The sequence below is a fragment of the Chiroxiphia lanceolata genome, chromosome 1 (assembly GCF_009829145.1).
Source record: "Chiroxiphia lanceolata isolate bChiLan1 chromosome 1, bChiLan1.pri, whole genome shotgun sequence".
Classification (NCBI taxonomy): Eukaryota; Metazoa; Chordata; class Aves; order Passeriformes; family Pipridae; genus Chiroxiphia; species Chiroxiphia lanceolata.
In genome coordinates, this window is record NC_045637.1 from 50409196 (window position 1) to 50470143 (window position 60948).

The 60948-nt window shown below is 37.9% G+C and overlaps 2 protein-coding genes across 11 annotated transcripts; one reads left to right on the forward strand and one right to left on the reverse strand.

Annotated features, from left to right (window-relative positions):
* Positions 1–20626: 20626 nt before the first annotated feature.
* On the reverse strand, positions 20627–43031 carry METTL4 (methyltransferase like 4). Of its 8 annotated transcripts, XM_032691690.1 has the most exons (10): positions 42592–43026; positions 41625–42139; positions 40848–40910; positions 39403–39763; positions 37297–37366; positions 35188–35362; positions 34866–34972; positions 34155–34243; positions 27812–28005; positions 20627–20638 (listed from the first exon to the last, which is right to left on the reverse strand). In XM_032691690.1, the coding sequence occupies exons 2-9, from the start codon at positions 42054–42056 to the stop codon at positions 27860–27862; spliced, it is 1443 nt and encodes a 480-aa protein (XP_032547581.1). In that variant the 5' UTR covers positions 42057–42139; positions 42592–43026; the 3' UTR covers positions 20627–20638; positions 27812–27859. The 8 variants fall into 8 exon arrangements, with proteins under 8 accessions (XP_032547581.1, XP_032547588.1, XP_032547573.1 ...); XM_032691697.1 differs by lacking the exon at positions 20627–20638 and having other exon boundaries at positions 26959–28002; positions 42592–43027; XM_032691682.1 differs by lacking the exon at positions 20627–20638 and having other exon boundaries at positions 26959–28005.
* On the forward strand, positions 42838–60420 carry NDC80 (NDC80 kinetochore complex component). 3 transcript variants are annotated; one of them, XM_032691609.1, is made up of 17 exons: positions 42838–42972; positions 44623–44884; positions 45342–45428; positions 46168–46291; positions 46412–46584; positions 47760–47862; positions 48696–48785; positions 49998–50091; positions 51231–51337; positions 52177–52321; positions 52592–52797; positions 53832–53984; positions 54260–54349; positions 55229–55321; positions 56755–56885; positions 57382–57484; positions 57842–60420. In XM_032691609.1, exons 2-17 carry the CDS (start codon positions 44784–44786, stop codon positions 57962–57964), a joined length of 1923 nt encoding a protein of 640 aa, XP_032547500.1. In that variant the 5' UTR covers positions 42838–42972; positions 44623–44783; the 3' UTR covers positions 57965–60420. The 3 variants fall into 3 exon arrangements, with proteins under 3 accessions (XP_032547500.1, XP_032547518.1, XP_032547509.1); XM_032691627.1 differs by having other exon boundaries at positions 44774–44884; XM_032691618.1 differs by lacking the exon at positions 42838–42972 and adding an exon at positions 43006–43134.
* The last annotated feature ends 528 nt before the right edge of the window (positions 60421–60948 follow it).

Sequence of the window (60948 nt, forward strand, 5' to 3'; positions counted from 1 at the left end):
GCAAGATCCTGGGAGGGGACACAAGTAGGCCAGCTGACCCAAAATGACCAAAGGGATATTCTGTACTGTATGACGTCAGCTCAGATGTAAAAGCTGAGGCAAGGAGCAGGAAGGTGGGCATTCATTGTCTCCAATGGTTGCCTGCTGAGGAACCATCACAGTGCTGAAGCCCTGCTTCTCGGGAGCGGCCGACCATCGCTGCTCATGGGAAGTAGAGAATAAACCGTGTTATCTTTCGCTTTGCTTTTGCGTGCAAGCTTTCACCTGGCTTCTGCTTCAATAAACTGCCTTATCCGTACCCACAAGTTATTTTCCACCTTACTCTCTCACCTGTCCAACTGGGAAGGGGAGTGATAGAGCGGATGGGTGGGCACCCCGGCATCCAGTCAAGGTCAACCCACCACAGGAAGATAGGACAAAACCATGAGTGAACTCAACCTACAGGTTCAGGGAGAGGATAAAGGCAAAGTCAGGAAAAAAGATGTTACCCTAAGCTGCCTATAGATCATTCCTCTCAGGAGTCACTGCTAGAAAACACATGCTGAGTCACGGGCACTATAAGCAGTAATTTTAGGAGAGATGATTGTTTCCTAGTTGAAATACTATATGAAAGGTCCCTCAAAACACTAATTTGTTTTGGAAATATTTTAGGTCATTCAAGAAGTATGCAAAACAATCTTCCCAAAAACCCAGTTGTCCATCAATCAGTTCAGGGTCACAAAGAATTAACTGCTTATTTCCCTCATATTCCTATTAAAAGGTTATATCTTAAACTCAGGACTAATGAGAGGAAAAACAATGACATTCAACCTCCATCCCCAAATGAATCTCTCCTAGAAGTTTTTCATGTTAAATGTCGAGATCCTTAAGCAACTGTATTTCAAATTCATACACAGACACACTGTGCTCGCATATTTAACCATGTTTTCCTATACAAAACCTCCCAGACTGAATCGCTAGCTGAAATGTCCCCTCTGGCCACATTTACAGTCTTGATTATAATCCTTGATGAAACAGGGAAGTGAACAATCCTTGTATTTAATCATAATAAATTAAACTAATGAGCTTTCCTGGTAGATTTATTACTTTTCAGATGGATGAAGTTCCACTGGCTGATCATATGCAAGCCAAAGAAAGTCTTATATAAAGGAAGGGGTAGGGAAGGGGCACGTAATATTTTACTTGAAAAGAGTACATTCCTGATATCCTGGGATGTTCCTAAGAACAACTGGGCTTGTACTTTTCCTTCACACTTGTATGAGGATTGGAGAGGAAGAATCAAAGTTCAGAGACTCAACAATGAGGTGGAGAGATACTGGATAGTGCCAGGAATGGGTTTAGCTAATATCAGTCCTACCCGACACAAGCAGATAGGCTTTAGTTCTTTGCCATTGTATTCACATAATGCAGCATAGTAACTCTTTCGGCATCATTCTAAAATACATACTCCAAAATTGCATGTACTAATTTAAGACAATATATGCAAAAATGTAATATTGTCCACTTACATCCAAGCAGCTGTTGAAGAACCTTTCCTTTTTCACCAGAAAAAGCAGCTCAAGATAGAGTTCAGTCTTGACCCTGCAGAGCTGTTTCTCTGTAATAGGGGGGCAAAGCCTGAGTCCTGAGCTGCAAGAAGAACCAGATGGGAGAGCTTTTCTCCTTGAGCTTCTGGCCTCTTTCAAGCTCTACCTGAACAAAAAGCATGCCCTCTCTTCACGCTTGTCTCAGGGATGTACAAGTATTGGCTGATAGTAGAACAAGAGAAGGCATCCCCCAGTGTGAGGTGAAAGCGGAAGAGAGCTGCGACCATGCTCGAACTTTGATGGGCAGTAGTTAGCAACAGGACTGCAGATGGTGTAGCAATAAAGACAAAAAAAGTTCAGGGCATGAAAGGACATAAAATTCTCCATATCTAAATAATATTAATTTGCCCTTGTAATTCTTTCTCCTTTTCTTTTTCTCCTGACAATCAGATAAAATGTGGTAGGCCAATTGTCACAAGGGGAAGTCAGTCACTGCTCTGCAGCCACCAACAGGGTGAATTTAGTCACGGCTTAAGGGGAATCACAGGTCTAAGTTAATTACTGCAGACTTTCTACACACCACATTCTTGCTTCTTTAGTCAGATAGACAACTATTTTGAAATAAAATTCTACAACTTTTTTTTCACATCTCTTTCTGATGTGCTTTTAACAAAACAGAAGAAGGAAAGTGCTTAATGTTTCTACTTCTGAAATTGTGATCCTTCATACTCAGTCACTTAGCACATAGCACTGGTCCAAGGACATGGTTAAACTTTGTAGACATGCCTTTCAAAGACCATTTGAGTTGCAGGTACTTTGTTAAAAGAAATGCGTAATGTTGTCTTCTATTGCAGATAGAAGTTGTCCCAGACACTGGCCACAAACTTGGGCATCAAAGAATTTCTAGTCCAGTGGAATCCTCACAAGCATGATCGATATATCAACTGGATACCGCTCAGCAGGGCAGCATCTGCAATTATTTTCTTCTTCTCACCTCATGAAATAACAAGTGAGAAAAATTTTCTATCCAAAAGGAAACCAAGACACAGAGATATACTGCAAAAGTGACAGTGAGAAAGCTGGGTAGCTGCTTCATTACAGGGTTACAGGCTACCAACATTAGACTGACATTCCCAGAGCAAAAACCAAACAAGCTCTGGTGACTAACATTCATTTTTCTCCCTCCTGCATGCCTCTCTCGAAAGTGGTAATCCTCTGATAATTGCTGCTGGATTCCCCCTAAGAAATTGATAAAATGGGGCTCCCAGCATACTGTGCAAAGGCAAGAACAACGGAAAGAGAAGTGATATTAAATTCCACAGTGTTCTAAATTTCCATTTGTCTAGGTTTGCTACTTCTGGGTGACTGTGGATTCAGTGTAGCATACATGGAGAATTTAATTAAGGAGGGCTAATGGAAGCAAACCTTTTTCTGCCCAGCACCTGTACTCTGACTTCAGTTTTAGAAGCCTGCATGGTTACTGCAGGAAGCAGTTATACAGAAAAGCAAATCTTAATTGTTTTTCATTCTTAAACTGTTTGACTACGTCTGGTAAATATTGTGCCCTTAAGTCATTTAATGATTCAGCTTTTCCACTTTGAAATAATATTAGTGCTGTATGAAAGGTTACTTGGAGGGCCAATTCTAATTACCGAATACATCCTGCACAAAAATATTCAAAATTATTTCCAAACATTTGCCAATCCCAGCTTCAGTAATATTCTTTTAGTAGGGTAGTTTAATTTCAGTGTGCCTATTTAACTTCATTTTTTTTTCTGATTTAAATGCTAGCCTACTCCAGTTGTGGATTCCTGGATGTTTTGGAAACAGGTGGCTGTTAAACTAATTTCTGGTTCAGCGAATAGTATTAATCAATATACTGCAATTTTCAAGACACTTAAGACTTGAATCCCCCATTAAATCCAAATCTGCCCTCACAAGACACTAATTATGGAAATATATTCATATATTTCAGTGATATTAGTTACACATCTACATCTGCCTCAGATAGACAAATGAAAAAATACTGTTGTGTGTTAAACATGGAGATGTTAGGCACATGAGAAGGTAGATGCAGCCCCAGGCTACCACCTATTACAACAGAACTTTATTTCTATACACTTATAACTGTTCCATAGCTGATAGATAATTTCCAAATACAGTCATGGAACAGAAACAGATGAAAATCAGAGGTTAGTTGTAATCTTTCAGTATAAAAAACCTCAGATTTTTACATTGATTACAGTCTCAGACTGAGCCAATATTAATTTGGAGTCACTCGACTATACTCTCCATCATTTTACACTCTGTTATTTTGTGCAATAAAAAGTATAGAAAGCGTAGCAATATCTGTCAAGAGTATTGGCAAAAACAAGGCACTGAATTTCAACAATTTTGCTAGTTGCATTATAAAAAATTGTTCTATTACTATACCTATAATAAATAATAATCTTTGCAAGTATTTGGAAAAAATGGTATTACAGTCACGCGGAATAATAACTCCCGGAGTATCTAAATGGAGGAATAATATCTAAGGTAAGTAAAGCCTTCTAAAGCCTTCCCTTACTAACTACAGTCATACGCTAAATACAGCGCAAAGTTCAGCAAAGCCAGCTGGAAGGCTTCTGTGAACCTCAGGAAGCATTGATCAGACCACGACAAAAGCACTTCAGTCAAACATAAATGGAGCTCACATTCATTCAATATTGGGCCATCACCGGTTTAAAAGATAAAGAGGTTTTCTGTCTTCTAAAAAAGAACATCTCCGTTGAAGTACATGAATCAAAATGGATTTCACTACCTATCAGGTCACACACAGCCCAAGCCCCTTGACTCCCACTAGATTTAGTGTCTGTTCCAAATAACAAGGCACTTTCCTGTTTAAATTGCTAAGGCTTTACTTTTAGCACTGCAACAATATGGGGTGGTTTAGGTGGAGGTAAATTTCTTCACAGGAAAGATCTGCTACAGCTTGAAGCCCCTCACAAAAAAACCAAACCAAACCAAAAAACTCAAACAAACAAAAAAACCACATTGACAGCAGGCATGTACTATGTCAAACTGAAAGGCAAATATTTGACAAGGTTATAATAGACTCAGACAGACTTCTCCGAATGAATACCATGTGCAGCGCTAATGGCAGCAGTACTCTGCTGTAATGAATATCTATTTCTTCAGGCCTGGAATAGGGGTGCTGGTCTCAAGTCAAAGTCTCACCTGGGGTTTACAACCACACCCAGAGGATGTCTATAACAAAGATAAGGGGGGCTCTAATACAGATACAAGCACAGAATCCAGCACCTAACCTTATTTTTGCTACATTTCTTAACAAAAGGGGTTATATGTGAGGACAAAAAAAAAAAAGCTTTTTGCTTTTTTGCTCAACTATTAGGCTGCACAGCCCTTGGTCTGTCTGGCTTACTGCCCTTAGAATGTGCTGCTGGAAAGTACTTCATTTATTTCCCATGACCACTCTATGATGACCTGACTAGCTGAGGCATATTTGAGTTTTCATTTAAAAGAAATAAAGAGAAACAAAACAAACCCAAACAAACAAACAAACCCAACCAACCAACCAAACAAAAAACACCCAGACAAAAGGGATGTCTACATCATTTGTCTCTGAATTGAAATTCTCTGAAGTGATTTTATGTTGTTGAACTTCCTGGTCAAAGAATGAACTTTTCCTGAGGTATCCCTACTGCCCATTCTGACTACCACAAGAGAGGCTACAGGGGAACAGGAAGTTCTCTAAATAAATCTTTGCAGAAGCCCCAGTTGACCAGAACACAATTTGAAATGGTCATAGTCACTTCTTCTTCAACATACCTTCTAATACCATCTTCTCTAAAGTAAGGTGTAGAGAAGGAGTAAAAAACCCTCAGCCACCAGGAACTTCTCAATGGAAAGCCTGTCTAGTTTTGCAGGCATGAGAGAAGCCAAAACTTGGACCTCCTGAGGCTAATCACCACTTGAAACTACACTGCAAAGTCTTCACTGCTTTAAGACTTCATCTAGGAAAATAAAAAAAATAGTAGGGAGTGAGAGTGAATGGCACACTTCACTAGCTGAGCAGTTTTGGAAGAGATTCCAAGAACTCCTTCATATACTTGAGAGTGCTGCTGGCATCAAAATTGTCTTGTTTTATTGTGATGTTGCTTTCACCTGGGTGGGTAAATGTTCGGCTTCCAGCTTTGGGGCAAATATCATCTCACTTGTGAGGTTCTTTGTCTTCCAAACAAAGCTTTGAATTACTTCCTAAAGAATTTCAGCCTGATGGATATTGGCAGTGGAAGGCATGTTAAATAATTCATGAAGAGAAGGATGGACACAAGAAGTGTCAGCTTTCCTTTTTATATCCTTTTCCCCTGCAGCCTTTGAAACATATTTTATGCAGTTTCTTTATAATTCATACAAATACACAAAGGCTAACCCTTCACATTAGGCTCTCATGAATATACTGTGCAAATTCATATGCAAAGCAGATGTAACCCTCAGGCCATTGGCACATGACCAGCTGCAAAAGAGGTACCACTGCATCAGGCAGCATTTTGTTGTTTCTGTCCATCCGCTGAATTTAAGCAGGAATTAAACAAAACGGAACAGACAAAGGCAGTATATTTTACACTCCTTTACACCAAAAGTACAAGCACAGATCAACATACTCTTTGTAACCTTTTGGGATTTTTAACTATCTCCAGGGTAAATAAATAGGCTGGTACTTTTGTTCCTTGTCTTAGAAAATATCCTCAGTTCTGTCAATGATTTGAAAGTACTGGTGTAGTAAATACTTTTATATCAAAAAACTGATTCCATATGTGCAACGAACATCCTTTATTTCAAACACACATATATTTGTATTGCTTGCTCAGAGCTGGACTATGACTAAAACAAATGGATTATCGCCTTCAGGAAAATCTTCTTTCTAATTATACATCTTGGCATTTATATATTTTGGTAAATACCTCAGCTTACTAGGAACCTGCCATAACACTAGTGTCAATATGGAAATGAAGAGAAGCATCTTAAAATGTTTGCTCCAGCATGATCCAAAGCCGACTGAAACTTCTGGAAAGACTTTCACGATCTTTCATGAACGTAGTCCTTTAATCCCTTCCAGAATAACAGTTTACCATGTATTGACACTCCCACCTAAATAAAGTTGAGATATTTGTGCATCAAAGAACAAGTAGTCTGAGAAAAGCAAGAATAAAAAATACTTTCAAAGAAGAGTTTCCACTAAAACTTTAATATCAATATTTTACCACTAGGCTAAAACATCAGAGAAAACAGCATATTATAACCCCAAATAGTGACATAAGACACGCATTAAAATCTTAATTAAAGTGCATTCTGCATAACAGTAAGTCTTGGCAGTGCAAGTCATCTACCAAACCCTATGAAATGCATCTGAGACCTGAAAAGAGCAGATACAATTTTTTAAAGTTTTTATAAATATATATACGTATAATTTATCTCAAGAGATAAGAAGGAAATTTAATAGTATTCAAATTGCTCAACATTTTAAGTTTGCCTGAAATTAAACACATATCATATAATCTGGTCCTTATAAACATTATTATTTATCCTACCCAAAGCTATCAGGCTATCTAAAGGGAGGCCTCAGTAAACTGCTACTGTTACAGAAGCAGACAAACCACAGCTTTTTCCAGAAGGGCTTAACACTTGTAGCTCTGATCCAACAAATGCTCTCCACCATAATCTCTTTGGCATTAATAATTCATTATAGTTAATGAGATTTCTAAAATGCAGAAAATTAGACAAGTCGTTATTTCTTCAAAGGCTCATTTTCTACCAGGCAAAAGTAAGAAAGCAGCAGACACACAGTAGAGGAATGATTGCTCTGGCCTAGACAAACAGCTCACTAATTCTTTTTTCAAAGGTATGAATTAATCATCTCCAGTTACCTCTTATGAAGCCATTGCTACTTAGTTTTTATATATAACTGTGTGTCTTAAATCTCTATTATCAAGTGTTGCATACCTGTCAACTAGCATTAATGTGATTGCAGGTTGTGTTAAGGTCTGTTTGTCTGATAAGCTTTTTAAAAGCTTAAAGGAGTTAATTTCCTCTCAGGTTGCTCCTCAGCATTGAGCCTAACTTCAAAACAGTAAAATCACTCTTTTCTCTCTTAAAACATCCTTCATTCATTTCTTTGTCAGCAGAAATTCTATTTCCTTTATACAAATATTTTTGTTTATTGTCACCATGACAGCCAGTTCCAGCAGCAGTAAAAATATGTTCCTTTTCCTCTTTCACTGCTTCTTCCCTTCTTTTGGATCTCATATGCAGACTGGAGATAGACTTAAAGGGTCTTTACCAAAAGGGACTACCCCAGACAACTTTCCTCGGTATGGCTGACTGGTTCAGATTAAAACCTCAGATTCAGACATACTTGGAAAATTGCTCTTGCTTGAGCTAACTCATCTCAGTCACATAGGCAGAAGAGGAAGTTGTCCTTGCCATATAAGAAAAGCTATTGCACCCTTGTGAAGAAATTTTAAGAATAAGAAAATATTCTACCAGAGTCAATATCTGTTCCTAAACCTTGAGACTATGTGGATACAATTAGGAACATAAATTGTCTTCTGGGTCTAAAAGTAGATGCTGCTAAAAGCTGGCAAAGCAGTAAGTATAGGTGCCGCAGAGTGCTCTCTTGACTTTGGATCTCTCTTCCTCTGTTAAAACGGCAAACTGGAGTCATTCCCCCGGGTAGATGGAGCTTGTTAGCCCTGTAAGGCCATCCATCTAAGAGAAGGTCACTCTATACAAACCTACGTCCTGAGGACCTCACTGCCACCGTCCAAGCTTGCTCGGCCCCGGCAGATGAACCTCAGGATTAAAGGGTGGGCTCAGCTCAGCGCACGCTGTGTCTCACCTAAAAAATCCACTGCGCAGGCTCGAAGGGTAAAGACCTTTCCCAAATCTTCGTTCGCGAAGACTGGCCATACACACCCTTCCAGGAGAGATGTCAAAAAAATGTCAGCAAAGGACACTGTAGGTGCTAACTTGACTTTGTACATATTATTCCCATATTCATCTGCATAGATGCTAAATCAGCCTGTGCACTCATTGTGTTGTCTGTGTTTGGTTCCAGTTTTATTTGTGAGAGAAGCATACTCAATAAACCAGATAAAAGGAAGTAACGAGAAAAATGGGAAGATGCTAAACCAGGGTTGAGGTCAGCAAGGAACAGATGCCAGTGTAAGAAGGTAGGTCAGATTTAGAAATAATAGGATATGGATTTACATTGGAGAAACTGAGTATGGTAGGATTAAATAATGCAGATGGATGTAACACTCTAGTGTGTGTATCTTGGATTTTCAGTCCTTTCTTATCTCCGAAAGACATTAATTTCCAGGGTCTGACCTGGTTTCCATGTTTCCATTCAAATATGACAGATCCAGGTCTCACTTCCTTAGGCTGTGGGACCAGTCAATATGGAAGGAGAAAAGTAGGAGATGAAAACAGTCTTCACCTACTGTAGAGGCTAAATATTTGCTCAGAACTGGACCCTCTTTCCTTTGGAGGAAGAGACTGCAACCAAGATACAAGATTCATCTTGTTTGTTTAGCCTCTTACACTGCTCCAAGACAGTACGAGTGTGAGCATAATTAGGGAAGACCTGTTGAGTCACCAACTTTTGTGACCAGCATGGAATCAGTGTTAGATTTCTCTTTCTTTTTCCTTTGGGAGTAAGGGAGGGGATTTAGCATCTGGGATTATTTTCTTGTGCTATGATTTTTTTAACTACTGCCTTTGCAATGTACCAAAAAGAACGCGAGTGCCAATGCTTCTTGAGGTTTCTTCTGCATTTACCTTTTCTCATTAGAATTTATCCTAAGAATCACACATTATTCCAGAGCAGCAAAAACGTGTCCTTGTTTCTGTCAGAAATATTGCACTTAGTATGCAAAGTTGTTTTTAATCTTCAGATTGGTCTGCATACATATAGATGGCGCCTTACAGCATTGTTTTCCAGCCTTAATGGGGAAAATGAAAGCGCTGGGGCAAAGTAATTGGATTTCAGCTGAGAAGCAGCATTTGAATGAAATCAATAAAGATTCTGTCATCTAATATTTTAAGTTTGGTACAATGTGTATACTACAGGTCAGTGTAAATTCATTAAAAAGATCAATGCGATGAAATTTGTCTTGGGTGCCTTGAAATATCCTAGGGTGCCTTGAGAGGAAGTTGCCAAGGAAACAAGAGATGCAACTCAGAGAAACATTTAGGTGTTTTAAGTTAATGTCTGAATTCTATTGAGTTTCTAAGATAGCATAATATAGGAAGTTGTCATGGAGACAAAATTAAACAAATGGTTAATGAATAGCCAAGCTGGGCAATTACTGCAGGTGGCTGTGTCAAACAGTTTGGACTAGAATGCCCTTAAAAATGAGAACTCTCCACAGGTTCTTGATTGTTGTTTTTTACATCAGATAAAACAAGGAAATGGTGCTTAGGCACCAAAATGGCAGATGCATTAGCAAAACCGCTAACAGATAGACGTCTTTATAGCTGATTTTGGATAATATAAATCATAACTCCTTAACTAGCATCTAGAAGCTCTGCTATAAATAGTAAACTTGCTTTGAATTTCAGATATACTTCTCCTGCATTATTGTTCATATCAAATGAAGCATTTTAATTAGCAATACTTTTAAAACTCAATTTGTGCCTCGATTGGTGTCTTTTCTATGCCAGAGGCTTTTGTTTGCAGTGATGTTTTGGTTTTGCTTCTTTACCCTGGGTTTAGTCCCATGTCTACGTTTCTTCAATAATAAGTCATTGCCAAAGTTATTTAAATACCTGTAGCAGAACATAACAGTAATTTTCCAGGATCATGCAAGCATCAGTGTTTTCCTTCCTTTATTATTTTGTTTCAGCTCCTCAATTTCCTCTCTCATTATGTTGGAGGTATTTCTTAGCATGTGTTACATTTCTTACAGTGCTTTAGGATCTCAGCACTAATGGCAAAACTCCTAACTTTCTATCAAATTCAAAGGAGAAATGTAAGAACATATACATTACTATGCAATCCATATTCTTTTTTAATGCATTGAGGAAACCATGGCATTGGCACTCTCAGGGAGATTAGCTGATACAGGTACCATAACTGAGCATGCAGAAGGCGTTTAATTCTGTTATATACAGACATATATATACATACACATACATATATACATATACACACATATATACACATTTAATATACATAAATACACACATATATACACATATATATACAGACATATATATAGACATATATATACACATTTCATTCTGTTATATACAGACAGACTACATCTAATGTATAGATAAGACAGGTAATGTAACACTTCTGCATGAAAACTCCTTTCACAAAGCTACTCAAAATTCACAATAATTTTACTTCCCAGATGAAATCCTGGATTTAGCCCTCAAATACTTGTTCCTGGGAAGTATTTCCTATCTAACATTCATACTAAGAACATCATGCTTAAATTTGCTAAAATCTTCTGGCCATTATGTTCTAGAATCAGCCTGTCACTTGTTAAAAATAACAGCTTTTTGAGATGTTTCACAAACAGTTTTGTCTGCCTTAAATAGCAAGGAGCTGAGATGCCAAATACTGGATGACAACATTCGTAGCTACCTCACCACTTTAAGTTACAGCTACAGTTATAAAATTTAAATATACATTATGTCATTTCTCCCAGCTACACACACACAAATTGTACATTTTGAAGTGTATCTGTGCTTGCACAGGAATGAAGCTAAAGAAAGCTTGTGTCATTTGTTTGGCCACTAGAAGTGCTCTGCACTTTAACGAGGTTTAGCTTTTTCATGAACATACACAAATCTTTCCTTTGACCCTTTCATGCCCTCCTCACCATGTACCCCAAGGGTGACATAGGTTGGTGGAGTATTCATACACTCCGTGGTCCAATTTGCCCTGTGCCTGCTACCCCAGGTTGCTCCTCATTCAGTGCAGCTGTACCAATGGAGGACAGGAAAAAAATAGGAAATCCAATGCAAAAGTACAAAATTTCTAGCCCAGCAAGACCTCTCCGATTTGTTCTGGGGTTGATTGTGGCGGGTTTTTGACCTAAAGAGAGGGAGTATAAGATAGAGTGTTACTGTCATATTTGTCTTCACATCAGCTTCACAGGGTCCAGATGGATGATTGGATAGAAGAAAAAGGAGAATCCAACTCTCACAATCTCATTAAAAGTTTTGAAATTTCAGCACTTCCCCAGAACTCTGAATAATGATTTCCAGGAGAATCTCAGCTTTTGTGTAAGCTTCTAGACTTTTTGGTCATATAGAAAAGGTGCTTAAAAGGTTTAGAAAGAGAGAACAAAGAGACTAAGACCTATATAGGATTTTTGTATGCTTTTTTAACATCTACATATTTTTGAGAGGCTTAAGTCATAATACAGGAATGATTGGGACTAGTCAAGAATCAAGACTCTAAATATGAATCATATTTAACATGAATGCATGCCCTTGGAAACAACACAAAATTTCTTTTTCCATCAATCCTCCTATCAGAAAAACTAAATAGAACTAGGATTTCACCATGCACCAGATGCTGTCCCTGAGCTATGAAGGGTACAGTAAGATAAAGAGAAGAAAAACAATTCATTGTCATTCACAACTTTGTATTTAAGACTACCTTGCCCTTAAATGTATTTTGCAACCTGCATGATTTTGCAATTGTACAGTTTTGTGCTAAAGATAATAAAATAACCTTGAGTTGTGCTTCATAGCAACACAATCAATTAACTACTTACATATGGACAAACACTTGAATATATTGTATTGCTTCTGGATGCCATGCTATATTTCTCTCATAGACTGCATTCAATTAACTCAAGGCTGTTGCTAGTTCCTGAGCACGCTGTAGAACAAAGTCCTTCACAGAAAGGGCATTTGCCTCTTGTGCGTCAAGATATGAAAACTTTAAACTTGAACGAATCCTCTGAAAGTTTAATTTCAACACTATTTGTTCTAGAAAGTCTCTTTTTAAGGTCTGTTGTAGTTTAAGGCAGCTGAGGAAGTAAATCAGACTCCAACTTATTGCTCACTGCCCAAGGATGGTGTAGTCAGCTGGATAAAGGCAAAAACGTGTCTTTGTTTTCCAGGTTTGCTATGCAGTTAAATGCCAGATGTTCTCTGGATTTTTTTTTTTATAGCCTTTATTAGAAGTTATTAACTTTCTGAGATCATGAGTAAAGGGGCATGGCAAACCTTTAAGTTAGTTTCTTCTTTGTCTTCTCTACTATTTGTATGAGCCAACAAATAAAAATAAAGTGTTCTATTTTAACAGCAGTATTTGCCCAGTAACTGATTTTGCTTCATGTTCTGCAAATACAAGCTGAAGAGATACTGAAGTTATGGGAATTCTGGGATACACAGTTATGCTGTGTATTCTCAAATTATTAATTTTCTGTCCTCCTTAAATGCTCGTATGGGTTAGCATTTATGCAAGAATCAGTGGTATCACTGGGTTTTCTTGCATACTTTTTAATGACCAGTGCTACTAGATTCACTCAGGAGTGACAAATTGTGCTTTACCCAACTAATACAATGATCATTTAAGACTTTGACTATTGACAAAAGGCTATTTGCATCCCTCAAAAAATACTCATGCTGAAATATGTACAGAAATGTAATGCTTGTACCTGTGAAATTTGCAGCAGCTCTATGAAGAAAAAGGCAAAACTTCTCAAATTATTCTTTATGAATTATCTTTTCAACTGTAAATGTGAAAATGGGACCTTAAAAAATTCAACAGTCCTCTTAAGATTAACATAACTTTCAAAATAAACAGGTTTGTGTGCTTTTTATTCTTGGAAAACACAGATGAACCAAGAAGAGAGGCCAGAGTTGACTTCCCAGGAGAAGCCTGTTAAATAATTAATATAAACCCCAATAACTTTCAGACACTTCAAACCAGGCACAAAATATAGAAAACTCACAGTAGTTAGTCAGTACATCAGAACCAGGGATTCAAGCCATTTTTATTCACTTGTGCAACTCAGGGCAGTTTGTTTCTCACTGAAGTGCTGTTTACACAAAGCATCCATAGCTGAGAAACACTTTAAACATCTTGTGTATGGAAATTCCCATTAGGAAACACAGACTGTGACATGGCAATTTAACAAAAATAAATTAAATCTAGACATGACCCTCTCAAAGGCAGAGCAAAGGAAGGTTTTCCAGTGCTTTGGGGAAAATCCTCCCACTGCTTACATCCTCTTTCAGAGGTTTTCAAGTCTCTTCTAGTCTGCAGACCTCCCCACACCTTCACAATATGGACTCATGGATAAATTTAAGCCTATGGCCAACAGAACCAGCAGGGATCGAGCAAGAAAAGACTCATAAAAGAATGAAGGTTGGTCACTTGTTTAGCATCAAGACAACAGTTGTGCACTGTAGGATGTGAGGGTGCACACCCCTGAGCCAAGTCTGGCAAAATTGGCACAGTCTGGTCTCGGTGAAACTGAGGGAACACAGAGGCAAGGCTGTTAAATGCTGGTTGTCACTTGCTGGGTGCTGCAACGTCTGGGGTGGATACCTCCAGCAATGGCACCAGCTTCTCCTCCAGCTGAGAAACCAGGCCAACCGGTCTCAAGCCCAACTGGTGCAGGGTCTGCTAACCCAAACTGTGGCATCCTTCATTCCAGGTGGAGAAATCCCGATGTGAGCCATTCCCTGGGACTGGGCACAGCAGGACAGGCTGCATTGCTGAGTCAGACCACCTTTCAGCAGAGACATTGGCTTTAGACTATGCCCTTCGCTGGGCCAGCAGCTATAAGCCAAGGTGAAATTTTAAGTGCGCTGCTGACAGAGAGATTTGTACTAAAATGTAGGTGGGGGCCTGAGTTAAGCCTGTGGTGAAGACATGCTCTTAGTCTAGATATTCCATCACAAGACTGGCAGATACAACATGCATCAACGTGCATTTACTGTCCTAAATCACACTGTTGGTAGTGTCAGGAAAGCAAAATAAATAAAGCAGAGAGGTAAAGACAAAACATGATGAGTGAAAATACATACGTGCATCCATAAGCACATGTACCCACCCCACACATACACTGCATGGTGTAATTGCATTGCCCGTGATAACACCTTCAGGGACATAGTTCTATTTTAGCCATGAAATATAGATCCAGTTTTTTGAGTATGTAATACATTTCAATTGGCCAGTCACCAGTTGATAATTTGGGGCTGAAGGAAACACTTTCATTCATTTCACTAAGGGTAATCATGGTGTGCAAAGCCACTGATTAAAATGATAACCTGAAAGAGGGCCAGAAGTGAGAGAAAACCTCTCCGCTCCCTGCTGCTTCTACTCACTTCCCACTCCTCGGTGCTGGATTCCTTAACCTTTGCCACAACTTGCTGATAAATAGTCTGGGCTAAAATTAGATATATAGCAAAGGGTAGGTGTTACCATCTGCTGCATGTTGTTAATTCTTGATAGCCTGATAATATCCATTTTTTATGTTCTTTATTAGCTTTCTGGGGAGGAGACTAGAGGGATAGGGCTCTAGTGCCACCATCAGTGGTTTTCAGTATTTGCTGCTCTTCTTCAGTTTACAACAACCTTTGCCACAACAGAGGGGTTTTAGAAGAACATGCTAGGTAAGACAGGAGACCACGGGTACACACACAATAAATGAACTGTCAGTGACTTCTGGATCTGCTCAGTCCGTTTGGCAATCATTATGTCTTCTTTCATGCAACTGTGTACTGTTTTCTCCACTGTGATCTTTTTGTTGTTGTTGCAAGCAATAGTCAGAGCAGAATTGAGCAATACTAAATTGTCCATCCACCTTGGTTCTCTGGCAAGACCAAACCTCTCCCAAATACTAAGCATGTTTAAAAACCTATGCACACTGCAAACATAGGTTTAGACTGGCAATGAGTGACTGATGGCTATGTTACCTGTCAAGCAAAATAAAGTTCCCAAGCAAAATAAGTATTATTCTGTTCTATTAATTGGCTGGGAAAGTACCAACTGTACGTACTAAGCATTTTTACTGCTTAGAGCTAAAGAAATACAATACTCTCATTTCAGCTGGATTCTCAAGATTACTATATTTTGTGACATTCAAAATCATGTGAGAGCATAAATAAATCTCAAGCAAATTTAAGTGTGGCATGACTCGAGATCAATTGCTGTGAACACCACAATGTACCACAGCATTGTCTAATAGAACATCATTAAATTACATTATTTTAGACATCATCCTTCATTGCAATGCTTCTCCTTTTTCTCATCTGGTTCTGAACCCTTCATTTTTATTCTCCACCTACAACCATGCTCTCAAAGGTGGAGTAAGCAAGGCAGAAGAGCATGCATGACTCTCAGCCTCTTATCTTCATCATAGGTCAAATTTTCAAGAAATATTTTAAAGGTTAGTAGTGGAGGTTATCTTTTTCAACACAAGCTTGGCATGTATTACAAGTTTTCACCAGGAATCCTAACCCTTATACAGACCCCTTTTTTTTAATTCAGACTTCATGTAGACTTCTTACTTCTATTGTGAAGATCCTCATAAAAGCTCCTTCATTGCATGCTACCAGTCATCTCTTCCTAGAGTCCATGTTGGTCATACTCAACAATTCTTCTCCTAGGTGCCAGAGATTCGGCCCGACACCAGCCGCAACAATTAAGTGCTTCCTCCTCTAATGAACCAGATGATGCAGCAGTCCAGCTGAGCTGCTGTCCTGGCTGTGTGCCTCTGCCATCCTGGCCCATCTGCCCAAAGCGCTTCCTGAGAAGGCTTAGTTGTGTTCTTCCACCTGCATGAAACAGACAACTAAGCAAGCACTGCTATCAGGACTGGCAAGTATATTTGTTTTCAGCATCTCTGTGGTGAGTCAGTGAGACAGATGCACTGTCAAGGGCTAGAAAAGTCACATTGCCTTTTTATGAATAGCTGAGATATTCAAAACTGCAAAACAGCTTCCCAGAGGAGGTGAATGCGTCCCAATCGGAGACGACTCAGGCCCTCCTGGAAGGTTCACTGTCTGGAAACATTAGGAGGTAAGAAATATCAACAGCAAATGTAAATGTCAAAGAAAAGAGTTACTACTCACGAGCGATACATTAAAGATCCCCATCCAGGGGGAAAACTGTATCTGATATTAAGCTCTCCCCAGACACAGAGCTCTCCTAAGTAGAGATGGAATACTTGTAACTGGAGTAGATACATGCTTTGGCTGCTTTCAGAAAGCCTCCTGAATTATTTGCCTTTTTCAATCTAAAGAGATTTATATCTCAACATAAGCAAGCTATACTAAGACAAGTAGAAAAAAGGGAATGTCTGCAGGTGAAAGTGTTACCATAAAAGAGAAAGCATAGCTCCAACACACCATGTGACCTGGAAGCAAGAATTGCTACTTAGCTCAATATTTCTAAAACCATGGTCTGTGATGTTTCTAAGGGTCAATAAAAGATATAAAAGATGTTAAAAATGTTAAGATCGCAGGAGAAGCTGTAGTTCATTTCTAAGGAGGTGGGTTACGAATGTGGATTATAACATGAGGCTGCAATGCTCACAAGATGGGGAACTGCAAATACCCTTAACTTCTAACAGCAGCTCAGTTCCTTCAAGGCAAAGGATTAGTTAAAAACACATGCAGCTGGCAATTATGGTTTGGTTTGATGCCCCTGTAAGACATGGAAGGAGCTGTGTCTGATGCAGTGAGTAAAAATGCTGGGATTACACTGAAAGAAATTAGTCAAAAAATAGTCACAGATGGTCTGAAAATACTACGCCTGCCTTACTGGGAGGTATCTGTTGTTTTTTACAGTCTGAATAAGCTGAGAAATTCACAGAATGATCATCAGTGATGAGAAAAGTGGACACAGAAACTGTCAGGCAAAGGGCTAAGGCTTTCCTCGGGTAATCTACCACAATTTCATCAACTTCCATGAAATTTTCCAAGTTCATACCACCTGAGGATCATCACAGGTACCTCCTGCTATGAAGAAAGGTGAGAAAGACTAAAGGTATTGCAAAAACAAAATCGTCATCTACAGAACCCACTCAGAGAAAGAAAACTAAATACTTGTCTTTCTAAATCTCACCCACATTCTCCCTTCTCTTACAAACATACAGATGCATAGAGTATGCAGAAGGATAAGGACTGTTTGCTAATCTCTGGCTATTGTAAAGGAAGATAAGTAATCCTCTGTAATCAAATCTGTACGAAGCTTTCATTTTTTCGTAATAAAACATTCATGTTACAGATGCCCTGACAGATTTTACCATCTTGCCATTTTATTGATTCTTAAATAGGAAAGCTATCATACTTCTGACTACTTCTCATGAGGAGACTAATTAGATTATTTCATCATCTGGTTCATCAAAGCAGGAAATACTTAAGTGTCACAGCTGGTCTCAGACTAAATATCTAGTACCAAGATTTTAAATGAAAACTATTACATCTTCACTGGGTAAGTATTTCATAAATGGCTAGACAGTAAAACAATGATGATAACAGATATCATCTCACATCTCTGGGCTGCAAAGGGAGTCTTAACTTTACCACTGCATTTGGATTTATTTTCTCTTGCTTTTGCTACTACTGTCATCAAACAGGCTTTGCATAATGAACAGATCTGGAAAACTGAGAGAGCTATTTAGAGTTCTGGCAAAGATTTATGACTGAGAATTAAAAGCTCTGAGGCAACATCTTCATTTTAAGTGAATCCCCTGTTACTGATGCAACCTTTCAAAGCAGAGTACTCAACACTATGGAAGGATCAACTACAAGGATCCCCCTTGGAAAGGACCCATCCTACTGTACAATCACTATTTACTGCCCATCATTCCTTTCTGAATTTATAAAAGATCTTCTTCTTTTGCACACACCACTGTGTACAATAAGAAAATCCTCCTGTAAAGAAACATGTGTGACAAAGCCACATATTCAATTTTATTGTGCTTCACCTTCTCATATGTGTACACAGAGGACAAAAATAAACAAGCTATTCATCTGAAAGAAGAGCTTTTTCACCATAGTGATTTAGGGTGAAATTGCCACCTGTCACCAGCAGACAGTTAGCAAAAAAACTAGGCTTTGAAGATCTACTTAAGACGTCTAAAAGAGTAGTTTGCTAATGGGTAAATCATTTCCTCTAAAGAGCATTCTCATGAAAATCATATGTAAAAGCAGAGTCTCCGTATAATACCAAAAACTCAATAACTTTGTTATGGAATAATATAATCCTATTTCTCTTACAGACCTATAATGTCATTATGTAAATGGCTATACAAAGCCATGATTATATCAACAAAATGAAATTGTTGTGTAAGACAGTTCCCAGTCTCTGTAAATGAGGCTTTTCAGCACTGTAGAACCAGAAAGTTTCCTCCTATAATGCTAGAAGTAATGTTAACATTGTTGATTCCCGTTGCATTTTTAACTTTGAGCGTTATCACAATTAACCTTGAAGAACACAGGACCAAAAAAATAATATATATGTGGAAGTTGCATCATGCAGTGAAAATTGTAATAATATTTAGATTCCTCTTATGTTCTGCACTTCCTTGACCTTATTAGAAATTTAGAAATCCTTGTCATTTTGCCTGCCAGTTAGTTGGTCAGAAATAGCTCTTTGTAATCTAAACCCTCTTGGTTTTTTTTTAATGAGTTAGGCTGTAGGCCTCATAAAATTTTAGATGGAGGTTTTGACTGGGTCACTTTGATGTGGAAAAATGTAATTTTTATGTCAGAACTATCTTTTTGAAGTTATATGAACCAATAGATGAACCATGAACTCATAAAAGGACACATACTTTCTTTCTGAACTCAGCCTAACTTTTGGAGTGCACAGAGTAATGAAAGATACAAAGGTTGCATCATTTAAACCACACATGGAACAGTTTGAGGACAGTAACAGTATCATAAAAATATTTTCAATAAGCTGTCTCCTGAATTAATAGCAAATAGCTGTTACAAGACAATGTTATTAAATAAACCAGTAAAATTTAGCTACAAACTTTAGTTAATGATCCTATAAAATCATGACCCATTATGCTGATATTTTTAGCCTATTACATTATTAGCCTATTCTTTCAATTTCTAATTTATATATGATAATTTCTGCCTTTGTACTGGTTTTATCTGTGATGCAGTTTGTTTTCTTCATAGTAGCTAGCATGGGACTAACTTTTGTATTTGTGTCGAAAAAAAGGTCAGAAACAAAATTCAGATTTTTGTACAATTCTGCAACTGACCTGTAACCAGCAGAGTACAATGTCCACTGTGCTAACAATGCTGGCTGGGGGAACTGCACTCACTTTTTTATGTTGAAAAATGCTTCCGTCTTCAAAAAGGCAAAAAGATGGATCTTTACAGATTATAAAGTCTTAAAAGTCTTTATGAACTTGTCCACAGCTGTGATTTAGAGAACTATGAGCACTGCAGTGGTATCAACTGTGATGTGTACAATTCTCATTATTCCACTGCATTTTGGGCACTGGTTTCCACTTTGTCTGTTATTTCCTCTTTACAGTCCCTCATTTTCTTACACATTAAATGTTAAAGAAATTCTGTATAAGGAAGGAAAGAGAATGGAAAAAAAAGAGGAAGTCTATCACAGGCCAAGGTAAGGAATATCCCACCAGTTCCAGATGCTTAGAGGGCTGTAGGGTCCACAACGTAAGGCAAGTAGAGGCAATGTTAGAGACAAAACGAGAATGTCTGACCTTCCTCTTCCTCAGCAGAAGGTATTGTTTGGTTTTTACACAAGAAAAGGAAAACTGAATAAGAGTGCCCAATATACCAACTAGCAATAATCAATACTGCTATTTTATTATAAGACAATTTACTTACTTACAGGGGAAAAAAGAAGACAAACCATTGCATATTGAATGTCGGGGGAAAAGTCTTACTCAAATATTTGCCTTCATAGAATTTCATTAGCAGTATTTTAACCATAAATAATATCTCCCTAGCTGATCTAAAAAAAGTCCCCTGTACTTGGAGTCAGGGCTATCATTTTCACTAGGGTCATTAAATGAGGCCTCACTTTGTTCTTTTGTTATCAAACAGGTAGCACCAGAGAACTGATAAATAAAATTCTCCTTGTGGAAAAGTCCTGCTACAGTATTGTTGTTCTATTTAACTAATTTACTGCTGATTCTTTTCTGCCCTCATTCTTACAAATCAGACAACACAAAGATTAACAGATAAATCATACCTTTCTCTCATTTGGCTTGCATATTTTTTTATACCCTCGTGGCAGCAGCCAATTTTGCTGTTGCCACAATTTCACATCCTCAATTCCAAAAGTGTGGCCACGTGGCACTTCAGATGCCTCAGGATGGCTACAGTTGCCCATTCAATGATGCTGTTGCTCACATTTACTAAGCAGCCCCTCATTCCCTCACCTCCAGCTACTTGTTTACAACCCCATGCTACACTCTGTTATGTACAGTTGTTTGTACAAACAGGTAATAAATCAATTCAAACCACACAATTTTACAGCCAACAGTTAAAAGAAATCTAAGGCAATTCCAGTAACACCAGTGAGACTGATGTAATGAAATTAGGTTACTGATATATAGGTGAATGTTAGATTGAAGCAAATCAGTTGAGAAATAGATGGAAAAGTAGAAATGAAGAAGAACTAAACAGCAACAACCAGAGCTTATGGAAAGTCAGATTTATTTTGTCAAAAGTAAATGACAAACTACTAACTGAAATATGAAATGTTCTGAAACGAGTAATGGAAATTTCAGATTTTCTCATCACAGGGAAAATGCCACATTTCTTAAGAAAACATTGGGATTTCATTGCCAAGACCACAGTGTCAACAGTGCCTTTCAGCCCTTCTTTACGTAAGACCGACAGGGAGCTATGAAGCTAAAAGCCTGAAGAGAGGCGCACTGCAGAGCTCTGCCTACTGTTTGGTAGCCAGAGTGCTTCCAAGAGTGCCGGGATATCTGGAGACCAGGAACATTTTGAATGTCAGCCCCACAGAGCAAGTAATCCCAAGACTGCACATGCGTCAGGCTCAGACCCAAAGCTGAAAGCCCAGGTGCTGCAGCACACCAAGAGAGTTCAGCAAGTTCAATAAAAAATGTTTGCAAGTGAAAAGCAACTCTCTTTAGAAAACTTCCAGTCTACTCAAAGAACAACCCTGATGAGGTGATAACCTCACCTCCTCTAAGACTGCAGTAAAAATCCTCATAGCTAGGCCCAGCAAGGAGACCCAGCCTCATCAAGGCAGCTTTAATGTCATTTTAGTGATGTCAAGGCACGTTGAAGCTGCCAAAGGACCAGTGAAACCACAGACCTGTCCCACCCTCTACGTGCTTCCTATGCTTATGAGATGTGGCCAAGCGTCATGGGAACTCACCCTGGCAGCTACTATGCTGTTCAATCAGTGACAATGTTATGCTTTCAGAGAAAAACAAAGAAAAATGTATCTATCATGCAGTCCCCAGGCAAGCTTTTAAATCATGTGTGTTATTGGGGCATCTCCAAACAAATAATAAGTACCTTTCCCCCATAAATTAGTAACATTAGGACACTAACAAGTAAAAATATGACATTTCTAGCAGTGCACATCTCATTAGTCAAAGGACTGTATAACGCTGATTCACACCAATTCAACAGACCAGCTTTGTATGCACATGCACATGCACATACACAATTCTCTCTACAGCATACTGGCAGACCAGTCACTCTACCAGCGCTGTCTGATCACAGCCTTACAAATGCTCCTCTCTCAAAGCAGACTGTAGACTTATTAGCTGCTGCCATGCCCTCCCACATCTGACCACCAGGCCGCAAATAGATTGTACCTGTTCTCAGATCATAACCATTTAGTTTGGAGTACCCAAGGTGCCTTCTCCAACAGCAAAGAGCACTTGTGGTTGAGCCACAGAAACAGCTTTCTGGGCAACATTTGCATTGTACTGTTCTGTATGAAGCTCTCTTCTCTCCTTAGGAACAACTTGTAAGACCCAGTTTAGGAGCGCTGTCTTTCAGGAGCATCCTCTCTCAAACGTCTCTAGCTAGACTGGTCCATGCAAGTTGCTTCTGACAACCAAAATCTCCACTCACCTCTCCCAGCATGGTGATCTGTGGGTCCCAGCTTTGTCAATGCAGTAAAGCAGATTTTGTCCCAAAGGAAGACATGTCCCTAACAAGACAAAGGCCATGCCCTTGTTGTATGGGTAGCAGCTTAGCTACACCTACCAGCTTCTCTTTCTGTTTTTTTTTTCTAACATCACACTATTCCTGAAATAACATCAGCATTCAGTTACCACTAATGGAAAATACTTCATCATTTTAGGGAAGGGATTTTATGATGGCTTTTACTGTAACAGCAGAGCCCTTGATTCACAGCGGTCACAGAATGCGCCTTTATTACTGATACTAGCCCTGACCAAAGCACTGTGGGACTCCTGATCCTGGGAGTCTTCCCCACAGAGTCAGGGTGTATCCAAGGCACACAGTTGGGTCACAGAAACATTTTTAGGTCTTGCAGTTTAGACATTGGCTCTGTGAAACAGCAGCTCCTTTGCATAGCTGTGTTCTCTGCAAAAAGCAATCCCCACACAGGTGGGGACTGAAAAGCATGGGATGGTAATGTGCTGCTGCACTAGGATACTCCTAGTCATTACAACCTAAATATGTTACTGTGGCAAAAATTGTAAAGTCAAGCAAGATCCACTAGACTAGATCACTCAGAAAATGTTTAATAGCACTGTTTAATATCTCCATTACTGACACACACAGTGGGATCGAGTGCACCCTCCACAAGTTTGCAGCGACACCAAGTTGTGTGGTGTGGTTGACATGCCCAATGGATGTGATCCCTGTGCCATCCACAGGGACGTGGAAAAAATCAAGAATTGGGCCCATGGGACCCTCATGAGATTCAACAAGGCTAAGTGCAAGATGCTGCACCTGGACTGGGGCAATCCCCAGCAACAATATAGGCTGGGGATGAACAGATCAAGAGCAGCCCTGCCAAGAAGGACTTGGGGGTGCTGGTGGGATGAGAGGCTGAGCATGACTCAACAATGTCTTTTTGAAGCCCAGATGGACAATCACATCTTGGGCTGCACCAGAAGAAGCATGGGCAGCAGGTCCATTCTCCCCCTCTACTCTGCTCTCGTGAGACCCTGCCTGGAGTGCTGTGTCCAGCTCTGGGGTCCCCAGCACAGGAAAGACATGGACCTGTTGGAGTGAGTCCAGAAGAGGGCCACAAAGATAATCAGGATGGAACATCTCTCCTGTGAGGAAAGGCTGAGAGAGCTGGGGTTGTTCAACCAGGAGGAGAGAAGGCTCTAGGGAGATCTTACTGCAGCCTTACAGTACATAGAGGATGCTTATAAAAAAAGATGGGTACAGACTTTTTTAGCAGGACCTGTTGCAATAGGACAAGATGTAAAGGCTTTAAACTAAAAGAGTGTAGATTCAGACTAGACACAAGGAACAAACTTTTTACAATGAGGGTGGTGAAACATGGGAACAGGTTGCCAAGAGAGGTGGTAGATGTCTCATCCCCGGACACATTCGAAGTCAGGTTTGATGGGGCTCTGAGCAACCTGATCAAGTTGAACATGTCCCTGCTTATTGCAGGTGGGTTGGACTAGATGACCTGTAAAGGTCCCTTCCAAATCCAACTATTCTTTGATTCTATGAAAATATGTGACAGGTGGGACACCACAAGACTTCTTTCAGCAACTTGCCCATTCCTCATCCCTTGGCTATTCTCTAGCCTTCCATTCCCTTTCTGTTATGTCCAAACCAAATAAGCATTAGCTAAGTCTTAAATAGCCTGTTGAGGCTAATGAACAAGATTCTCAAGGCATAGTAGCATTTACCTCCCATAATTTTATACTTGTTTATACAGTTTGTAAATCTATTTTCAAAGTCAACTCTTTACTGCTGCTGACACCTATCCAAGCTGAATGCTATAAAGAGGTAAGAGCTACTCACTTACTTCACTTTTTTAATAATGTTTACTCTTGCAAAAGAAATTTTGTTGTTTCCACAGGAGTTCATGCCAAGAAATCACTATTCCATGGGAGTTCATGCCTAGCAATTACTATTCCAAAAACATATCTTACTGGTATAATTCTTTTTACTTCACAGAAGTTCAAAAATACAAGTAAAGGTCATATGCTAATTTGACATTTCAAAATCACACTCAAACCTGAAGCTTCATAAAAGTAAGTTTGATTATGACACTTGATGTACTCTACATATAGGAGCAGCTTAAAATCACTTCTTTTTTGCATTATGAACCGAGATTCTTTTGCAGTAAGACATAATTTTAAAAGGCTTTAAATAGTGGAGAACACCTAGCCAAAGCAACTTCTATCATTGTCCTGCTAAAATAACAACAGATGTACCAAATAACATACTTTCTGAAAATTTTTGAACAATTGCAGTTGCAACTTCACCAAGCTGCCACAAAAAGAATTTACAGATGAAAAAAACTTCTATTTCGTCAATGTTGTTAGTAAAATACACACTTCACCTATTTTTCTTGGAATATGTGATATCAGAATAGAAAAGCAGAAAATCTCTTTTAAAATAGGGGGGAAAAACCCTGTAATTTTTAGGAACACTTAAGAAGTACAGAATACCTAGGCTGCTACTTATCACATACACAAACTTCTCATTACTATCCTGTATTCCCACATCCCTATCTTCTCCCTCGTTCTTTCATTTCTTACCAACTTTGTAAATTCTTCAGAGCAGGTTTTCTTTTTTATACAAGGCTTGACACAACAGAGGGCATCTTTCCACCACCAAAGTGGAATAAAGTAATAATATTATCTCTGTTATAATACTACAGATATTATTATTGTAGATAGCATTTTATAAAAGAAAATTGGATCTTAAATTGTCCTGTCATATTAGCTGGCTTCACTCACTTTTTCAGGATGCTGCAGATTCTGCCTGAGAGGAATCATTTCACAGACACTGAAAGATCTGATGGCTGGTTAGGAATGGCTGGGGTTTTGGACAGCTGGAAAAGTGTAAGAGGTTACTTAAACTATGAATTAAGCATAATGGGCCCATAATAATGTTTAAAAGACGACCCCAAAACTATCGACTGCTAATACCACCATGAGATTTCCAAGTTAGCAACAGACTTTCTCCTCCTGAGAAAATGCAATGGTTTCACGTTGGCTGCAGATGTAAGAACATCACTTCTGTCCTATTCACAAGGTCTTCTTCATAGGCAGAGCAGTGGAAAAGCAGCAGAGCAGTTGTCTGAGGCACAATTTTGTAACTGTTTATGACAGGACTTGGTACGACCTAAACTCCAATCTTCAACTTTTGACTTACAGTCTGAGAAACTCACTCGGGCTGCACAAGTCCTCTACATACAAACCATACCTGGGAGGCTGAATGCCCAGTTGCTGGAATTAGCTGCTCAGCTTCTAGTTTAGTGGTGAACACAGGGATGCCAGGTTGAGTTGGACTCAGTGATCTCAGAGGTCTTTTCCAACCTTACTGATTCCAGAAAGCCACAACTTGCAAAGGGACTCCACAGAAAGGACAGATTAATAAGATCATCGATTTTTAAACAGCTTGAAGAAGGTAATTCCCTTAATAGGGTTCTGCTGCATAGCTGCAAGGAGAAAGGGAGTTTCCTGATCTCTAAGATTGTTGATCTCTTTCCTTTGTTTGCAATTAAAAGATAATCTAGAGTCATTCGTAGCAGCAGATGTGGAACAGACAATACTGTCATTTCTTGTGCTCTTTATAGAGTACAAAGGGAAAACAATACACCTGCAACAGTTATGAGTCTCATACACTCATTTAGTGCTAGATGAGACCAGCTTGGGAGGGCAAGGGAATTCTGGCTGGGATTGCAGAATCTGCAGGTAGGGAACATCTTGTAAAACTGAGAGCAAATAAATAACTTTCTATCCCTTCCAGCTGTAGGTGAGGTTGCTTAGGTACTGACAGTTTAAAACGCAGACTAAATAAAATCATGTGGCAAGAAATGTTTTCCCTGGTAACTACTTTCAGTGTTGTGTTATTTACTTATTTTGAGTATATGTTTAACTGCTGGGGGAGGGAGGGGAAAAAAAGCATTTTCCTTGCTTTGTTAACTCCACTGCTCCAACAGACAAAACATGAAATTGAACAGTAATATAGGAACTGGGTCTGCAAATGACACACAAGGGGTTTTTTCCATTTTTATTACAAAATAAACAAAAAATAATCTCATAACATTTAAAGTTTAATTTAAAAAAGTCTTCACAGGTCATCAGACTAGCAAAAGGAAAATTAAGGTAAAGAAGGTATGCAATGCATTTTGTTCCCCATTATAAACAGTCAGGACTCAGGAGCTTGCCATCGGGAAAGTCAGCTGGTCCAGCACTTCAGCCCCTAGTGCTGCAAATGAGTTAATGACAGAGGCTTCATTACATTTTCTTTTTTATTTTTCTAAACAAATCTAAGCACAGCAAAGGACACACAAAGTGTACCATTCTTTTAACCAAAAAAAAAAAAAAAAAAAAGAAAAAGAAGGGTCATCCTTATGTTAGCTGAAAAATACAGCTCACTGGCATGGCTTTTTAATGTTCCAAGAACATAAGGAAGGATAATTTTAAAAATACATATAATCTGTTAAAACATCAGAATTCATAAGACATTGAGACTGATCATTTACAATGTGTTCAAAAATTAACACTATATACAGAAAGATAATTGCCAGCAGTTGTAAAAGTATAATTTTACATAGAATTATGTAAATTCATGTGCCAATTAACACAAGCACTGTTCCTTTTATTTCCTCTGAGATAGACAGACAGACAGATACAAATGTGAGAGGATACACTGCCTTCATAACTATTTTAGTTCAAAATCCATTGTTTTGCAAAAAAACAATCTTCTTTAAGAAAACATGCATAATTCAGAACTGTTTAATCCCACTGACACTCCTTAAAGAGTCATTGTCATTCTTTAAAAATAATACAAGTGCTACAATATAGCACTTGTGACGTGTTATTAGCTCAGATTTAATAGCTGCAGTGAGAATACTTTAAGATATCTTTTCCTTGAGGTTTGAAAAAAAAAAAAATGGGGATGAACTTGCATTCCAACATCAGTATTTAAATATTTTCAGGTCATCAAAATAAGGACCACCATGTACAAATGGAGATATCATTAAACAGATATCCTGTCACTTCAAGAATTTTAACTGAAATGCAATTGGTTTATTTCTGTCACCTTTAAGTGAACCATCAGTAATAAAGACAAGTTCAAGACACCCTGGGAAGGCACAGAATTTCAGAAGATATAGATGTATAAGGCCCAGATCAGTTTTCCTTCTGCAAAAGAGTGAAATAATCAATGTGCTGAAACTTCAGGACCTCGTTTCCCCAGCTGGTCCAGCCAGGCTGGAGGTTGCGAGCAAACAGCTCCAAGCATTCCACATCTGGCTTGATAAACTCTGCCAGAACTGCTGTGTAAGAGAAAAAAAAAAAAAGAAAACAACAGTGACAATGGTACAAATAACAACAGTAAACACATAAAACCTCCCCTGTGATGCTAGTGGATGAAAAAATGAATGTTTCATTAAAAAAGGGAGAGACAGCAAATTAATTTCAGGGGTTTCATCAAACAGCTGGACTATTTATAGTGAGAAAGTAATTTTAAATAAGTGCCCTTGAGATTCTGAACAATACTGTCAAGGCCTTCAATAGCCTTGATTTATTGGTTTTCATTTAGAGAAAGGGAATGAGGATTTATTTCAGCCTCTACATAGACGAGTTCTGAATTTTTTTACTAATATCAACAAACAGCTCCTATAACACAGGGGTAACATTTCTAAAAATAAATAAATAAATAACCCCTTTTCTTAATTAAGATCACACTCTTTTCCTTTGCACCTTAAAGGGGATAAAAGCATTTTTGTGATGACTGTTAAGAGGTAAAATAAGAGGCACCAGTTAAATAAGCATAGCACTAAAGGGCTATAAAAATGCAAGCACTACTTTTTCCCCAATACCAACTTGGCAACAGAAGAGATATTTATATAACTCTGTTCTTTTATTCAGTAACATAAATCTCATATTTCTTTTACAGTTGGGCATTTTTACTGCTTAAACCCAAATAAATAGATGCCTGTCATTAACATTAATGATGTAAATGTCATGGATTATGAACGGCATTCTTGGAGTGACAGAAAAAGATCTTGCATTTTGCTTGAAAAGTATTGCTGCAAAGAGTTTATTGCTAAATGTTTGTCATACAAAGCCATTTAGTCTGTGGCTGGTTCAAACAAATCCTTAACTAGGTTTCACAAAGTTATTGCATATAAAAATATGCATGAGAAAAGCAAAGGCTTAAGGAGTACAGAACACAGAGAAGGCAGAAAGACAAAAAAAAAAAATCTTAAAAACCTTACCTATACTAAAAATTATATGTTAAGTTTTTGGTTTTGTTACTGAAGACAAAAGAAGAAAAGTTATGAGAACATTTCCAAAGGATATTTTGGTGATTTTTTTATTAGTTCTCCCAATGATTTCTGAATCTCTGCCACTTAAAAATATAACTCATTAATCCAACAGTATGCTGCTTGATTCAGCCTCTTCAGGTATGATCACTGCAGATCATAACAGCATACACATCCAATCAGCATACACCAAAGTATGAGAGGGAATGCTTTTTCTTGTTTTATTTTGGTGCAATCCAAGTTCTGACTCTTTGTAGGAAGTTTGCCTGTCACATACTGCCTGTGTGAGACCCCAGCTGATCAGATCATGGATTGCTCCTGTTGCAGAAAAGATGAACATCTACTTCGCTTTCTCTTGTTAGCCAGGCCCAGATGCATTTCCTACCTATATGATCACCTCTTAAAAAGCTTTAATATATTCAAAACCTTTTCGGAAATATTCTGTAATGGGTGTTTCCAGGCTTTCTTGTATTTTGGCTTGGCACAAAACTCTATTCTCCTTCTCCCAATCTTTAACAAATGTCACATGAATGTCTCAGATGGGTTATCACCAAGGCAGCTTTTAACCTAAAAAGCACTGCTACCAGCAGGAATTTTATTCCAAAAACCTGCTTCTTTTGGAGAAAAGTTAAAATGCTTAAACAAATCTAACATTTGCAGAGAAGTCTGGGAAGTTTAGAGGAAAACGTACATTCTGACAGAAAACTTGCTGCACTGTTTGGTGTCACGAGAGTTCATCTAATTAGACACGACTTATGAGTAACTGTTTTTATACCATCTTGCAAACCCACCACAATAGAAGAAAAAAAAGTAGTAAAGTTCACTGTTCTTCTTCCAGCTCCATTTAAATAAGGATTTCTTGTGCATCATTTGCTGTCAACATGATGAGAGGGCTCAAGCTCCTCTGCTAGGAGGACAAGCTGAAAGAGTTGGGGTTGTTCATCCTGGAGAAGAGAAGGCTCTAGGGAGACCTTATTGTGGCCTTTCAATGCTTAAAGGGGGCCTCTAAGAAAGATGTGGACAAACTTTTTAACAGGGTCTGCAGCAATAGGACACGGGGTAATGGTTTTAAACTAAAATAGGATTGATTCAGACTAGATATAAGGAAGAAATTGTTTACAACGAGGGTGCTGAAACACTGGAACAGGTTACCCAGGGTGGTAGATCTTAAAATGCAGAGGTTAAAAAATATCACAGCACTAAGTTCAGCAATCAAAAGCAGTTTTAACAAGCACCAAAAACTTCCATGCCTAAAAGGACAAATTTGAAAAGCACAATCAGAGATTCAACCAACTTCAGAGACTGGTTCAGCAAAAAGCAGGTAGCCAAAAAAACTGATCAGTTCAACAGAAGCAGGAGGCATGCCACGGTATTTCTATCAATTTGGTTATAGAATTTAAAGAGGAAGTCCCAGGAATCTCCCCCTCTCCTTCTGCCAGTGAGAGGATCTTTTTAAAGTTAGAGGCTTTTTTTAAAAAAAGAGAAACATATTACATATAATTCGAGATCACATTATAGTATGATTTTTCATTGCTAGGTTGTAGGCATTTACATAATCACATCAGGCAGTAACTTGCACTGCAATGAAAATTACCATATCAAGAGGGCTCCATTTTGTTGGCTTAAAATCTCATTACACTGGTTTCCTTAAAATAAGAAAAGTCAGTGTTCAAGTTACAAATTATGGCTTTTTTGTTAGACCTTTTTAAGACTGGAAGGCTAGCTTAACACACAGGCATTTGACTTGCAGCCCTCAAGCAAACCCTGGATTTTTTTCCTCTGAAAACAGGTTAGAGGAGCTACATCAGCAGAAAGATTAAATATTAAGTTCTTCTACCACAAGAATAAATTGAAAAACAAAATCCACCACACAATTACTTCTATCCACTTACAGATACCACTGACAAGAAACAGCTCAAATAAATGATAAACAGCCTATTCTTTATCACTTACAGGTGTCACAAACACTATGACAGCAACTCAGGCACTTATATTTGGGCATGACATGATGCTAGCACAAAGCTAGCTGGTAGACATAACACTGGTCTTCCAGAAAACCCTCTTCATTCTGAAGTGCAATCCAGCAGACACCTGCCATACCTGCTTACTCTTAATCCCAAACATGTATTGAAGATGCATGCTGCTAAAAACGTTTAAATAAGAAAAAAGAGGAATGATTTCTGAAACAAGCAACAGTTTCCCCTTATGTTTTGGACTTCCACTGCCTAAAAGGCAAGTTCAATTGGATACATAAAGTGAAAATGACTCTCGGCTTTTCACTGCCTCATCAGTGAACATGCAAAGCACAAAGCACACAGCTGAGCTCATTTTAGAATAACCCTTCGAGAGAGTTCACAATGCAGAGGTTCTTATGGCCCAGTTTGTCTAACCCCTGAACAGAGTAACACCAGAAAAAGATCTGAAACTCGGCACAAAGATGGCTTCATACATCTGCATCTCTCCTAAGCTTCAAGTTCAACTCAGATGTTGATGCACCTATCAATTAGTCTAACAGTAAGGGCTCACGAGGCACATAAGGAAACAAAAGGTATTTATTTCTTTTTAGTTCCAAGGAAACTTTTGTAACACGACCTAACAAGCCAGGCTTGCTACAGGAGGAGGGAGTTTCCATGACTTCCCATCACATTGTTCTGCTGAGGATATGCAGAGTGGCTAGAACACAGCAAAGAATTATTTCCAGTGTTTTTAGACATACTCCTGTATGACAATATAATTTTCTAACAACATATGTACATACTTAAAAACTGAAGGAGAAATGGCTGTAACAAGAACAACCTATAATATAGCAAAAGGAAAAAAGGTGAAGTTATGTAGAACTTCATCCATCTGTGTAACAGAATGTCTTTTATGCCTTGTAAGAGCAACACTGAATTGAATTAGGAAGAAAACCTGCTGTTATTTGAATCGAAACCTGGAGTAATAAAATTTGATTTTAACACATTTGCATAAAGCAGCTTAAGTACATTTACAATGACATATTAAAGCTCTAAGCATTGAACACAGCACATGCATCACCAAAAACCCCTACAGTTGCAATTTCATGGTTAAATGCACTGTAGGAGCACAAACGTCTTTTTGACGGCTTACTTTAATTTACATCTTTCTCTTCCCCCAGGAGAGATAAACTGTTATAATCAGTCATTAAGTGGTTACATATGCACCAACATACAACCGTTATTGTTGTAATAAGAAACAAAGTGCCAGACACCATCAGTAAATACTAATATTTTTGGCTTTGTTACCACTTAAACAAAGCATAAAGACTGCGTGTGACTCATCAAGTGTCCTTCTCGCCCCTTGCCAAATCTCTGCTTCTGTTCAAGTTTCTTCTGAAACCCTCTAGGATGTAGCTTAGCTGCTCTCTACTGGCCGCTCGAGAGTATTGTGCAGTCGTAAAAGCAACACCTGGTACAGCACTGAAGTCAAAGCATCAGTAATTAGCTTTTGCCTTATGGTCTACCTTTTCATTGCATAACTGTATTCTGAATGGAGATGTCAAAAAAGGTAGGATACACGTGGATTTTTATAGAAACCTTGTAAATCACTGATATTTGCTCCACAGCAAATTTATTTTTTCAGAGAGAAATATAAATGCTGCACAATATTATCAAATCCCAGCATTCAAGTAAAAACCTCAAGAAACACACAAAAAAATTAGCACAAACCGTTTCTTTTAAAATCCATTCAGGATCATAATTTATAAAGGAATCCTAAATACAGTTTCTAGATTCTGCCCTACAAAAGAATTGTTCCACGGACTATGCCAGCACTAGAATTTCCTGCAATACACACAAACAGTTGTTCTGCACCCTCAGATACCTCTCAAGTTTCCTGTTTGTGTCTGAGTTTGCTGCTAAGTACTGGTTTGCTGAAGAGGTCCTAGATGACAGCCTCACAAATCACCACCCTACTATTCATTACCTTAAATCAATACATACAATTCCTCCTCTAGTCTTAATTCTTAAAGATGTGGCTTCAGAATCAAAAAGATCCTCCTAGAACAGCCTTTCTTCTTTTCTGTTTTTAGCTAACCGAAGTATGTCCCTTCCACTAGTTTTTGAACAGGTATATATATGTTAATTTAATAAATACAAGATCCCAAAAATAAATTTTACAGTGTCCCTGAACATAAAACAATTTTCCAGATCAGCGTCCTAACTGAAGCTGTTCTATTCCCTGGGAACAGAAAAAAGAAAGCATGTCAGTGAAGCAAACTGTGACACCTCTCCCCTTCAACAGCATTAAACATTTCTTCTACCTGCCTTTTCTGATGTGACTACATAGCACCATGTGCACCTGGAATATTTGCAGATTCATCATGAGCTTCCCTCCTGTGGGAGGATGAAACCATTTTTGTGAAATGTATTAAATGCACTTCTTACCATAGCCTTGCAAGGTGAAAGAAGTACAACTTCCTATAGACAAAATTAGTCAGAGTGCTCCAGAACAACATGCAAAACGTAGCAACATATCACGTGGAAGTCTTCAAATTCTTTGGACTAAACTCTGAAAGTTGGATTTATACCCACATTAACTGGCTGGCTGGAGTTACTGCATCCATTTCAGTAAATTAAACACAGCTTCTCAGAAAAAAGCAGGGCCTGCCTATTTATTGCCTATTATTAGCAGTCTTAGAATAATTACGCTTTTGGATTTAAAGGCATAATTTTACTGCAGGCAATTCATGGAGAAATGAAAACTTTTCCTTCAAGATGACATAATAAAGGAAGAGTTTTCTGCTTTTATTAACTAAGTAGAAGATATCCTATTTTATATATTCCCAAAGTTTTCTCCCCACAAGGTATTTTAGATCATTTGTCATAACTTCATATATGAAGTATCTGTAAACTGTTTGTGCAGTATTTAATAGACAAATTTTGAAAAAGGCAACTTTTTTTACACATCTACCCAAAATATTCACACAATAATGCTGAAAGTTCTAGTTTTCACTTTCGTTTTTAGAGATCAAGACTTACACGCCCCACAACACTTTTAAAAATGTTGAAGAACCACAAGTTCTGTTGAGCAAAATTGCTTTGCATATGGGAAATTAAGGCACTTCCAGGTACATCCTAGAATGTGATATCCAAGTCCACTGCATTACAGAAACATTATGCAACAAAACCAAAACGTACCAGTAAGAGGAGGTTTATGTGAATGCAGAGTGCAGGGCGTGCTGACAATTAACTTATGTTCTGGAATTGGAAGTACACCTTCAGATTTCCTGTCGTATAAAGAACAAGAACAGAAGTATGAGCAAGGAATGCCACCCAATGTGGTGCTGCAGCTCTCACAGAGCTACTTCAGAGGAGAGGTAACACACTCACTGGGTTACTGTGACTATGAACGCTCATTCACAGTCAAACTTCAGGTAGGTCCAAGGGAAGTTAAAAGTTGCTCAGACATATAAAAGGACAGTTTATGAACTCATTGAGGCTTTAGACACAATTTGGTTAAGAACAGCCCCACAAAGCCATTGAGAACAAACACAGTCCTCTATCTCTTCATGAGAAGAAAAACCGCAGCATCCCCAAAATGGCATCAGCCTGTGCCCAGGACTCATGGTCCAAGACAACACGTCAGCAAAGGAAGCCCTGTCCATGAGAATTTTGTCCAAGCCAGTTCCCCAGCACAGACAGATGTAAGGAAAAGGCAAAGATTTCCATTCTTTAGTCTCACTAAGGCACATCCTTATCCCAAAGTCAGTAAGGCTATCTTTAGGTCCACAATCAGCCAAAAGATAATGCCACGAGATTTTAGGATATTATACTGTATTATAAACAAGTGACATATACAAAGGGGATCTTAACATCCTCAAAAAGACATTTACCATTGTCCTGACATACCTTAAGGCTTCCTTTACATCTCCTTGAACTCTCCCCAATACAAGAACTTCATAGGGCTTTTTGTGCAAAGAATCCAAAGGCAATACAAATTCTCCAGCCCTAGTAATCTGACACAAAAGAGTTAAAAATACACAGTGGAAGATTTTAATATTCATTTTTTCCCCAAGACATTTTCTTTTATAAAAGAAAGGATAGTGATGATACCAGACCTTTCAAATACAGAAGCACATGGTAGTAAATAGACAAATTATAAGAATATAAGGTATCATAGTGGAAGTCCTCTCAGTCTGCAAGAAAGAAACAAAACAAATTAAGAACTTACTTTTACCCAGTGCCACTCAGCAAGTGTCTTCACTGACCAGTGAGGATAGAGTTCATCCTTAACAAAATGTAAGTGTTTCTGTCTATTAGTCACCCATGTGACTACAAGACAATTTGGAGCAGCTAGTGTTGGTACAGGAATCTGCTTGATTTGCCATGAAGACAAGTGGCTGTACCTATGCACCAATACAGTAAGAAAGCAAGTTAGCATACACCAAATATAAAAACTGCAAAGCAACACAAACAGATAAAGAAATTACACGGACAGGATGTTTCAAGAATTATCTCTTGACAACCAAAGTCATAAAAATAGTTCAAGACTGACACCCAGTGGCCAAAGCTGACAGATTTTATATAAAATCATTAGTATGTGAACTTAAGTTTTACTGAGCAGAACCTTTAACTAAATATTTCCACTATTCCCCTAAATAAAGCATTGTGAGTTGTGACTCTGATGAAGTCTAAAAGCCCACATTTCATTTAAGAACTATCATATGTAATTCAATATTCTCATCTCTACAACAGAACAAAGCCATTTAGTTAAAAGTAGCTTCTTAGGCAACGTAGTATTATTCACTTCTCATAATAAGCTCTCTTCTGAATGAAAATGACAAGTGAGTCATTTGCAAGTGCAAGGGCAACACTAATTTGACTGGAAAGTTAAGAGGTCATAAAAGATAATTTCTCCAATTATTTGCAGAAGTTACTCATTTTTTTTAATTCCCAGACATGGAAGAAATGCTCTAGTTTATTCAAAACCATTCTGCACTTTCCTGAGCTAACTGAACACTACAGCAGTAAATACAGCACGCTTTCCAGATTCTGTCCTGTTCCACCATTCTCTCATGATGCTATTCTACATTATTAGCAAGTTGTAATTCATGGAACCTACACATTACAGCATCAAAAATATCGGGACATTGCCTACTGGAAATCAACAGCTACCATGTGGTACCTAGGACCCTATACAATGCAACAGTGAGAAACAATATAAACAAACATAAAATCAAAAATACCTCCTGGACTAGACTGTCCAGAGACAAAAAGATTCACCCAGATGTGAAATGCTTTAAAATTATTAGCTGTCAACAAGGTAATTAAGAGCAGTGATAGCTCCTGCACCTTTTGCCTCTATTTTGTGAGGGAGAGAGGGTCTTGCTGGCTAATTTGTGCTTGTGAATAACTGTAATTTTCCTCTGAGTACCATACATTGTCAAGAAGACATTTGAATTAGTTCGATTTCTCACTTAGAAATGAGTTCAATAACTCATTTTCTATAGGTTTCTGTAAGGCTTTCAAAGGAAAGCCTACTAATCAGTCTCTGCATTTTCAAACTATGTCTTCATAAAAAGCTTCAAAAGCTACAGTAGTTATTAGTCTAGAAAGTTGTAAGGTCCTGTTTCCTGTCTGACCTTCTTTCACATGGATACAACTTATAGTAATCCATAGGGGCTCCCATCTTATGAAGGTAATCCAAGAGGGCTCCACTGGCAAAAGTCTGATGTTACTCAGCAGTGAAGGAAGCCCATAAAAATTTTATTTAATGACTTCATAAACTACAGTACTCGAGGATTTTACTGCTGCATTATCACTTTCTTCTAGCCATTAGACTGAAGCTCAAGCTACGGTTCAAATTAAAAAAAAAAAAACAAAACAAAACACAACAACAACAACAATAGAAACAAACCCCACAACCAAGATAAACACCACCACTTCTGAATCAGATTTCAGTTTTGGAAATACTTACACATTTATCTAGCTTTATGGCCAGTGAAGTAACCTTATTAATTACAAATTAATATCTGCATGATCTGGGACTTACAAAACAGTTGACACTAGACTTTCTTTGAAATTCTCAAAGACTAACAATCTCTCACTGGCTAGGTAATTTAAGATCTATTCTTGCAAATATTTTGTATGCCAAGCATCCAAGCCCTCTCAGTGAAATCCCCAAGACATTCCACAGACTTGAAGGTAAGCATATGTCAAAATATTTGCAAATTTAAGCTGCACTATCACATTATATAGGTCTTGGATTACGTCAGCACGTTAAAATATTAATTATCCTTTTAAGCTACAATGACAATGTATGATTTTACTATAAAATTACCTGTTGCTCCTTTTAACAGACTTGTTCTCCCATGGTGGATCAATCACAATTACATCATATTTTTTCTTGTCTGGCAAGTGAAATTGAAAAAAAAAGCCAGTCAATCATCTTTTAAAAAGTCTATGAGTTAAAACTGATATACAGCAAAACCACACATTTCTTCTGTTCTTTTCAAATAAGAAGTTAAAAGACTTTTGGCATGCTTTTTAGAATTCAGATAATCATATCCCTCAGAGATTTTTAGGCTGATTACCTGAGGAAAGGACTTTTATGTGATCTGTGTCAGATCCCTCCAAGAAATTTTGAACATCTTGAGGATTTTTAGAGAAAGAAAGTTAGAGAATGTAAGTCTCAAAAACAACAATTTCTTCAAGTTTCCTATCAGAAACTAAGTAATAAGGCACCCAACTGAGTGAAAAGCTGAAGCCCTGAACACAAGATTCCTCTTCTGTTTGATCTTTCAGCAGGCCAACAGGGACATACAGAGCTTCATGGAAGCCCTGGAAAAATGTGTTTTGCTCTACTGGAGGTAAAGAGAGACAAGATTGCTAGATCCAGTGTATGAAATGTAAATAATGGAAAAAGAAGAAGAGAACTGAAAGAGTTTTCATGGGAGAAGCTGAGTTTACTTCAGTTGGAGGAGAGAATATATAGGGCACACCCATGAAAAAAGAGGACTCTCCAATTTTATTTTTTCCAGATTACATATTTGTCCTTTCATTGAGTCTGATGATAAGAACAATAGATCAGTATTTGATGTTCATTACATGTGCTTAGTATATCTTTTTCCCTTAGGATTGGATGTAGTAACCTTACAGTGGACTGACCAGCAAGAATTACTTCTCTTTTTGCAGGTGAAAGGGAAGAAGAAAAATAAAAATTAAAATTTTTTCCTCCAAAAAAAAAGAAAAATCTAATAACTGGCATTATATTAACACTCACCGTTGCTTATTTCAATAAAGAATTTGCTCAAATTTTTTGGACTGTTCTCTGACCTCTTGAAGAATCCAAACATGCTTTCTTATATGCATAGCTTTGCATAGTGAGAATGATCTTCCCTCTTTCCTACAGCTGCAAACAGCTAACTGGTTAAATTCTGGACTTCTTGGATAATAAGATCCTACCTCCTGCATGTCTTCCTATTAAAAAAATAAACAGGAACAAACAAACAAAAACCCAAAACAGGGGCCTGCTCACAGGCAATATCTTTTCTGTAAGACTGTCTGACAAAGCTTAGCTGCTACTGATATTAATAATAATAGTAATAATAATAGTGAAAGTCAATTTGCAAGCTGATGGAATGGTGAAGCACAGTGAAGACCAGTGCATGCTGTCAGCCTAAAGTTTTGATTCACTTTTACAGAAAACTTATTATAAAATCCCCACCATTTCCCAGTCACTGAATTTGGCTTAAGCCAATACTCTCAGCTGTGAAATGTAGCAGCTGAGACATCAAGTCATGCTTGCTACTCCTGGTCTGGCTAAAGCGGTGCTCCCTTCCAGTTGGGTGGAGCAGCCTCTCCAACTGTTATCTTCCCTGGGGGACACTGGGCTTTGTTCCACAATCAGTTTATGCCAATCTAAAAAAGACCCTGCCACTGCATAGGATGAGTCTGTAAGGGAACATTTGTTTTAAGGTGTGTAATCTTATCCCTCTCCCATGGTTTAATCTAGCTAAAAATCAATTCAGCAGGACCACCACCCCAGCAGCAGCATGGACTTAGCTATGTTAAAGCCTCATACTGTGGGACAGGGATCCAGCAGCACAGGTAGTCCCCACCTAATGCATTTAACATGACTTCTAAGCTCACAGTGGGTCAGAACATGCTCACAAACTGTTGTACTTTGACTGAAATTTTTAAAGGAGTCTCCTGGAGACAAACAATACCCCCATGACATGATCTCCTAACCGCTCAGGATTCCTTCGAAAACCCTCAACTATTTGCAGAAAGTTAGAAATACCACTTTAAAAGCCTGCAGCAGCATTTCCTATCAGTGTGATACTGTATATTAAAATCTGTTCATTGAGCTTCTATTCATCTTGACGTTAACTGCTCTTTTCAGGCAGGAGAGAAGGAGTAAATTCTAACACCTAAAGATACTTACAGTTCAGCAGGGGCTGTAAACATGAAATATCAGATAAAAGGAAGCTGCTTTTTGGCGGCACCAAGTACTTCTGCCCCATTAACACAATTATCTTTGCATGGTTTGAGGTGTTTTCTGCAACACACGAAAGCAGGTCCTGCTCTGGACTGGAGGTTTCATCCTCTAGCACATATACAGCCCGATGGTCACCTTCATTCACAGCTGGAAACTGCTTTGCCATTTCACATAATTCAGCCAACCCACAGACAACAGGAACATTATTCTTCCTGCAACTGAGTTCTGCAGTCCTTTGGTGAAGAAAACCACTTTTGAGTCCTTCTTGGACTAAATGCAAAGTGCCTTCCCAAATCAGCTTCCTGACCTGTATTGTCATAAAGAAACAAGGGAAAAAAGAAATGATCTTTCAAGCATCTACTTGATCAGGGAATGTAACCGAAATCAAAACATTCTTCAATCTGCAGGCAGGGAAAATGATCCTTGCCAGTTACAGAGAACATTGGCTCAAAAGCTACAAGGGCATGATGATAAGGCTGTGTGTCATGGTCTAACAACAGCCGGTAACCAAGTACCACTCAGCTGTTCACTACACTCCACAAACCCCATTCTGTGGTGAGCAGGAGAAAAAAAACCAAAACCTTGGGCTGAGATTAGATCAGTTTAATAACTGAAACAAAATTAATTATGATTATTAAAAACAGGGAAAGAGAGAAATACCACCCAAGAGAAACAACTGATGCACAGTACAATCACAAAATAATCTGAGTTGACTTGCAGAGCTATAACCTTTAACAACACAAATACAGTAAAAACCCAATACTTCCTAATCTCTTAATGGTATCAGAGGCTCGCCAGGATCACAGGTTTTTCCAAACTGTGTCTTTTTACATATTCACCAAAAATGTTTCAGTGTATTTCAGTTGTAACTTCACCAGTACATTACTGACATAAACCTATAGACTTGAATTCCAAATCATTCCTAATGCTTTAGTATGACAATATAAATTGTTGGGGGGGGGGAATCTCTCTCATTTGCAGAATGAGATATTTCAGAGCACATTTGGTCAAAGAAGCTTTGAATAACTTCAGCACAGTGCCCTGATACACCAAAGAAGAGCTGATCTTCAGAAAAGCTTACAGTCTATTTCAAGTCAGTCACTTCCTGACCAACTAATACTCAACTCATCACAGTATAATATTTAGTTATCCATAACAGTAAAAGAAACTTTGTCAATGCAGTTTCCAGCTCTTTGAAATATCTCAAATGCAATTTCACATGTGTCTACAAAGAAGATCTTCTCTGTAAGCACTTTTCACTTAAGACTGGAGAGACTGACCTTCCCACTAATGGAACAAGCTACAGGAACATATTTGCAACCATGCCCTGCACTCTGTACATGCCTATCAGGTATCACGTACCTGCAAAATATACTTTTTTTCCAACTTACCTTTGAATGGTATTCCAAAGCATCCAGTTCACCTTCGTTGAATAAACATTTCCTTTTACGTTTCTGCAGAATGAGCAAGCAATAAAAAAAAAAAAAATCCATATTACTCTGTGAGGAAAGAAAAAAAAAAAAATCAAACATACCTGAATTACCAATTAACTCTTTTAAAAGCAGAAGAAACTTTAGATCTCTTTCTTTTTCCATCACAAATACAAGTCAAATAAGCAAAAAGATCTAGGCTGCGGTAGGCACATACACTTAAAGCTGTGTTATGTTACTCATGTCACTGGGATCCGAAGATACCTAGTGCACGCCACAGTTGGTGCTCATGCTTCCTTTGGGTCCAGACCAGAAGTTTCAGCTGCCAAGTGCAGTTTACCAATAAAAGAAAATTAATTACATTTCATTGATCGCATTTGTTGGTTTAGACCTACAATTCTTATTTTCTTTTGTCCATAAGAAACAGTACTGAACAATATTGAAAGTTAATTCCTATTCTCCTTCCCGTCTTGCTAATATGCACAATATTGACAGCAACCACAGCTGGAGCTCAAGTGCCTGACTACCACCAATGTCAGAAGATTTTGTGAGCTTTTGAGTCACAAAATGTACATTACTGACATATGTGCTTACAGCTTCTGTGCATCTTGAAAATACATGATGGAAAAGTTTCTGCTCTTCTGCACAACCTCAGAAGACTCAGGTATGCAAAACAATGTTAATAGTAAATTATTTATCACAGGATTACTGTAGTTTACTGTATGACAGAGAACATACCTTCCTAGCACTGGCAACAGAATCTTCAACACCACTCTTTGTTCCTTCCTGGCGTTCCTCTCTGTTATTGTTGACCTTTATTTCTGTCAGACTCATCTCAGGGCACCCCTGACATAGCTGCTCCTCAGGAGGTGCAACTATATGGGGCTTAGAAATGTCAAAGAACTCCTCTCGAAACACGTATCTCATTTTTGCTGTTTTACCTTCTGTCTCTATGGCATCCTCAGGGCTATGAGTAGGACCACTGCTTGATGAAGAGGTGGCAACAAAGGTAGAAGAACCATGACAGTCTTCAGTAGATGTGACAGAAGTATTGAGAGTGACACCACCAGGGCACGCAAAGGAGTCACAGATCTCATAGCCACACTGGTTGATGAAAGAGAGATGATCCACAAGCCATCCCGCTGTCAGACGATGTACCACGGACATCATAACTTCCCTTTTCAGGAGGAAAAATCAACTTCCTGAAACTGTAGCTTTCATCAACTACACACACTTCCTGGAGTAAACTCCTCCTGTGGAGATTTTTATAAGAAATCGCTTTTCAGAATTATAACTGTTTTAATAAAGTAGAACATACCTTCAGGCGGACATTTCCACTTGTGCACAGGACACACTGTAGTTGACTTCAGTTGTTTTCCCCGTGCATCCCTATTTTAGCTTCATCCCTATAATGTTGGGGTTTTTTTAATAGTAAGCAAGTTTTATATAACTTTTTACCCTTTTATGCAGCACGCATTTACTCTAAGACAGTTCCTTCAACAAGCTGGAAAATAGCACTGTGGCACTGTGATCATGCCTATGACTATATGACTAGGGCAGATATATACACACAGCACACATATACACATATGGATATACGGATATATATGCTATATACACACACATACACGCACACGTACACACATATGGATATACGGATATATATGCTATATACACACACATACACGCACACATATACACGTACCCACACACACGACAGTGACAGCACTCGGGAGCAGTAACACAGGCACAGAAGCAGCGGCGGCACCAGCGCTGCTAAAGCCCGGCGCCGATGCCCGCCCCCGGAGGCACACAAGGGCAGAAAGCTCGGGTTTTTCCCCAGAAGAACTCGCTGCGGCTGGAAAAAAAAGCGCCGGAGCTCACCCTTGCACGGCAGCGCCTCACACCCTCACCGTGGGCGCCGCCATCTTGCTGTACGGCCATGGCCCTTCCCAAGATCCTATCCTCGCCTCCCTTATCCCCCTGCTCCGCCGTGACGCAATTCCTTGTGACGAGCCGCTGAGTGACGTAGTGGGCGGGCGGATTTGAATTTGAGCGGAGGAGGAGGAAGGCGGCGGTGCTGGAGGTAACGGTTGGGACGGGGCTCTCCGCGGTGCGGGCCTTTCCCTCTGAGGGGGGGCGGGAGGGTGGTAGCAACAACGCCGCCGCCGCCCTCACCGTTGCCGCCCCGGGGCCGGTGTCCGTGAGGTGGTGGCGAGTACCGCGCTGGCTGCCCTGGTTGCCTTCGGTACGGTTTAGACGCGCTGTCAGGGCGAGCTCTGCCGCGCTCCCTCCCCTTTTATTCCTTGCTGGCGTATTGGCTGCAGCAAATTCTGCCCTTAAATCTCTCCTCAAACTCTGCTCTTCTGGCATCCTGGGTTGTATTAGGAATAGTGCGGCCAGCAGGACGAGAGAAGTGGTTGTTCCTCTGTACTCGGCACTGGTGAGGCCGCACCTTGAGTGCCTGTGTCCAGTTCTGGGCCCGTCAGTTCAGGAAGGACATTGAGGTGCCGGAGCGAGTCCAGAGAAGGGCAACGAAGCTGGTGAAGGGTCTGGAGCACAGTTCTGATGAGGAGCGGCTGAGGAAGGTGGGGTTGTTTAGCCTGGAGAAAAGGCGGCTTGCAGGGGACCTTATCGCTCTCTATAACTGCCTGAAAGGAGATTATAGGTGGGGTCGGGCTCTTCTCCCAGGCAACCAGCGACAGGAGGAGAGGGCACGGCCTCAAGCTGTGCTGAGAGAGGTTTAGGTTGGACACCAGGAGGAATTTCTTCACAGAAAGGGTGACTAGACACTGGAAGGGCTTGCCCAGAGAGGTGGTGGAGTCACCATCCCTAGAGGTTCAAGAAAAGACTGGACGTGGCACTTAGTGCTGCGGTCTAGTTGACAGGATGGCCTAGTTGATAGGCTGGACTTGATGATCTCAAAGGTCTTTTCCAACCTCACTGAGTCTGTGGTTTGGGAAACTAGTCACTTGGTGTATTTGTGAAAACAATCTGTCTGCAGTTGGGTCGCTGTTAAAGTGATTGAATAATGCAGCTTCTTCCCCAGAGACAGTGAAGTCATGGATACACTACCATATGAACTGGACCTGAGCTAAACCTCTGCCATGGTTTGTGAGCAGTGGAACTAGAAGTGAAATGAAACACAGTTTATATTGATAATGTGTTTCGGTAATGTTTGTAGTGGAGGGTTTTTTGATTAGTTATAATTCGGTCACTTAAAGCCGTCCCACAAATAAAATAGATCCTCTCTAGAGGGTGAAATTTGGTGGGTTTTTTCCAGAGTTAATTCTATTTACTTCAGATTCCCACTTAATGTCATCTTGGGGACAATGGTTTGTCCCCAGTTTGATTTGTATTTTGTTTATATAGTCTGAAGAGAGCCATAATATTATCTCAGAATAGGTTTTCCAGTTATTATGCTGTGATACTGCAAGATCTTTTGCAAAATTAATAAGCAGGCTCAGAATTAGCAGTTCAGGAGTAGAGGAAGTGCTGAAGAGCTGGAAACAGTAGTCATGGTAGTGTAGCTGACTGAACTGAAAAATTTCTCAAGCCTTTTTGGTTGTGGAACTTGTAGGTTAGAAATGCCCAGATGTAAAGAAAGGCAAAATAGTAGGTTCAGAACAAGCACTGACACTTTCATCAATAAAATAATTGATTTAAAAGACTGTGGCTGCTCCTATGTATCTCTGGAGTCTAACATAATCACTTTTTCTCTTTTTTTTTTTTAAAGAGAATCCAGTGTTTCTGGAAACTTCGTCACACTGATCCAATGTACAGTTCTACTTGCTTATTCTGATCCTTAAGAAAATCATTGTGGAGTTTAAAAAGACAAATACTCTTAGATCCTGGATTTTCTGATACTGAGGGATTGTGATTTACAGTTCAGTCACAATGAGACGAAGCTCAAAGATCACTAGAAGCAGCGGTCGGCAATCTATGATGGCACTGAGAGTGCAGGACAACAACAAGATGGGTCTTCAAACACCTCAGATGTAAGTGTTGCTGATCATCTTGCCAAGAATAGCTACATAAAACTAATTCTGAAGAGATTTAGTGTAGTGTATTTGAGTGTGTGAGTAGTAACCGGGGCAAAAATTGGAAGCAGCGAGAAGAAAGCTCCTTGCAGCCAAGAATGTTTGCACAAGTGCTCCAGTTCTGCAAAAAGACTTCCTTTAATCTTTTTGTGTGACACATTTCAAATGATAACACATTTTCTATCATACTTGTTAGGTGGTGGCTTGGTGCCTTTGTATAGAAAATGTGTACTTATAAATCTTCTTGCAGAAGTAGTTTTAATAATGGACAAATAATGCATTGAAATTGGTTGACTTTTCTAAGGTGCTGTGCAATGAAGGTGCTTAGGCTTATACGACTGTGTTTATAGTTCTTGCATGAGCAAAAGGTGAGATGGTAGAAATAGTCACTTGAATCCTTCTCACTATTCCTCAGGATGGACAAAGGTACCTTTGGGAAGCTGAGCATGAGCAAACCTACACCTGCAACTTCAGAAAGAAAAATCAGCATCTTTGGGAAGAGGTATTCATAACTTTCGTTCTCTGCTCTGTAAATTAAAACAGTAATGCTCCCACATAATTTTGTCATTTTTTTTCTCTTGACAGATTTTTCACTATAGGGAATAATTATCTGAGGCCAGGAGACCTTCAGGTCTGCCTTACTCCACTCTTTGGTCACTTAGCAATAGTGCTGTGGAGTAAGAATCGCTTTGGGAATGATATGCATGACAGACCTTACGAGCACCTCAATACACTTTCCTGTTCAAGGAAGAATGACATCTCCAGTACACTCTGCCTTGGTTTCTTCTCTCTAAGATATAAACCTTCTAAAATTCTATAATCTTTCTCCTTAGTTCACAATTTTCTGTGTTTGGATGTCTTGCAGGTGTCTTCTTTCATAGGACCCCACTGTTGCAGGGGTCTATTCCTTTTATATATTTCTTAAATATTTTAATCTTTATTTTCAGCCGCCTACGTCATTTTATCTTCATCTTTGGAGTATTTTTTGCTCCAAAAAATTTATTTCTTTCAATAAAATGAAGAAAATATTCATCTAGGATTCAGTTGTGCCTTTGTTGTGCCTGTGCATTGTTGTTTCCAAGTTGATGATGTTTTTCTAATCATCTTAAATACAGAGAACTTCAGGTATCGCTTTGCATAAAAAATGCAAAGGAAACATAAAAATAGCAATTTTAGTGACTTAAACATTAAGAGAGTTTCTCTTTTATATTTATTGTCCTGTATTTACTGTTTGTCCTTAGAGCTAGTGTGACTGGAGGGTCACGCAACAGTCAGTACGGTGTGTTTGGTACAGAAAAGATAAAGGATCCCAGGCCACTCCAAGAAAAGGCATTCATCCAACAATGTATCAAGCAGCTTTGTGAGGTAACATATTCACTTATTCTGAATGTTTAGTCATAGAATATGCTAATAAAAATACTTACTTCCTTGGTTTCAACTTCAGGTTCTATTTAGTGACTAATATGCCATGTTTCTTTTTTGTAGTTTCTGGTTGAGAATGGTTATGCCCATAATGTTTCCATGAAATCGCTACAGTCTCCATCTGTTAAGGACTTTTTAAAAATCTTCACTTTTATCTATGGGTTTCTCTGCCCTTCTTATGAACTGCCTGACTCAAAATTTGAAGAGGAAATTCCCAAAATTTTTAAGGAGCTTGGGTAAGATGATTATTTGTTAGTCTGTTGTGCTAAATAGATAAGCTTGACAGCTAGGGAGAATGGATAGGCTTCTTTATTCAGATGAGACTCTGAAACTACAATATTGTGATTATTGGGCTTCACTTTAGCTCTAGGTTTACACTCTGATTTTCAGACTCTACTATGCATTTTATGTTTGAACTTGCAGAACTATAGGCTCTTGGAAGCTTGCTTTGTAATTTGTAAAATTTAATTGGTTATCTTTATTTGTATGAAGCTTTGAAAGACAAACAGGGTTTTCTTTTACAGACCCTTCTGTTCATGCTGTTAGAATCCAAGAACTAAAAATTCCAAAATGTTGGATTCAGTTAATTTAGTTTAAGATGTGTTTTTTCCTGTAATCGCTCTCATTCTGCTTTCAAAGCAGGGTGTGCAAATAACGAAAATAACTGCTGAGGTGAAAAAAAACACAGAGTAGCTGAGTGATTTACTTCTGAATTTGTTCAGTGTTTGGAATCATTAATGCCCCCCAATGCTTTCCAAGAAAGAAATTCCTCTGCCTGTTGATAAATGGGGAATTTTCAGTCTCATTGAGAACCACCAATGAAGTGTATTTTATTTCTGTAGATTTGAGTCCATGATGGTGTCAAAGCACTGAAGGACTCCTTAGATGTAGACGTAAATCTGTTTCATTCCCTTCTTAATTAAATTTATTAAAACAAAACTTAATTAATATTAATCTGTAACATTTGAAACAGCTGACGTAGCTTGAAATCTTGAAACAGATTACATTCTGCTGCACCAAGAGTGTAATCCTGGATACAAAGACTTATTCTGAGAACTCATCGTAAGTTGTCTTTTTTGAGTTCAAGGAGCATCTGGATGACACTCTTAATCATATGGTTTAGTTTTAGGCAGTCCTATGAGGAGCAGGGAGTTGGACTTGATGATCATTATGGGTACCTTTCAAATCAAGATATTCTGTGAATCATAAAGTGAGAAACCCATGATAATTGAATGAAATAGAAGTCAAGTTATTTCCTTTGATGTACAGCGTAAACTACAATTGAGTTTGTTCTTCCTTCTGCGCCTTCATCTACATCTAAAAATGTGCTGCTTTGTTTGCAAAATGTGCTGGTTTGTTTTCATCACTGTTTGCCACTGCTATTAAAAATGTATTTCCTTTGGCCTTGTAGGTACCCCTTTCCTCTGTCAAAAAGCTCCCTGTACACAGTGGGAGCACCACACACCTGGCCTCAGATAGTGACAGCTTTGGTGTGGTTAATTGATTGTGTCAAGGTAACATTTGTCTTTCTTAAGCCAAATATTTCCACTTTTCGGCTTGAACTGTTAATTTTAGTACAAATCTCATAAATATTTTTTACAAATCTCCTTGTTTGATACTTATGAAAAGAAAACGATAGGCATTCTTACCTGTCATCTGGGAGCTAACCCTTAGCCTTACTTTTTAGTATCTTTTAAACTGAGCTTTTCATGTTATATTTCTTTAAATGTATGTACTAGACAAATTCATGTATAAAAAAGGGAGGGAAATGCTGGCTTATATACATACATAAAATGTGAGAAGTTAATTGGTATCATCACTGAAGATTCATGTTACCTTCAGTGCATATCTTGTGACATCTGCTATTCTCTCCTAAATTTGAAGTCTAATTTTGAATTTTCAATTGTAATTATTCAAATGTCTTATGATTGTTATACAGAGTGGAGAGTATTGTGCTTGGGCGGGGGGTTTGTTTAGTTTTGGGGGGTTTTGGTGTTGTTGGATTTTTTTAATAGTGGTAACTCTTATTGCTGCCAGCTCAAGTCTGAGTAAAATTTGGAATCTCTGTGACAGAAGTTCACCACTGCTGAATTGGGCACACATGAAAATCCCATCCTTTATGCTGAAAAGACAAATTTGGCTTAGCAAGATAACTTGGCAGTGTTGAATGTCCAGTTCCTGCCTCTTCACCTGTGCATTTAGTCTACTAAACACAGGCTCATTATAACCTGCTTTGCTGAAATCCTAATCCAGTGTTACTCTGCTTCTTATAATGGACATGAAATGAACATGAAAACTAATGGATATCTCCACACTTGCTCTTTGTATGTGCACCTGTGCCTCTCAGTTGTACACTGCCATGAGGGAAAATGCACCATCATTTGAGGAGGGACAGAGCTGGGGAGGAGAGACAGATGATGGAATTGTACATAATAAGGTATAGTAAAAATTAAATTATAACCAGAATTGTTCAGATGAATTTTGCCATATGCTGTCACTGCACAATTTACATGTGACACAACAATTGAAACTGTATTTATAGATTCTGTTCCATTTTATATTTACAGGGTTCTCTAGGAAGTATTGTAGCCTTACATAAAAGGCCTGATCAACTAGTTTCCTAAGCAGGCATCATGGCCAGTCTGTTGGTGAAGATTGGGTATTAAACTGAGATGCCTTATTCTCCAAGTAGCTACTCTTTCCATTCTCCTCTGTGGAGAAAGGGAATTATTATGCTGTTTATTGTTTTAATAAGGTTTCTGGTATGTTTTGCTTTAACACTTGAGTCTCTTGAGATTAACAGCAGTACAGCGTAAAGACAGTGATTTAATTATAAATGTAGTGGCTTCTGCCAATATCTACTCAGTTTACTATATAAAATTTGGTTGTAAAGTTTCATTTCTGAGCCACAAAATAGGGTGGCAATGTAATTCAGGTGCTTAAAAATGCAACAGCTTGCTTTCTTAAATCTACTCAGATTGAACTCAATGTTAACTCACAGCAGGTGTTTGGAAGGGGTTGCATAATGTGCTAAAACATTTAATTAGAAAATTGCAAAAATCAAGTTAAATCATAATTTTGGACTAAGATTACAAACCTGATAGTTGACGAGTAAAAATGCTTTTAAACTAAATGTGCACTTCTACAGTGATATGTATAGATATATGTTGATACAAAATTTACAGTACTGATGTAATTGCTTCTGAAAGATCTGTAATTTAACATCTGTAGTGAATTCTCTTTGGGTAACCTTTCTTTATTTCCAGATCAATTCTCTGACATCTGCACATCTGAATTTCAGTGGTCATATGTACTGAAGAAGTCTGTTAAACAGACCTACATTTTCCATAAACTAGCCTGAGAGAGTGATATGCTTCAAGATAAAAAAAATTTAAATATTGTATCTACTATCCTTGTTAAATATCTCAGAAAAATACAGCAAGTATTTCCAGACCTTTCTTAATGTGAATTATACATGCCTCCTCCTGCCTGAATATAATCTGTTGACATTCTGTGTTTAAAGAGAGGAAAAAAATTGAATTTTACAGAAGAACAATCAAAACAGTGAAAGATTTTTTTTTTTGTCTGTTTAATTCCATCTTACAGCCCTTTGATTTGCTGAGATGAAAGCTTTATACATTTTTTTCAGGTTTTCATGGACTATGCTGTGAAGTGCTATGAGCTTTTCATGAAAGGGAGAGATACTTTTGAAGAATTGGATGCCGAAGTGCAGTCAAAATTAAGTAAGTTTTCAAGTTTTAATTATTTGTGTTACTGGTTTCTTTTCCCCTAGCAGCAGTTTGCTCAGTTTACAAGTGAAAGTGATCTGAGATAAGGGAACCTGAAATTTCCAAGTACTGCTCAATTACTTCAACTTAATTCTCTCTTTTTTTATATACATTGCTGCTGATACAGAGGGATGGGTCATGATCTGCTGTCAGCTGTACCTGTGTCACCCTGTTGTTTTTAATGGCTTTGTGACATGAAACCGGTATACAGTTCTTCAGATGCAAATTCTATGCAGATGACTCTTGTTTCTGTCTGACAAAGTTAACATTTAAAAAAAAAATAAAAGAAAAATATTTTCGGAGGAAATGCAATCTGATAAGTAAGAAAGTTCAACTTTTGAAAGCTCTGAAAACAGTCTGCAAGAGTTCCAAACTCTGTTTTTAGGGTTCCCATAAGTGATTCAGCATGCTTCATGCATGATTTCATGTTTGTCTTCAGGGAGGTAGGAAACTGACTCATTCATTTCACCAGCTACAGAAACACAAACAGAATTTGAGAACCAGGAAGAAAAACATTTCTTACTTTCCGTGCCCTCCTATGAAAAGCCAGACTAAGGACACTTTGGTTGCAAGCTGGAGACATCAGTTGGAGAGGAAACAAAGCTAGCAGGTTGTTGCTAGATATTAGTAGGAAAAAATAATCATGCCATTGTTTAGCAAAGACTAAGGGCCAAGTAAGGGAAAAGATGGCTCAAGAGACAAGGAAGTATGTGGATGAGAAAGGAGTATGCAAGTCAGACTACCTTGAAGCTGATAAAGCTTATTTAACAACCTCTATCCTTTCAGTGTGGGTTATATGAGAGTTTGGAAACTCTTACCTCATGGGAGTAACTTTGAGCTCTTTTATGACACAAAGACTGAGAAACTCATTTGTCTTTGTTTGTTTGGGGATTTTTGTTTATTTCCTTTGTAATGAAAGGGTTTTTTTAGTGGGCTTGTTGGTTGAGTTTTTTTTTGGTTTTGGGGTTTTTTTTTAGTGTAAAATAATTGTCCAGATAATGGGTATTTACTGTGCTGAAGTTAAAGCTCAGATTAGGTGGTGATATTCGGTAATATTAATTTATAACCCTACACCCTTTTCCCCTCTCCCCCAGAGGATTTATTTAATATAGATGAATTCCAGATAGAAGGTCTAGCAGCTGACAACAAAAGACTTCAGGAAGAGATTGCAAGACTAGAAAAAGAAAAGGAAAGTGAACCGGTTAGTAAATTGTCTCTGTCTGTTTATATGCTGGAGTTGAATTTCATATTATTGACTATTATTGTCATTATTAAATGAAGATACTTATGATACATAACAACAAATGGAAAGTTATTTTCAGTGCTTTGAGATTTTAATTAGGCCAGATTATTACAGACTGTATACCATTACAGTACAAGGCATTTTCTGTGGAATCTTCAGTCACTATTTCTTTGAGAATGTGCAGATATTTCCAGGTAAAAAGGTCTTGTATTGACTGAAATATTAATAAGGTACTTGAACCACTTTTTCTTTCTGAATGTCAACATTATCTTTTCCAAATGTGTTGGTATGAGGCATGGGATTCAGTGGTAACAATACATTTTAGGGAAAATATTTTGCTTGAAAACATGGATTCTGCTTTTAGTACAACATGAGTTTAAAAATGGGTTAGTGGCTGTGCAGCTGGCAAATGGAGACTCCTGCCTACTGTGCAAAATGTGCTGTTTGTATTTCCAGCTTTCCTTACCCTAGTTTTACCTGGGTTTTTTGTATTATTACACTGAAGTTGTTAATTATGTGTAGTAAGAACTGTCTCAATGGAGTGTCTGATGCAAATCAGAGACTTAAAGGTGAAATGCAAGAATCTCTTCAGCCTTCTTTGTTGTTATTTTAAAGATGGTTAACTTGACTCAGCTGTCACAGAGATAAAAATTTATTCAAGTCCTTTAATTTTATATTTATATAATTGTTCTGATACTGTTACTCTATTGACCTGTTCTGTTACTCTGTTGTCTTGTCTGGAAAGTGATTATTTTATATTAATCTAACAGTGGTTGTTCTTTTCACCCCTTCACTAGGATCGCAGAGTAACACTACGAAATGTGAAATCGTCTCTTCAAGCAGATGTCCAGAAATACCAGGCTTATTTGGCTAATCTGGAATCTCATATAGCCATCCTTGATCAAAAAATGGAAAGTGTTACTGATGAAGTTGAGTCAGCAAGTAAGAAGGCCTTGGTCACAACTGGGATAGTGAAGCTAGAAATAGTTTTAAAATAATTGTAATTCTCAGCTTTAGGAAAGAGTGAGATGATGATGCTACAAATAAACTTTCCAAAATGCATTGCTAATAAAGAGGGGTTTTTGGGGTAATATCTGTTTGTACACTAGAGTAATGAAATATAGATATTATTTACTCATAAAATACAAACGTTAGGTTTAACTACATAGAGTGGTATTTTACATCTGTTTCACAAATGTTTTGTGAACTTAGAATTGGAAGTAGAAGCAATGAAGCAGGAGAATGCCCGGCTCCAGCACATCTTTGACAACCAAAAGTACTCAGTTGCGGACATTGAGAGAATAAATCATGAGAGAAATGAGTTGCAGCAAACCATTAAAAAGCTGACTAAGGAAGTGGAAGCAGAAGAACATCAGCTGTGGAATGAAGAGCTAAAATATGCTAGGAATAAAGAGGCGGTATGTGAAAACCCCACTACACTGAGAGCTGGCTATCAGTTTTCATCATGCAAGCTGAAACTTGGGACTTGAACTATTGTTGACTTCTTTTCTAAATAGTCTAACAACAGGCTAAACTGCATCATAAGAGATGTAGCTAGAGTATGCACCACTGTCAGCTCTCACTGCTATAGCATTGTAAGCTTTGATGATATCAGCATGACATTGCTTTGATAACAGAAGAAGTTTCAGGTTAATGTTAAGATTTCATGGGAAGGAAATAGTGCTTTGAATCAATATCTTTGCATGTGTTTAGGGCCAGGTTAATCCCTTATGTAGAAGTTTTAATATCTTTTAAGGGCCAAATTCAATTCCTACAAACAGAATGAAAAGGTGTAGTCCTGTAAGTGATGGGATTTAAAAGCTTCTGCTTTGCCACACAGAGAACTAGATAAAAAGATTTCAAATATATTTTGCATTTCACAGTGTCAAACACTTGGTATTAACTTAAATTCCTCATGTGCAAGTATGAAGCACATAAAACTGGGAAAAATATTTAGGTTCTTTAGTGTTTGGATATAAATAGCACTCATTAACTAGAAATAAGAGCATTTAATAAGCTTTGTTTAGAGGTATGCTCAAGTTAGTTTGTTACAAGGATATGTGGCATTTCCTGTCAAAACCAAAGAGAGAAGGCATGTCAACATGATGACTGAACTTTGGTTTAGTATTATATTTAAGCATGCTTTTACTTTCCTATCAGCCAGTCCTCAGAAAGCTGAGGCAGGAAAAAATATGGCAGATGAAACCATTCAGTGTCAGCCATACACACTGAGAAACCTTGCTGAGCAAACTGAAAGAATAATAAAACAGCACTTAATCCAGCAAACTGCGGGACTCTCATTACATACAGCTCTTGAATACTGTGGTGTAACATGGAATTGTGTCTGTACATAGCAAATCAGGAACCTGATTAAAGTACTGTATAAATACTTTCTGCAAAACTTTTCCCTTCTGTCTCTTATATGATTTTTGCCCTCTTCTCCTCTGAACAGATTGAAATACAACTGGCAGAATATCATAAACTGGCTCGAAAGCTGAAATTAATTCCAGTAAGTGCTGAGAATTCCAAAGGCTTTCACTTTGAGATTCAGTTTAATCCTGAGGAAGGACCAAACTGCCTAGCCAAATACAGAGCCCAGATCAACGTAAGTAGAGCCAACACTGAAGGCTTTTGTTATCGCTCACAAAAAGATGTGTTTCTTTGGAAATGTTGGAAAGGTCTCTCAATCTCAAAATGAAACTTCATTGAAAAGCTTCTGTGATGAGTTGCCTCAACTACATTGTAGCATATGAAGAAAATTTGGTGTTGGAGAGTACAGCAGCCTAAATAAAAACAGGAGAAAGAAAAGATGTACTGGGGTACATCTTAGTTCAAACTAACAAGTCGCATTAGCCAGATCTTCTTGTATGCATATTACAGGCTCCCCTTATGGAGATCATAAACCAGACAGAGGAAGATATTAGGAAAGCTACTGAACGGAAAATGTCTTCGGAAGATGCTTTCGAACAGGTGTGTTGGTTAGTGAAGAGAAAGACTAAGATACCAAACATAATATCTGCTGGTCCCATTTGACCCTTTTGCATGGGTGAAGTATGGTGTGGTGGGCTGTTTTTTGTTTTTGTTGGGTTCGGGTTTGTGCGGGTTGGTTGGTTAGTTGGTTTTTTGGGGGTTTTTTGTTTGGTTGGGTTTTTTTTGTTTTTTTTGGTTGGTTGGTTGGGTTTTTTTGGTTTTAGGGGTTTCTTTAAGGGCAAGCAAAGAGGGGAAGAAGCTGTGAGAAAATTGCTTTAATTATGAGGGAACCCAAAAGTTTTTCTAAGAATTGGGGTCCCTTTCCATTGGTTGAAATATTGTGTATTCCCTGCATTGAAGTTTATGCAGTTTATATACATTTGACCATAAACACTGGTAATATTTGTTTTTAACAAGTTGCCCATTGCAGTCTGTTGTGGGGCTTACCATCACTGGCAAATTGTCATCAGCAAGATTTTTAGCAATATTGGGTTCAGGGTGGATTGGAAGAAGGAGAATTTCTTTCTTCCTCTACCTCGGTTTTTATTACTGTACATGATGGTATGGAATATCCTTCTGGCCATCTGGCCTGGCTGTGTGCCTTCCCAACCTCTTGCTTGTCCCTACCGTACTCAGTGAGGGGCCCTGGGAGAGATAGAAAGCTTTGGATGGTGTGCAAGCACTATTCAGAAATAGCCAAAACATTGGTGTGTTACCTACGCTGTTTTTAGCCCCTTATCCAAACCAAATCACAATCCAAGCTGCTATGAAGAAAGTTAATGCCATCCCAACCTGGCCTAGATTAAATATTTTCTGGGCATGGATTTATAGGTTGGAATTCTTTTGAATTGCATTTCCTTGGTTATGTTTTCATTCTAGGTGAATGCAATGGTAGCGGATGCAAAAAGCAGTGTAAAAATGCTGACAGAAGAAGCTGAAAAGCTGGATGATCTTTACCATCAGAAGCTTAAGGTAAAACTTCTTACAGATTGATGACAATTTATCCTTAATGATATCCTTAATCTTTGTATTTATATATAAGGTTTTGCTTTGCATTTTTGTCTGGACCTCTGCTCTTGCCTTCTTCCTTTCCTCTTTCAGGATTTTGTCATTCTTTTCAGAAGTATTTGATTGCTACCTTAAGTGAGTCTGTTTTCACTTTCTTGTAAGAGAATCTGGCATTGTATGTTAGCAGATCCTGTAAATCATGAAGTACTATGTCCAGTAAAAAAAGTGGCAGCAATCATCTCCTGACCTCAGGATATCTCAGAGCATGTGCTTGAAGGAGATTTTAGGACTAACAAAGTCTGCTTTGTCTAATCAATTTGTATATAATGAATACATTTACAGGTTTTAGTAAACATGTTTAATTAGTTTCCTTAAAAACTAAGGAATATATTGATTGACCAAAAGCAAATTAAATGTTTTAATTATCTGAAACTGTTGCTTGCTTTAGCTTCCATCCCCAGCACGGGAACAGTCCTTAATCCCTTTCCTCACTTGTGATTTAACAACTAAGTGGCTGCTTCAATACCTCCCAACTTCTCTGACAGCATGGCTTTGGTGGGGCTGTGGCACCCTAGCAAAAAATGCTCCGTGAACTAAGTGTTTAGCATATATGCACTTGTAAATCCAAACTCCTGTGCTGTAGCCATGAAACAGAGCTGTTTTACTGCCAATACCTGCTGAGGTGGCTAAAGGCAATTAATTTAGCTTACTGTTTTCAAAAACACTTGAAGTTAGCTTTTGATCTATGCTGTTGCATATACTTTTCTCTAAAGGTAAGCTCATAAAATACACAGTCACAACTGGATGATTCTAACAAGACAGTCATGTGGTTTTTAAAATGCTGTCCATAAGACTTAAGTATTAAAATTATTTTGAGGAATCATGTTTCAGAATCTACCAGAATGCATCTTGAGTGGATGGCAGAATTTTGTATGATTTTGTGGATTTATTTGTATTAAATATGGTATCAACACTGTCATTCTCCTTGAAGAGATGATTACTTGGAATTTGTACTCAAATGTGATTTTATTTTTTTAACCTAGAAAGAGTTGTTCATGATGTGCCATTTCTAAATTATTTAGAGTATGTAAATAACACTTTTTGAGATTAACTTTGAAGGGAAGATTGCTGCAACACAGACCTTTAAATATGATTAAAGGAATAAAGAGAAGGTTAGACTGATTCTGAGAGGAAGATGATACAGAAAATATCTGAAACTTTATGTTTGGGAGGGATGTCCCTGTTGTTTTTTGTTTTTTTTTTTAATTCTGAGCTTGGAGTTACTTTTGTGAATTCTGAATTCAAGCATCAGGATGCAATCAGGTAATATAAAGGAGGAAAAAAATTCTAATTATTCCCAAGCTATGCAATTTTTTCCTCTTCTTTCCTTATTACAGGAAGTAGAAGAAGAAGAGCAAAAATGTGCAAATGAACTGGAATTGTTAAAGAAGCATAAACAATTACTAGAGAGTGGTGTCAATGAAGGTCTCAGTGAAGCCACAAATGAATTGCATGATCTCCAACGACAGTAAGACCCATACCTTCAAAGTTTACCTAGTTTACTTTGGCTTTTACTGATAAAGATATTCTCTTGAATCCTAACATAAAATTGTTTCAGCTTTTATCCATCTCAGTCTATATTAGTTTCACAAGTTAGCAACTAAAGGATGTTTCTCCTCAATGGTATTTTGCTAGAATATTTGTCTGCTCTAACAGAACTCCTGTTTTCCATGTAATTTTTTTCATATATATGGTTGTAATAAGGAAATTGGTTTGTTTCCAAAGTTATGTGACAACTAGATTTTATACCTTAAAGTTTGAAAATACTATTCTGACTCTAAGGTACAATGTTTCTTACTGGTTAGCACAATATAGTCCATTCTTCTAAACTGAGTATTAATATACAAATCTAACTTGGTTCAATTTAATACTAATAGAAAAAAGTGTGGCTAAACATGACAATAAATCAGATTTGATGATTATTTTGTAGTTACAGACATGACTTTCTGAGTATCTATTTTTAGATATCAAGTCGTTGTGCAAACAACAACAGAAGAGAGCAGAAAAGCTGGTGATAACTTGAGTCGTCTTTTAGAAGTGATTGGTACTCATGTAGTATCTGTAGGGGTAAGTAAATTTGTAAATTTTATATTCAGAATCAAATCTCTCTAGAGACATGCGCAACTGCAGTTAAACACGTGGAAATTAGAACTTACTGTTTCCTACCAAGTATTAGTTATTTAGCTGCTGCACTGAGTCTGTAGATTCTAGTTAAATTTGTTGACAAAATCTTTGGTATAAATAATCAGCATTGATCATTAAATTTCAGCAGTTACATCCTGTCAGGTTTAACCTGCTTCTGGTAGACGTCTTTCAGAAAAGTGTTTAACTGAAATCACCTAACCTGTGCAATACCTGCTTAAATTCTTTAGCAGAACCAGAGACCATCATAGACCTAATAAACTTTCTGTAACTCTTTTCTAGAAATACCTTGATGAACAGAACATGAAAATTGAGAGAGATTATGAAGAATTCATGTCTGAAGATCTATTGTCAGACTTGAACAGAATTCTAGACAGTTATAAAAAGAAGGCTGAAAGTCTGTAATTACCAAAAAAGTGAAGATGAAAATTTTGCATTTCTGAATGGTATGGGGCCTTCTAAAAGGAAGGGTACTTCTGATGTTTAGCAGTGAAACCAGTTTTAAGTTTAAGGAAGTATTTATGAACTTTTTTTGTTTTGAAGATGTGTTGAAGAATTAAAAAAAAAAATATTTGCATTTTCTTAAAAAAGGCTTTGCTTACACTTCCTACTTACGATATCTTATATATGCTTACAAACATCTGTGACAGAACAAGTGTGGAACAACTGCATTTTGTTTTTTCTTTACAATCAAATCATTTTCTGGGAATATCAGTACAACAGAAGTAGAGTTAACCTGTTAAAATAACAAAGCAGAGTGGAATTAAGATGGAACCACAAGTGACAGCACAAATGCAGAGGGTACTGACAACTTGAAATAGTGCTACTCAGAAATAACTAATGGGTTTTGTAAATGTGCCAGATTGCTAACTGATAAGTTATGCTTTCCCTTCTAGAGTATAGTTTGTGCATTTCATAGTATACATGTGCATTTAGGGCACATACATGACCATAATGCTTATACAGGAGTCTTGTAAATAGTCTAGGGAAAAAAAGAGTAGTTTAAAAACAAAGTTCTCTCTCTAGGTGCTTATGATCCCAGATGAAACCTCATTGAACTTGTTGAAGATATATGCCAGAGATAGCTCTAAGCAGGACAACCCAGGAATTCCGGCTGTATGTCTTATTAGTTGTAGGTTTGGCTGATGTTAGATACATCAAAATGGTCTAAAATGTGTCTGCATTCTCTTTGTTCAACCAGTAGGACAGACTATTTGATTTTTTCTTCCCCAGGAAAGTAGCAATAAAATTAGAGTATGGGGACCTCCAGTCCAAAAACATTGAAGAAAATGTATCAGTGGAATGCTATGTGGAAGTAGTATTCTATAATCTACTCTGAATATAATTTTGTGTTAAGAAAAATAAAAAAATGAACGCCAGCATTCGTGTCTTGGATAGTTTAGTTTATGATGGTATTTCCTAATAAAAATATTGAAATATTTGAGTGTTGTTTTTAGAGTTCAGAGATAAATATCACTGATTCAAATATACAAAGATAAAAACAACTTTGCAGTTGTTAAAAAGTTTTTAGCAGCAGATAGATAAAGGAAGTTGCTCCTTAATTCTATAACTGGGCACAATATTTAAACGAAACACAGATCCCTACGATATATGACAAAACTTAATTTGGACCATCTGAACACAGACTGCAAATAAAAACTGAATTGTCTCTAATTCTAGGCTATTTTTGCAGAATGCATTTTAAATTCAGTTGTCCTTAACATAGCATGAGAATCTGCTGGTTCTGGTATGAGTATTTTGTTTCAGATATTATGATAATGATGGCATTAAGGTTCTGATTTCCTGTTCTTTTGTGATACTCTGGAAGTTTAATTTGACAGCTCTAAAAGTGTTCTGGCAGGTGGGTAGATTTACTTCTTTCTTCTGTTGTCCTCTTTTTCCTTTTACCTTTACAAAGTCTTGAGGTTTGGGTTTTTTTCTGGTAACAGCCTAGTCCTTACTGAATCTCAGTTCCTTCTCTTTAGAAACTTTTTGCTTTTGTGATCTTACTAATACTTTTGTTATCTAAAACAATACTCCTCTAATTAAGAAAAACTGTAAACCATACCATACAGAGGGGGTTATGCTCTCACTTGGCTACCTGATATCTGTTTGTCTCTGCTTCTATAACTGACTGATCTTGTGTTTATTAGCCATCTGCAGGTGCCTTGCCATGTGGAGTAGTCAGTTGACTGAGTAAATTAAAGCAAAATAAATGGCACTTCCAAGGACTAGTATTAACCCAGTGGTAATGGGGTAAAGAACTGAGGTCACAACAACCTTCCTTCATGTACTCACTACTGTAATATTCTGAAATTAAAGTAGTCTGGGCATTTAAAAAAAAAATGCATGTTTGTAAGGTTGGCAACTTGTTTTTGTTATTGGGCTGAACTATTGGTGTGGACATCAGTTGAGCTAAATTGACTTTAGAACTGGCCCAGGTTCTGTAAAATACTATGTAATATAACATGGGAACATGGGCCAATGTTTACTAGGTAACGTTTTCAGAATTTTAAAATGGGGGGAATTTTTTAATTCTTGAACATGGCTCCTCTGTGATATTGAAAGTAAGGTAGTTATTTTTTGTGTTCTGGAATGTGGCTTTTAAATGTAGACAACAGGCCTTAGAACATAACTACTGCTCTTGCTTTTGCTTTTGTTTCTGTTTTTATCAGAATGTAAAGTCTTAATCAGAATGTACAATGGCACCTGCACATTTCAGTAGTATGAGTCATTTGTAAATTTTTGCCTTTGTATGGATACAGTTGCCTCATTTATTGCAAGTGTACCTTTTGTACAGTTTACTTAACGTGTCTTAAGTTTATGTATTTTTATATTCAATAAAATTCCTTAAGCCTGTTCCTATGAAGGATAGATTCTTACTGCAAGTATAGAAATAAGACATAAAAACCCAATTAATTTGACTTCCCTAGTGGAACGAGGTAGTCATCTTAGCAGCAGATACTAATTCCCTGGCTATCCTTGCTGTTAAACATGCATTGTGTAGAGGAAAAACAAAATACAGAAACATGTTATTCCTATAAGTTTCAGAGGAATAAAAATTGTCTTAACTTCTTTTGAAAAAATAGGTAACTTTTAGAAAACTCTAAGAAGCATAGGGCCAAGCTGCTTTGACAATTATTTATGTGGTATACTTCTGACATTAAACTTCCTAACCAGCCTTTTCCTATTTTAAGCATTAAAGGACTATTTCCTTTATATGACCACTCTTTGATCTGCCTTTTTTTATTTTGCTAGCTATTAAAAACCCAAACAAACAAAAACCCAAAACAAACAAAAAAACAAACAACAACAAAAAACCCAAAAACAAACAAACAAAAACACACCAAACCAAAAAACACTTGACACTGTAGAAGCATGATAGCAAC

What these genes read in the sequence shown, in the direction of transcription:
- NDC80 (XM_032691609.1), top strand. Translation starts at nt 44,784, where the DNA reads ATGAGACGAAGCTCAAAGATCACTAGAAGCAGCGGTCGGCAATCTATG. An exon ending in ATCAGCATCTTTGGGAAGAG is followed by an intron (nt 45,429 to 46,167) that starts GTATTCATAACT and finishes GTTTGTCCTTAG; the next exon opens with AGCTAGTGTGACTGGAGGGT. An exon ending in AAAATTTTTAAGGAGCTTGG is followed by an intron (nt 46,585 to 47,759) that starts GTAAGATGATTA and finishes TTGGCCTTGTAG; the next exon opens with GTACCCCTTTCCTCTGTCAA.
- METTL4 (XM_032691674.1), bottom strand. Translation starts at nt 42,056, where the DNA reads ATGATGTCCGTGGTACATCGTCTGACAGCGGGATGGCTTGTGGATCAT. An exon ending in GATGTAAAGGAAGCCTTAAG is followed by an intron (nt 34,244 to 34,865) that starts GTATGTCAGGAC and finishes TTTATACGACAG; the next exon opens with GAAATCTGAAGGTGTACTTC. An exon ending in ACATAAACCTCCTCTTACTG is followed by an intron (nt 29,317 to 34,154) that starts GTACGTTTTGGT and finishes TTTCTGCAACAG; the next exon opens with GAGCAATCCATGATCTGATC.